We start from the raw sequence: 72,089 nt of genomic DNA, 5'->3' as shown, positions 1-72,089 counted from the left end.
AAGGTCCACAAACATCAGAGTGGACTCTTTCCAAGACTGCATGTGATTTCCTGTCACAATCATGGAATTTGGATCTCACATACTTCCCCAAGGTAAAACCTTTGTAGACATCTTTCTTCTCAAGTGATCCATTATGTGCATAATTTTCACAACACCATGGTGTAAATGGCACAATCTATTGTGCTAAAGTTCATTGACATAGTGACTCTACACTTTCTCTACCTTACGGCCTAATGCAATGCAATCTTCCACATCCAACTTGTATAAGTTCTTCAAATTAGCCTTCATCTGCTTCACTTATTTAATGGCTATATGTATTAGGAATTCATTACCTTTTCTTAAGATCACATGATAACCACAGTCTTCCAAAATTGCTACAGAGATGAGATTCTTCGTTAGGCCTGGAACAAACATGACATCTTTGAGGTGAAGAGGGCAACAAAAACCTTCTTAGAACTTATTTTACCAATCTCAGTAGCATTGTACCTTCCCTCATCCTGAACCTCAATATGAATCTGAATATCTTTCTCCTCCAAGTCACTAAAAAAATCTCTACACCCTATCATGTGGAATAAGGCACTGAAATATGAGTACCACACACTCCCCATCATAGAATTTGTCATGAACGTGATAAGGGTGATGTCTAGTGCAAACTATGAAGTCAATGCCTCACTTACTACTCCTCATAAGTTCTTCTTGTGAGACTTTTTGTATGGACACTTTGTAGCATAATGCGTGAATTCATGACAATTGAAGCATTTTATTTTCGACAAGTCTTTCTTCTTGTCCCCTTGGCTAGATTCTGGTTTTTTTTTAGATTTCTTCCCTTTTCCATTCATTCCCTTTCCAACCAATGGTTTTTCTTCATCCTCTCCCTTGCATGAGGTTCCATCTCTAGTATTCTACTTGATCTCTTCTTGTACCAAATCAGACCACAAGAGTTCTAATTCTGTAATTTCTCCTTCCCATTCACTAAGTGCTAGTAGCAATGCCAGTTTTTGGGAAGGCATAAAAGAGCTAGGCTCACATGGTCATCTTGTGCAACATTGACATGAACACCTCCAAGCTTATTACAAAATTGATTGAACCTTCTGAGATACTATGGAATAATATCATTCTTTGGCATCTTAATATTTCGAATTTTCTCTTTGAGGGTCAGTTTTCTATGCTTGCTTCAATTCTGGAATAACTCTATTAGTGCCTTCCACAATGTGAAAGGAGTTTCTTTCCCATCAAGATTTGAGACAATGTGATCTCACACCCACTCAAATATATTTGTCCTCAGATTGGCTACATATTTCATCCATTGGGATAGGTTTTGAGCATTAGTTGATCCTGGTTTTGGAATTTTTGTCTTCACATAATTCAACAATACATTGTCGTCAATCACTAACTCCATGTGATCCTTCCATGCAATGAAATTCGAGTTTCCTTCAAAGGCATACTCTAATCAAAGCTTATTGAAGGTCATTCTTGTGATCCTAAAGAAATCCTGCTACACTAAAGCTACAAGTTCAAACCCCAGAGAAATAACTTCAAAATTATTGTTCTAATGTCAATCCTGCTTTGATACCATGTAGAAAATATGGTGATATAATTGCAACTGCTCAAGAAATTTTAACTTAAATAAAGAGTCACAATTCTACTCTACTCATATACGAAATTCAATTCACAATTTAGAGCAACAATCTCATACATGCAATAACAAATAACACGCATGAAAAATATTTTTTCTAGGGTAACCGACCTAGGAAAAACCCCTACAATCTCTTTTCATTAATTATATGAATAGATATCTATTACAATTTCTTTCCCTCATTGAGCACAATTTGAAAGTGATTAACCTATCTCTCTACTCAATGAGAAGGTTTGACCCAGACTTAGTTAACTGTTGCATCTGCTTGAGCCCCTATTTCAATTTATGCCTTTGATTTAGCCCCTATTTCAATTTTATACCTCTACTTGAGCCCCTATTTCCTTGTGCATATCCTAGAGAATTAACCCCTAATTTTTAGGAAATTTCCTCTAATTGATTGCACAATTCCCAAGGCTTGATCATTTAACTACATGAAACACTTGGTACACTTAAACTAGTTTACAACTATTTGTTACTCTACATTAGAATCTCCACCACTGCTGGGAACTCAAATTCTCTGTATGCGCTAGCTATTTTACGTTTATTGATCACTTAAATGGATGATCATAAAGTTAGATTGTCGTCCCACTGTACAACTAACCTTCCACTAGTTCCTCAAACTGTTAGAACTAGCTTAACTTAACACAACTAGATACAATTGAATTGGCTTACTAAAATTTAGCAATCACACATGCTTAACTGAACTCCAAGTGATTTTACTGAGCGACAACAGACATGGCACAAAAGTTAAGTACATCTAAATTGTTTTTTGATGTGGAAATTTGAATTTTTTAAATTTCACCAAGGCAAAGTCAAATTGAGACTTTCTTTTCACACTTCTTAACACCAAGCACATATCACACTCCCAAGCATCATTCATGTTCTCAGTTCTGAATTATGGTAAAAAAATCAATTCTTCCCTTTGAGTGCACTCCTTTGACTCGAAGAATTGTGCCCTCCTTCAACGCATGAGGGAACTTTGAAGCCCTGAAGTTTCATCCCTTCATCCTTCAACAGTGCACCATACACCCTCGTTGGGTCTCTTAATCACATGAGCAAACCTCGAGGCCCTAAAGCTCCATCGTTTCAACCTTTGAAAGTGTGCCCTGCACCCTTCCTCTCTCCCTTGAGTGCACAATGCACTTGGAAAGCTCAAATGCTCTTATTTCTTCTTTCAGACCTATGCCTTGCACTCTCTCTTGAGCTTTATCTCTCCTATTAAGTTCATGAGTGCATCTCAAAGCCTTAAAGCCTCAACACTTGCCCCTTTCGTAGTGTGCCCTTGTGCCAGAATTCCCCTTGCTCTTTATGCGCAGACTGTTAAGTCATGAACTGAAAATCTAGATGAAACATGTTAGAATATGCAACTTTTTAGCCTGATGCTTGCTTGCCATGAGTGAGTGCAGTTGTAGGTATACCAAGAACCACATGCAAAATATCCACAAAGAATATCAGGTAGAGAGGGAAGTCAGTGGAAGCATTCAAGAATGAAGAACAAATTGAAATATTAATGATCGAAGCAACCAAAAAGGCTCGATGCGATCAAAGGCCCTTTGGAGGCTGAAGACATCAACAACATGGAAGTTTCATGCAAGATCAAAGACATATGTTGTAGCCTTGTCACCTATCAAAGAAAGTCCATGTCATCAGTAATTATGAGTCCAAGTCATCAATTTTAGTGACTTGTCATGTTCACACCACATGGTGATGTGGAAATCATGATGTAATTATTGTAAATACAAAGAAATAAAAGTCCAAGATTCTTGTACGGACAAAAGAGATATGTGAAGAAGTCTAAAAGACATGTAATTGCAGGAGTCATATATAATTCCAAACATCATTTGGAAGTTCAAGAGTTATAGAATTCCAAAAGTAATTAGAGGCTTGGAAGTCAAGATTCACGAGGATATGTGTTATCACCAAAACATTGATCATCTAGCCATAATTTACTAAATGGATTGAAGTACACCATGTAGGCCAATTTTACCATAGTAAAATTTCTTTCACTATAGGAAATTAATTAGTAAACCACATTTATTAAGTCATTTATGATTAAACCCATGAGGAATAATTCAGTAAATCACTATTTATTTAATTATCTTCTAGGAATAATTAATTAAACCATTGTCTAACTAATATTCCTTGTCATATTTGACTCATTTATGAGAAATAAATAGATAAATCATTAATTATCATATTTTTCTCTAGGAATAATTAATTGATCACTAATTAGTTATTATTCCTTGTCAAGTTTGACTAAATCCCCTACGAATACTTAAATAAATCATTATTTGTTTATTATTCCTTAACCATATTTCTTGAGATGATAAATAAATCATTTATTTATTTATTATTTCTAAATAAAAGTATTTAACCAATTTAAATACTTTTTCCCTCCAACCAAATATAATAAAATATTCCAAATGGTTAATTCTAGAATTTGGTTAATAATATTTTATTATTTCCCATTATTCGAGGATAACCTAATATTTTTCTATAAATTGGAGGGTTTTACATTCATTCTTCACTTTCGATCATTTTTATTGTTGCACTCACTATTGCAGCTTTGATTATTATCATTGTCACCCACCATTTTCTTTTTCATTTGAGTTCTCATTGAGCTCAAGAATTTTGTTTGCTGGGTTTTACACATTATATAGGAGAGAGACTCTACAAAAGAGGAATAATTTGAGGATATCCAAGAAACCATCCAATAGAGGGGGATTGATAACAATATCTGTTCACTTCACATGTGTTGTCTATTAAAATATATTCTTTATCTCTTTTTTCCATGGGATTATTGGAGTTATTTGCGCTCATTTTATTATTCCATTTTTTTGTTTAACTATTTCTATTGCATAGATCAGAACTTTGGCAGGTTTTGTTTCTATCATTTGCTACATATCCTCATTGTGTTACAACAATTTTTACCCCTGAGGTTGTTTGTCATCCACAGTCTAAAGTGGTTTCTTTTTGTACACCTTCGAGAAGAACTGTACATAACAATATGAAAGGCCATGCCTCAATTTATTAAAGGAGTATCATTACTCAAGAAAAAGACTTTTAACCTTGGCTTCTGCCACAAGGAATTAGAGATATAAACACAGTAGTTTTGGGGAGAAAGTAGTGGCTCTAATTCTTCACTATTTGAGTTAGTGATGTTAATTGTACTTATGTATCTTGGAATTTTTTGCTTAATACTTGAAGCCATTTGGCCAACACATTTTCATTCATGGATGACAGAAGTTTTAAGACTACTCTTGTAATGGTTGCGGTTTATGTTGGATTCCTTATGTACTAAAGTAATTGAACTATTTCAGCGACTTTGGTGCTCAACTTGTTGGAAATGTGTTGTGATGATTTTAATGACCATTTCATCTATATGAACTGTTTCACTTGATGTCTAATGATTCTTCCTCGTTTATGTGCATCCATCTCCACTAGTTAGTACTATTACTTTTCTTTTAGAGGCTTAGTTTTTTTCCCTTGCAATGGAAGAATCTTGATACATCTACAATCTAACATTTCACAAGGCATACTCTCTTACTCATTCAAAATCACATGTGCGGTACTCTCTCATGTTGACTGTTAAGCCAAGGAAAATATCTAAGTTAATGGAAGTCAGTTCATATTTCCGGAAGAGACTCCTACACCAAATGGTGTGAGGTCTAATGAGGAACTCATTGGGAAGATCACTTGTATGTTTGTAGGTCCAACACCGTCAACACTATGATAATGTTAGTAGCATATTGAAATACATATTTTTACATTTACTAGCTAATTCAACTTATATGAATACACTAGTTTTAAAATCAAACATAATTTCCTTTTAAAATAATATTTATATCTTCTTTTTAAACTCCTTCCTTCAACTCCTCTCTATAAGATTTAAACATAAAAGTTAGTAAATATTAAAACCCAAAAATAAACTAACTTATATTATATGCACCAATTTTTACTTTATAACTGATTCATTCCATTGATAACATGCACAAGTCTACAACTTCTTTTGTACATACTTCATGAGGGTGAAATCCACCACATGCCATCACACCATTTAAAAGATGGAGTACGATGTGATGCACACATTATATAATCAAACTAAATTTAAACATAAAGGAACGTGTTGCTTTTATCATCTATATATACCAAGTGAATTATTTGTTTCTTTTGTGATTATTATGTGATATTTATTACTTTTGTAATGGATAATGCTAGAAATTTTAATTTATTTTAATTATATTTATTTATATATATATTCAATTTAAAAACAAAGTGTTTTAAACTATAGATTTATAAAAATCTATAAATATTAGAAATATTAATTTTTTCATGATTCGCTATTGAACTATAAATATTATAAATATTGAATTCTTCATTATTAGATGCGACACTTAGCTACATTTATATAATAATTAGATTACAAAGAAGTTTTCTAAAATGTTAGTGATTGATTACCTACTAGCTATATTATTTAAAAAGATATAGAGTAGTTTCCAACATTTAATTTAAAATTTATAAGGGTGAGATACTTTGTTATATAAAAATATATAGTGTAATTAAGTATTATTTTCTAAATATCATTTATTATATTTAATTTCTACAATTTCATATCTAACAAACAATTACATACATTGTCATATATATTTAATTAAATGTATAAAATTATGCTATGTTCTTAGTACTTTATTGGTCCCAAATAAAAATTAGTTTACGGATAATAAACATGTCACAATCTAGAATTTAATTTGAATTGGGAGGATGAGATTTCCCCTCTCAACCAGCTAAATTAAGTTGAATTAAGCTATTAGGTTATATATATTATTGCATAATATATTATCATTTGGTGAACTTTTAAATATTAATTCTACATTATTTCATGGTTTGGAAAATTTTAAAGAATTATTTTATGTGATAAAAAAATTATTGGAACTATTGCAAAATACACATTAATGATTCAACTAGTGGGATATTTAATAAAATCACCATTCTAGACCAATGTTGAAAAAATGGGGCTCAAAAATATCGCAGCTGGGGTCAAGAAATCAGAAAATAAGGAAAATTCAAAACAACATAGTTAAAAATCAGTATGCAGGACGAACAAATTGGAAAAAATAGATTAAAAAAATCCCCAGTGGGAATAAATCAAGAAAAATTGGAAAACTACCAATTCCTCGGAGATTTTTTCCACTATTTCACACCCACTAAAGACAAGACATGAATCCTTTATACTTAGAAGGTTATATTTTTGCAACAATGTTTCCTCTTTCAAGTTGTTCATTTCATTATTAATGCAACAAAGAAAGGCCCATAAATGATTTTCTCTAAATGGAATCAAATGCTCAAAGTGAACATGTAGGTAAAGACAAACCTATCTTCCATCCATGCAACACTATAGAGATCTCCGAGACAGGTGTTATATTTTGGAGGAGGACGGGGGTCCATTCCAGGACAGTAAGTTCCCCAACTATTCTCCTCAACATTTGATTCTAAGGTGGCCTATATGTTCAAGTTTGTTGGCGTCAGACCTTAAAAAATACTTCGACTTTCATATGCTTCAATATATAACAACGTAAACTTTGAAACAGGTACTATAAACTCAAAACCGGAACTCTAGCCAGAAAACCTCAAAAAAACCATGAAAAACAGTGCTAAAAATGAAGAGTGTGTATATTGGAAGGATGTTTTTTTGGGGTTAATTTTGAACATTTTAAAAAAATTGCAGTAAAATCAATTTTTTTTTTGTGCAAGAAATAACTGTTTTAGAGGAGAAGAACACACTAATGTTTTTGCTAGAATAATGTTTTTCTTTTCCAGGTATAATTTCAAAATTTTTTAGTGATGACGATAAAAATAAAATAATGGGATCTGAAACACATTAAAATTCCATTAGTTTTCATCCATGTTGTTAAACATATAATAACATGACACTATAGATCACTAAAATTCTAATTGTTTTCAACCATAACATTAAAGATATAAAAATATTTGGAAAATTTTGAACCATAGAAGTAAAAAACTCTAAGTTTTGAACACATTTAAACCATGACATTATGACAAATTACATGACTAAATTAATCAAAATTTCAATACTTGTAGATTGAATGAAACAAAAATTATATATCTAAGTTATTGTTGCATTGTAGATATTCTAAACAATAAAAATGATAATAATTAAAACATATAATCCAAAAAACATAAAAATCACTCATAACTTCATTTAATGCCATATGGAAATCAAATTTTTTATTTCAAGATATAATGCAAACATCAGTTATATATAGATTGTCTTAAACAATTATTCAAAATCACTCATACTCTTTTGCACACCATCAAAATTCACATCTTCAGATGAAGGATTGCATGCAGATGAATATGTTCCATATTCTTCTCTTTCATCAACTACTACCCCATTTGAGTCCACATGAATGCCCAACATTTCAGGTTTCAAAATTCTTCTAAATCTACAACTGGTTTCAACATACTCCCATATCAACACTGTTCCTTCTTGTAACAACCTCTTCAAAATCTCAATCATCTTGAAGCGAAGAGTTCCTCTCTTTATTAAATTGAATTCATAAATAAGTATGTCAACATCCTCCAATTTTAAGAGGTCTGTGCGACGACGATATATATTTGTGGCCTTTCTTTTTCTCTTTCTACCATTTTTTTTATCAACTACCATCTCTAGCTTGTACACACCATTGAATTGGTGTGTATTTATGGCATACGAATGTGCTTCAACACCTACAACATCTTCATTTTCTGTAATGACCTTTATAACCTTAGCAACCCAGGATGCATAGCCATTGGGATCTCCAGCTTCTAGCACTGCGATCATGTATCCCTCCTTAATATCCTATACTGAACGCCTATAAAGGTCTTCCATGGCTTCAAGTTGTGCACGAGATCTTCTAGAACCAATATACGTTTCTTTTTCCTCTACCTGTGAAGAATTAATAATACATTGAGACTTTTGTTGTTTAACAATGTTTCTTTCCTCATGTTCATTTGACACATTTTGTGGCCAAATAAATGGAGTTTTCAAAGGTATATCTTCATCTATTTTTCTTGAAATGATATCACTTTTATTATTGAAAAAATATTCCCACCAAACTGAATCAACAATATCAAAGTACTCATATGTGTATCTAATACATTTTTTAATTTCTTCCAGGCAATCAAAATAATTTATATCTCTATTTTGCCTGCATGCATTATGGACTTCAACAACTGATTGTAATAACAATATATTTGACGCAAATATTGGATAATCTAGAATGAACTTCAAAAATTCCAAACCTGATGATGATGCCCATTTTGCAGTAGTTGAATACCTCTTGCCCCATATTAGTGTTTTCCCATCTTTTTTTTTTTTATACGAAATTGATGTTGGAAGCTAATGTCATTAAGTTGTTCAATGCATTTCTCCTCACCACACAATCCTAGAACAAACCTTCGCATGTCAAAAGTTTCTTCCAATACATAAAAAATTGGCTCTGGCATGTATGATTTCTTAATACATTCAATTAACGATGGAAAGCTCCCAACTTTATTCCTCTTCAATGTGACTGAAAAACTACTGAAAATCTAATCAATATGGTCATGAGTGTTCCCAACAATAAGGAAATGAACCTTTACCTTCTAAAAACTTCTCAATTTAACAAGCATGTTTAGATATCCAAAAACAATATGATTTTTGTTTTCACGACAAGTGTTTTCCAATTGTAGATACAAAAATTTGGGAAGATTACCCGACTAATGAGAAAGCACATCATGAATTATGGTTATTGTTAGATTTGCATCATTATGAATATTTGGAGTTGTGAAGTATACCCTTGGCAACATTTTCCCATTGAAGACCATACAACCAACCAAGCGATACTGAATAAAATTTTCCTCCTGTAAATTTTTGGGTGCTCGAACAAAATGTGGTAGAAGTGTTTTCTTCTGGTCCATACCATCAATTATCAAAGCCAAATATTTATTTGGATTATCATAACACTTCTTTCGATGCATGTACAACATTTTTCTTTCACTTGTTTGTTGTTGACAATGCTCTTGAAGTGCTTTAACAATGGAATCTACACAACATAAAAGAAGGTAATTAATAAATAGGTTTTCGTAGTTGATGACTATACAATTTAAAAAATTAATGTTATGAATGATTACTTCTTTCCGCCCCTTCACATTTATCCCTTTTTTATTTAAGAGAAGTACATGTACTACAAATCACCATCCTTGTGTTTTAGGAATATGAATATTGTTGAATTATTTCTTCCATATCTTTAGAAAATATTGATATGTAACAAATCAACAGTGTCCTTCAGCACCTTCTACATATTCTTTGTATAAGTTGTAGATTTATCTTCTTGCGAAATTATCTGGAATATATATTGTCTCTCTATTTGGACACTCTCAATGTATTGAAAATAATTCTTCCATCCATGACATTCTAGTATTTGATAATGGCCCAAATTGTCGTTTATGACATACTTCTGAATAAAATGTGGGATCCTTTTCCAAAATTTCTTGGATTCTTGATAGACAAAAAATACCCATTAAATGAAACATTTTGAAAGCCTTTCTATAGATAAATAAAGGCCCAATATGATAATCATAACCCGTCAATGTAAATTGCATGCACCCCACTAAATATGAATTTTGCATGCTTTTATTCATTGACAAATATCTCTTCCTTTTATCCAATGGAAACTTTAAATCCATATGTTTCAAACAATATTTTTGACATTATTCACTTTAAATGAGAGCATTGATAGAACTTCTTCTTGTTACGTATTCTACTCCACCCCTTGTTTAACTAGAACATCTTGGATTGATAGGAAAATTTCTACTCCTACTCCTCGATGCAATATTTGCTGGAAACATCTCCATCATTAGATCATCATCTGTATAAATATTTTCATCGTTATTATGAGGAATATTATCCTTAGTATGATCATCCGTGCTTTTGAAATACAGACTTGGGGGATATTATTTATGTTGCCCTTCTTCAGTTCTACCCTCGTAGTATTTAGAATTAGGACTAAATGGAAAATTTCACTCGATGTTTATTGGATATTATTCATCATGTGCATTTACAATGCTTCTCTCATAGTCCATTGGATTAGGACTATGTGGAAAATGTGACTCTTTACATACTAGAAATTCTTCATCCCACCCTTTGTCACTACTGCTCTCATAGTCCTTAGGATTAGGACTAAGTTATTCATCCTACCCTTCATCACTATTGGTCTCATAGTCCTTAGGATTAAGACTAGGTGGAAAATGTGTAACGAACCTCCTTAGCCTATTGTAGAATTTCGACCTTAGGCTCCATTTAATTAAAGATTTCTTGTTTTATAGTAGTGTTTTTAGTGGCCATCATAAGTTTATTACAGATACAATGATTGCAATACTCTTTATATCATCCCTTAGTCATTAAAACTCAACTAGGATAAGGATTAATTTATAGCATACAATTATTAGAACTCATTGATATCCCTATCTCATCATATTTGGAAGAGTTTTTCTATAGGTAAATAGGCTAGGAACAATGATTAAAAATCCAAATACCCGTATGAGACATGACATCAACACTTCTTTAAGAAGCATGCAAGAGTATCAAGCTTCCTCACTCATGACATAGATAGTGGTAAATCATCGACAATTCTATGGGAGACATTCCTATATAACTGTTCCACATGCATAATCCTTTGTATAATATTGAGCATACTATCCCTCCTTATCAAATATAAATATGATCATAATATCCTTGTCATGCATATGCGATCACATGTGAGTCACATGCATTACTCTAACCATTGTTTCCATAAGAGAGGAAATTAAGCAAGCCATAATGATTTAACATCCTATCAAGGGTTAAACATGAAACATATACCATGCAAGTAATCTCATCTGAATAGAGGGAACAACATTAAATCTATTAATATCCAAGAATAGGTAATTCCTTTAAATATTATCAGAACTAAGAATAACTACTCATAACAAAATTGAAATAGTAACAGAGAGAGAGAGAGTAAGAGTCAACATACAACCATTCCATGAAAATGACTCTAGCTAAATCTCACTTGGAGGGAGGAGAACCATCACCTAGCCACGAATCACCTTTGATTCCCCCCGAGCCAATGATCTTGCCAAGGATCAATTGTCCTCAATTGATCGATGCACTGGGTGTTTAATACCCTCTTTCATGATTCAGTTACCATTAGTGACTTCCTGCTTTATGGATTTTTCAATTTTCCTAGGTCTTATCAGGAAAAGCTCCTCTTTATCTCCCACAATGCTTTTCCACATAAACGCTTGCATTTATTTTCCGCAAAGCTTTTATGTCTGATGGATCTTTATCTCCCATCCATCCAATGGATATCCAATCCATCCAAGCTTATCTAGAATTGCATCTAGAAGCTTATCATGAAAGATTCATCCCTATCCCATTCCTCATGGGATTTGGCAAGCATCTCCTCTCTCTTGGTGCTCCACCCTCGAGGTGATTTATTTTATTAATTTATTTAATAATACATTTTCTTTTCATATTACATATCACCTAGCTTTCCTCATCTTAGGTGTAGAATAGTTTAACCCACAAAGGAGGGTATCAAACCTAGCTTTCCTCAGCTTAGGTTTACAAAATTTAACACACAAGGGAGGATATCACACCTAGATTTAACATAGCTTATGTTTACAATAATGTAGTACACAAGGGATTCTAAGGTGGCCTATATGTTCAAGTTTGTTGGCGTCAGACCTTAAAAAATACTTCGACTTTCATATGCTTCAATATATAACAACGTAAACTTTGAAACAGGTACTATAAACTCAAAACTGGAACTCTAGCCAGAAAACCTCAAAAAAACCATGAAAAACAGTGCTAAAAATGAAGAGTGTGTATATTGGAAGGATGTTTTTTTGGGGTTAATTTTGAACATTTTAAAAAAATTGCAGTAAAATCAATTTTTTTTTTGTGCAAGAAATAACTGTTTTAGAGGAGAAGAACACACTAATGTTTTTGCTAGAATAATGTTTTTCTTTTCCAGGTATAATTTCAAAATTTTTTAGTGATGACGATAAAAATAAAATAATGGGATCTGAAACACATTAAAATTCCATTAGTTTTCATCCATGTTGTTAAACATATAATAACATGACACTATAGATCACTAAAATTCTAATTGTTTTCAACCATAACATTAAAGATATAAAAATATTTGGAAAATTTTGAACCATAGAAGTAAAAAACTCTAAGTTTTGAACACATTTAAACCATGACATTATGACAAATTACATGACTAAATTAATCAAAATTTCAATACTTGTAGATTGAATGAAACAAAAATTATATATCTAAGTTATTGTTGCATTGTAGATATTCTAAACAATAAAAATGATAATAATTAAAACATATAATCCAAAAAACATAAAAATCACTCATAACTTCATTTAATGCCATATGGAAATCAAATTTTTTATTTCAAGATATAATGCAAACATCAGTTATATATAGATTGTCTTAAACAATTATTCAAAATCACTCATACTCTTTTGCACACCATCAAAATTCACATCTTCAGATGAAGGATTGCATGCAGATGAATATGTTCCATATTCTTCTCTTTCATCAACTACTACCCCATTTGAGTCCACATGAATGCCCAACATTTCAGGTTTCAAAATTCTTCTAAATCTACAACTGGTTTCAACATACTCCCATATCAACACTGTTCCTTCTTGTAACAACCTCTTCAAAATCTCAATCATCTTGAAGCGAAGAGTTCCTCTCTTTATTAAATTGAATTCATAAATAAGTATGTCAACATCCTCCAATTTTAAGAGGTCTGTGCGACGACGATATATATTTGTGGCCTTTCTTTTTCTCTTTCTACCATTTTTTTTATCAACTACCATCTCTAGCTTGTACACACCATTGAATTGGTGTGTATTTATGGCATACGAATGTGCTTCAACACCTACAACATCTTCATTTTCTGTAATGACCTTTATAACCTTAGCAACCCAGGATGCATAGCCATTGGGATCTCCAGCTTCTAGCACTGCGATCATGTATCCCTCCTTAATATCCTATACTGAACGCCTATAAAGGTCTTCCATGGCTTCAAGTTGTGCACGAGATCTTCTAGAACCAATATACGTTTCTTTTTCCTCTACCTGTGAAGAATTAATAATACATTGAGACTTTTGTTGTTTAACAATGTTTCTTTCCTCATGTTCATTTGACACATTTTGTGGCCAAATAAATGGAGTTTTCAAAGGTATATCTTCATCTATTTTTCTTGAAATGATATCACTTTTATTATTGAAAAAATATTCCCACCAAACTGAATCAACAATATCAAAGTACTCATATGTGTATCTAATACATTTTTTAATTTCTTCCAGGCAATCAAAATAATTTATATCTCTATTTTGCCTGCATGCATTATGGACTTCAACAACTGATTGTAATAACAATATATTTGACGCAAATATTGGATAATCTAGAATGAACTTCAAAAATTCCAAACCTGATGATGATGCCCATTTTGCAGTAGTTGAATACCTCTTGCCCCATATTAGTGTTTTCCCATCTTTTTTTTTTTTATACGAAATTGATGTTGGAAGCTAATGTCATTAAGTTGTTCAATGCATTTCTCCTCACCACACAATCCTAGAACAAACCTTCGCATGTCAAAAGTTTCTTCCAATACATAAAAAATTGGCTCTGGCATGTATGATTTCTTAATACATTCAATTAACGATGGAAAGCTCCCAACTTTATTCCTCTTCAATGTGACTGAAAAACTACTGAAAATCTAATCAATATGGTCATGAGTGTTCCCAACAATAAGGAAATGAACCTTTACCTTCTAAAAACTTCTCAATTTAACAAGCATGTTTAGATATCCAAAAACAATATGATTTTTGTTTTCACGACAAGTGTTTTCCAATTGTAGATACAAAAATTTGGGAAGATTACCCGACTAATGAGAAAGCACATCATGAATTATGGTTATTGTTAGATTTGCATCATTATGAATATTTGGAGTTGTGAAGTATACCCTTGGCAACATTTTCCCATTGAAGACCATACAACCAACCAAGCGATACTGAATAAAATTTTCCTCCTGTAAATTTTTGGGTGCTCGAACAAAATGTGGTAGAAGTGTTTTCTTCTGGTCCATACCATCAATTATCAAAGCCAAATATTTATTTGGATTATCATAACACTTCTTTCGATGCATGTACAACATTTTTCTTTCACTTGTTTGTTGTTGACAATGCTCTTGAAGTGCTTTAACAATGGAATCTACACAACATAAAAGAAGGTAATTAATAAATAGGTTTTCGTAGTTGATGACTATACAATTTAAAAAATTAATGTTATGAATGATTACTTCTTTCCGCCCCTTCACATTTATCCCTTTTTTATTTAAGAGAAGTACATGTACTACAAATCACCATCCTTGTGTTTTAGGAATATGAATATTGTTGAATTATTTCTTCCATATCTTTAGAAAATATTGATATGTAACAAATCAACAGTGTCCTTCAGCACCTTCTACATATTCTTTGTATAAGTTGTAGATTTATCTTCTTGCGAAATTATCTGGAATATATATTGTCTCTCTATTTGGACACTCTCAATGTATTGAAAATAATTCTTCCATCCATGACATTCTAGTATTTGATAATGGCCCAAATTGTCGTTTATGACATACTTCTGAATAAAATGTGGGATCCTTTTCCAAAATTTCTTGGATTCTTGATAGACAAAAAATACCCATTAAATGAAACATTTTGAAAGCCTTTCTATAGATAAATAAAGGCCCAATATGATAATCATAACCCGTCAATGTAAATTGCATGCACCCCACTAAATATGAATTTTGCATGCTTTTATTCATTGACAAATATCTCTTCCTTTTATCCAATGGAAACTTTAAATCCATATGTTTCAAACAATATTTTTGACATTATTCACTTTAAATGAGAGCATTGATAGAACTTCTTCTTGTTACGTATTCTACTCCACCCCTTGTTTAACTAGAACATCTTGGATTGATAGGAAAATTTCTACTCCTACTCCTCGATGCAATATTTGCTGGAAACATCTCCATCATTAGATCATCATCTGTATAAATATTTTCATCGTTATTATGAGGAATATTATCCTTAGTATGATCATCCGTGCTTTTGAAATACAGACTTGGGGGATATTATTTATGTTGCCCTTCTTCAGTTCTACCCTCGTAGTATTTAGAATTAGGACTAAATGGAAAATTTCACTCGATGTTTATTGGATATTATTCATCATGTGCATTTACAATGCTTCTCTCATAGTCCATTGGATTAGGACTATGTGGAAAATGTGACTCTTTACATACTAGAAATTCTTCATCCCACCCTTTGTCACTACTGCTCTCATAGTCCTTAGGATTAGGACTAAGTTATTCATCCTACCCTTCATCACTATTGGTCTCATAGTCCTTAGGATTAAGACTAGGTGGAAAATGTGTAACGAACCTCCTTAGCCTATTGTAGAATTTCGACCTTAGGCTCCATTTAATTAAAGATTTCTTGTTTTATAGTAGTGTTTTTAGTGGCCATCATAAGTTTATTACAGATACAATGATTGCAATACTCTTTATATCATCCCTTAGTCATTAAAACTCAACTAGGATAAGGATTAATTTATAGCATACAATTATTAGAACTCATTGATATCCCTATCTCATCATATTTGGAAGAGTTTTTCTATAGGTAAATAGGCTAGGAACAATGATTAAAAATCCAAATACCCGTATGAGACATGACATCAACACTTCTTTAAGAAGCATGCAAGAGTATCAAGCTTCCTCACTCATGACATAGATAGTGGTAAATCATCGACAATTCTATGGGAGACATTCCTATATAACTGTTCCACATGCATAATCCTTTGTATAATATTGAGCATACTATCCCTCCTTATCAAATATAAATATGATCATAATATCCTTGTCATGCATATGCGATCACATGTGAGTCACATGCATTACTCTAACCATTGTTTCCATAAGAGAGGAAATTAAGCAAGCCATAATGATTTAACATCCTATCAAGGGTTAAACATGAAACATATACCATGCAAGTAATCTCATCTGAATAGAGGGAACAACATTAAATCTATTAATATCCAAGAATAGGTAATTCCTTTAAATATTATCAGAACTAAGAATAACTACTCATAACAAAATTGAAATAGTAACAGAGAGAGAGAGAGTAAGAGTCAACATACAACCATTCCATGAAAATGACTCTAGCTAAATCTCACTTGGAGGGAGGAGAACCATCACCTAGCCACGAATCACCTTTGATTCCCCCCGAGCCAATGATCTTGCCAAGGATCAATTGTCCTCAATTGATCGATGCACTGGGTGTTTAATACCCTCTTTCATGATTCAGTTACCATTAGTGACTTCCTGCTTTATGGATTTTTCAATTTTCCTAGGTCTTATCAGGAAAAGCTCCTCTTTATCTCCCACAATGCTTTTCCACATAAACGCTTGCATTTATTTTCCGCAAAGCTTTTATGTCTGATGGATCTTTATCTCCCATCCATCCAATGGATATCCAATCCATCCAAGCTTATCTAGAATTGCATCTAGAAGCTTATCATGAAAGATTCATCCCTATCCCATTCCTCATGGGATTTGGCAAGCATCTCCTCTCTCTTGGTGCTCCACCCTCGAGGTGATTTATTTTATTAATTTATTTAATAATACATTTTCTTTTCATATTACATATCACCTAGCTTTCCTCATCTTAGGTGTAGAATAGTTTAACCCACAAAGGAGGGTATCAAACCTAGCTTTCCTCAGCTTAGGTTTACAAAATTTAACACACAAGGGAGGATATCACACCTAGATTTAACATAGCTTATGTTTACAATAATGTAGTACACAAGGGATTCTAAGGTGGCCTATATGTTCAAGTTTGTTGGCGTCAGACCTTAAAAAATACTTCGACTTTCATATGCTTCAATATATAACAACGTAAACTTTGAAACAGGTACTATAAACTCAAAACTGGAACTCTAGCCAGAAAACCTCAAAAAAACCATGAAAAACAGTGCTAAAAATGAAGAGTGTGTATATTGGAAGGATGTTTTTTTGGGGTTAATTTTGAACATTTTAAAAAAATTGCAGTAAAATCAATTTTTTTTTTGTGCAAGAAATAACTGTTTTAGAGGAGAAGAACACACTAATGTTTTTGCTAGAATAATGTTTTTCTTTTCCAGGTATAATTTCAAAATTTTTTAGTGATGACGATAAAAATAAAATAATGGGATCTGAAACACATTAAAATTCCATTAGTTTTCATCCATGTTGTTAAACATATAATAACATGACACTATAGATCACTAAAATTCTAATTGTTTTCAACCATAACATTAAAGATATAAAAATATTTGGAAAATTTTGAACCATAGAAGTAAAAAACTCTAAGTTTTGAACACATTTAAACCATGACATTATGACAAATTACATGACTAAATTAATCAAAATTTCAATACTTGTAGATTGAATGAAACAAAAATTATATATCTAAGTTATTGTTGCATTGTAGATATTCTAAACAATAAAAATGATAATAATTAAAACATATAATCCAAAAAACATAAAAATCACTCATAACTTCATTTAATGCCATATGGAAATCAAATTTTTTATTTCAAGATATAATGCAAACATCAGTTATATATAGATTGTCTTAAACAATTATTCAAAATCACTCATACTCTTTTGCACACCATCAAAATTCACATCTTCAGATGAAGGATTGCATGCAGATGAATATGTTCCATATTCTTCTCTTTCATCAACTACTACCCCATTTGAGTCCACATGAATGCCCAACATTTCAGGTTTCAAAATTCTTCTAAATCTACAACTGGTTTCAACATACTCCCATATCAACACTGTTCCTTCTTGTAACAACCTCTTCAAAATCTCAATCATCTTGAAGCGAAGAGTTCCTCTCTTTATTAAATTGAATTCATAAATAAGTATGTCAACATCCTCCAATTTTAAGAGGTCTGTGCGACGACGATATATATTTGTGGCCTTTCTTTTTCTCTTTCTACCATTTTTTTTATCAACTACCATCTCTAGCTTGTACACACCATTGAATTGGTGTGTATTTATGGCATACGAATGTGCTTCAACACCTACAACATCTTCATTTTCTGTAATGACCTTTATAACCTTAGCAACCCAGGATGCATAGCCATTGGGATCTCCAGCTTCTAGCACTGCGATCATGTATCCCTCCTTAATATCCTATACTGAACGCCTATAAAGGTCTTCCATGGCTTCAAGTTGTGCACGAGATCTTCTAGAACCAATATACGTTTCTTTTTCCTCTACCTGTGAAGAATTAATAATACATTGAGACTTTTGTTGTTTAACAATGTTTCTTTCCTCATGTTCATTTGACACATTTTGTGGCCAAATAAATGGAGTTTTCAAAGGTATATCTTCATCTATTTTTCTTGAAATGATATCACTTTTATTATTGAAAAAATATTCCCACCAAACTGAATCAACAATATCAAAGTACTCATATGTGTATCTAATACATTTTTTAATTTCTTCCAGGCAATCAAAATAATTTATATCTCTATTTTGCCTGCATGCATTATGGACTTCAACAACTGATTGTAATAACAATATATTTGACGCAAATATTGGATAATCTAGAATGAACTTCAAAAATTCCAAACCTGATGATGATGCCCATTTTGCAGTAGTTGAATACCTCTTGCCCCATATTAGTGTTTTCCCATCTTTTTTTTTTTTATACGAAATTGATGTTGGAAGCTAATGTCATTAAGTTGTTCAATGCATTTCTCCTCACCACACAATCCTAGAACAAACCTTCGCATGTCAAAAGTTTCTTCCAATACATAAAAAATTGGCTCTGGCATGTATGATTTCTTAATACATTCAATTAACGATGGAAAGCTCCCAACTTTATTCCTCTTCAATGTGACTGAAAAACTACTGAAAATCTAATCAATATGGTCATGAGTGTTCCCAACAATAAGGAAATGAACCTTTACCTTCTAAAAACTTCTCAATTTAACAAGCATGTTTAGATATCCAAAAACAATATGATTTTTGTTTTCACGACAAGTGTTTTCCAATTGTAGATACAAAAATTTGGGAAGATTACCCGACTAATGAGAAAGCACATCATGAATTATGGTTATTGTTAGATTTGCATCATTATGAATATTTGGAGTTGTGAAGTATACCCTTGGCAACATTTTCCCATTGAAGACCATACAACCAACCAAGCGATACTGAATAAAATTTTCCTCCTGTAAATTTTTGGGTGCTCGAACAAAATGTGGTAGAAGTGTTTTCTTCTGGTCCATACCATCAATTATCAAAGCCAAATATTTATTTGGATTATCATAACACTTCTTTCGATGCATGTACAACATTTTTCTTTCACTTGTTTGTTGTTGACAATGCTCTTGAAGTGCTTTAACAATGGAATCTACACAACATAAAAGAAGGTAATTAATAAATAGGTTTTCGTAGTTGATGACTATACAATTTAAAAAATTAATGTTATGAATGATTACTTCTTTCCGCCCCTTCACATTTATCCCTTTTTTATTTAAGAGAAGTACATGTACTACAAATCACCATCCTTGTGTTTTAGGAATATGAATATTGTTGAATTATTTCTTCCATATCTTTAGAAAATATTGATATGTAACAAATCAACAGTGTCCTTCAGCACCTTCTACATATGCTTTGTATAAGTTGTAGATTTATCTTCTTGCGAAATTATCTGGAATATATATTGTCTCTCTATTTGGACACTCTCAATGTATTGAAAATAATTCTTCCATCCATGACATTCTAGTATTTGATAATGGCCCAAATTGTCGTTTATGACATACTTCTGAATAAAATGTGGGATCCTTTTCCAAAATTTCTTGGATTCTTGATAGACAAAAAATACCCATTAAATGAAACATTTTGAAAGCCTTTCTATAGATAAATAAAGGCCCAATATGATAATCATAACCCGTCAATGTAAATTGCATGCACCCCACTAAATATGAATTTTGCATGCTTTTATTCATTGACAAATATCTCTTCCTTTTATCCAATGGAAACTTTAAATCCATATGTTTCAAACAATATTTTTGACATTATTCACTTTAAATGAGAGCATTGATAGAACTTCTTCTTGTTACGTATTCTACTCCACCCCTTGTTTAACTAGAACATCTTGGATTGATAGGAAAATTTCTACTCCTACTCCTCGATGCAATATTTGCTGGAAACATCTCCATCATTAGATCATCATCTGTATAAATATTTTCATCGTTATTATGAGGAATATTATCCTTAGTATGATCATCCGTGCTTTTGAAATACAGACTTGGGGGATATTATTTATGTTGCCCTTCTTCAGTTCTACCCTCGTAGTATTTAGAATTAGGACTAAATGGAAAATTTCACTCGATGTTTATTGGATATTATTCATCATGTGCATTTACAATGCTTCTCTCATAGTCCATTGGATTAGGACTATGTGGAAAATGTGACTCTTTACATACTAGAAATTCTTCATCCCACCCTTTGTCACTACTGCTCTCATAGTCCTTAGGATTAGGACTAAGTTATTCATCCTACCCTTCATCACTATTGGTCTCATAGTCCTTAGGATTAAGACTAGGTGGAAAATGTGTAACGAACCTCCTTAGCCTATTGTAGAATTTCGACCTTAGGCTCCATTTAATTAAAGATTTCTTGTTTTATAGTAGTGTTTTTAGTGGCCATCATAAGTTTATTACAGATACAATGATTGCAATACTCTTTATATCATCCCTTAGTCATTAAAACTCAACTAGGATAAGGATTAATTTATAGCATACAATTATTAGAACTCATTGATATCCCTATCTCATCATATTTGGAAGAGTTTTTCTATAGGTAAATAGGCTAGGAACAATGATTAAAAATCCAAATACCCGTATGAGACATGACATCAACACTTCTTTAAGAAGCATGCAAGAGTATCAAGCTTCCTCACTCATGACATAGATAGTGGTAAATCATCGACAATTCTATGGGAGACATTCCTATATAACTGTTCCACATGCATAATCCTTTGTATAATATTGAGCATACTATCCCTCCTTATCAAATATAAATATGATCATAATATCCTTGTCATGCATATGCGATCACATGTGAGTCACATGCATTACTCTAACCATTGTTTCCATAAGAGAGGAAATTAAGCAAGCCATAATGATTTAACATCCTATCAAGGGTTAAACATGAAACATATACCATGCAAGTAATCTCATCTGAATAGAGGGAACAACATTAAATCTATTAATATCCAAGAATAGGTAATTCCTTTAAATATTATCAGAACTAAGAATAACTACTCATAACAAAATTGAAATAGTAACAGAGAGAGAGAGAGTAAGAGTCAACATACAACCATTCCATGAAAATGACTCTAGCTAAATCTCACTTGGAGGGAGGAGAACCATCACCTAGCCACGAATCACCTTTGATTCCCCCCGAGCCAATGATCTTGCCAAGGATCAATTGTCCTCAATTGATCGATGCACTGGGTGTTTAATACCCTCTTTCATGATTCAGTTACCATTAGTGACTTCCTGCTTTATGGATTTTTCAATTTTCCTAGGTCTTATCAGGAAAAGCTCCTCTTTATCTCCCACAATGCTTTTCCACATAAACGCTTGCATTTATTTTCCGCAAAGCTTTTATGTCTGATGGATCTTTATCTCCCATCCATCCAATGGATATCCAATCCATCCAAGCTTATCTAGAATTGCATCTAGAAGCTTATCATGAAAGATTCATCCCTATCCCATTCCTCATGGGATTTGGCAAGCATCTCCTCTCTCTTGGTGCTCCACCCTCGAGGTGATTTATTTTATTAATTTATTTAATAATACATTTTCTTTTCATATTACATATCACCTAGCTTTCCTCATCTTAGGTGTAGAATAGTTTAACCCACAAAGGAGGGTATCAAACCTAGCTTTCCTCAGCTTAGGTTTACAAAATTTAACACACAAGGGAGGATATCACACCTAGATTTAACATAGCTTATGTTTACAATAATGTAGTACACAAGGGATTCTAAGGTGGCCTATATGTTCAAGTTTGTTGGCGTCAGACCTTAAAAAATACTTCGACTTTCATATGCTTCAATATATAACAACGTAAACTTTGAAACAGGTACTATAAACTCAAAACTGGAACTCTAGCCAGAAAACCTCAAAAAAACCATGAAAAACAGTGCTAAAAATGAAGAGTGTGTATATTGGAAGGATGTTTTTTTGGGGTTAATTTTGAACATTTTAAAAAAATTGCAGTAAAATCAATTTTTTTTTTGTGCAAGAAATAACTGTTTTAGAGGAGAAGAACACACTAATGTTTTTGCTAGAATAATGTTTTTCTTTTCCAGGTATAATTTCAAAATTTTTTAGTGATGACGATAAAAATAAAATAATGGGATCTGAAACACATTAAAATTCCATTAGTTTTCATCCATGTTGTTAAACATATAATAACATGACACTATAGATCACTAAAATTCTAATTGTTTTCAACCATAACATTAAAGATATAAAAATATTTGGAAAATTTTGAACCATAGAAGTAAAAAACTCTAAGTTTTGAACACATTTAAACCATGACATTATGACAAATTACATGACTAAATTAATCAAAATTTCAATACTTGTAGATTGAATGAAACAAAAATTATATATCTAAGTTATTGTTGCATTGTAGATATTCTAAACAATAAAAATGATAATAATTAAAACATATAATCCAAAAAACATAAAAATCACTCATAACTTCATTTAATGCCATATGGAAATCAAATTTTTTATTTCAAGATATAATGCAAACATCAGTTATATATAGATTGTCTTAAACAATTATTCAAAATCACTCATACTCTTTTGCACACCATCAAAATTCACATCTTCAGATGAAGGATTGCATGCAGATGAATATGTTCCATATTCTTCTCTTTCATCAACTACTACCCCATTTGAGTCCACATGAATGCCCAACATTTCAGGTTTCAAAATTCTTCTAAATCTACAACTGGTTTCAACATACTCCCATATCAACACTGTTCCTTCTTGTAACAACCTCTTCAAAATCTCAATCATCTTGAAGCGAAGAGTTCCTCTCTTTATTAAATTGAATTCATAAATAAGTATGTCAACATCCTCCAATTTTAAGAGGTCTGTGCGACGACGATATATATTTGTGGCCTTTCTTTTTCTCTTTCTACCATTTTTTTTATCAACTACCATCTCTAGCTTGTACACACCATTGAATTGGTGTGTATTTATGGCATACGAATGTGCTTCAACACCTACAACATCTTCATTTTCTGTAATGACCTTTATAACCTTAGCAACCCAGGATGCATAGCCATTGGGATCTCCAGCTTCTAGCACTGCGATCATGTATCCCTCCTTAATATCCTATACTGAACGCCTATAAAGGTCTTCCATGGCTTCAAGTTGTGCACGAGATCTTCTAGAACCAATATACGTTTCTTTTTCCTCTACCTGTGAAGAATTAATAATACATTGAGACTTTTGTTGTTTAACAATGTTTCTTTCCTCATGTTCATTTGACACATTTTGTGGCCAAATAAATGGAGTTTTCAAAGGTATATCTTCATCTATTTTTCTTGAAATGATATCACTTTTATTATTGAAAAAATATTCCCACCAAACTGAATCAACAATATCAAAGTACTCATATGTGTATCTAATACATTTTTTAATTTCTTCCAGGCAATCAAAATAATTTATATCTCTATTTTGCCTGCATGCATTATGGACTTCAACAACTGATTGTAATAACAATATATTTGACGCAAATATTGGATAATCTAGAATGAACTTCAAAAATTCCAAACCTGATGATGATGCCCATTTTGCAGTAGTTGAATACCTCTTGCCCCATATTAGTGTTTTCCCATCTTTTTTTTTTTTATACGAAATTGATGTTGGAAGCTAATGTCATTAAGTTGTTCAATGCATTTCTCCTCACCACACAATCCTAGAACAAACCTTCGCATGTCAAAAGTTTCTTCCAATACATAAAAAATTGGCTCTGGCATGTATGATTTCTTAATACATTCAATTAACGATGGAAAGCTCCCAACTTTATTCCTCTTCAATGTGACTGAAAAACTACTGAAAATCTAATCAATATGGTCATGAGTGTTCCCAACAATAAGGAAATGAACCTTTACCTTCTAAAAACTTCTCAATTTAACAAGCATGTTTAGATATCCAAAAACAATATGATTTTTGTTTTCACGACAAGTGTTTTCCAATTGTAGATACAAAAATTTGGGAAGATTACCCGACTAATGAGAAAGCACATCATGAATTATGGTTATTGTTAGATTTGCATCATTATGAATATTTGGAGTTGTGAAGTATACCCTTGGCAACATTTTCCCATTGAAGACCATACAACCAACCAAGCGATACTGAATAAAATTTTCCTCCTGTAAATTTTTGGGTGCTCGAACAAAATGTGGTAGAAGTGTTTTCTTCTGGTCCATACCATCAATTATCAAAGCCAAATATTTATTTGGATTATCATAACACTTCTTTCGATGCATGTACAACATTTTTCTTTCACTTGTTTGTTGTTGACAATGCTCTTGAAGTGCTTTAACAATGGAATCTACACAACATAAAAGAAGGTAATTAATAAATAGGTTTTCGTAGTTGATGACTATACAATTTAAAAAATTAATGTTATGAATGATTACTTCTTTCCGCCCCTTCACATTTATCCCTTTTTTATTTAAGAGAAGTACATGTACTACAAATCACCATCCTTGTGTTTTAGGAATATGAATATTGTTGAATTATTTCTTCCATATCTTTAGAAAATATTGATATGTAACAAATCAACAGTGTCCTTCAGCACCTTCTACATATTCTTTGTATAAGTTGTAGATTTATCTTCTTGCGAAATTATCTGGAATATATATTGTCTCTCTATTTGGACACTCTCAATGTATTGAAAATAATTCTTCCATCCATGACATTCTAGTATTTGATAATGGCCCAAATTGTCGTTTATGACATACTTCTGAATAAAATGTGGGATCCTTTTCCAAAATTTCTTGGATTCTTGATAGACAAAAAATACCCATTAAATGAAACATTTTGAAAGCCTTTCTATAGATAAATAAAGGCCCAATATGATAATCATAACCCGTCAATGTAAATTGCATGCACCCCACTAAATATGAATTTTGCATGCTTTTATTCATTGACAAATATCTCTTCCTTTTATCCAATGGAAACTTTAAATCCATATGTTTCAAACAATATTTTTGACATTATTCACTTTAAATGAGAGCATTGATAGAACTTCTTCTTGTTACGTATTCTACTCCACCCCTTGTTTAACTAGAACATCTTGGATTGATAGGAAAATTTCTACTCCTACTCCTCGATGCAATATTTGCTGGAAACATCTCCATCATTAGATCATCATCTGTATAAATATTTTCATCGTTATTATGAGGAATATTATCCTTAGTATGATCATCCGTGCTTTTGAAATACAGACTTGGGGGATATTATTTATGTTGCCCTTCTTCAGTTCTACCCTCGTAGTATTTAGAATTAGGACTAAATGGAAAATTTCACTCGATGTTTATTGGATATTATTCATCATGTGCATTTACAATGCTTCTCTCATAGTCCATTGGATTAGGACTATGTGGAAAATGTGACTCTTTACATACTAGAAATTCTTCATCCCACCCTTTGTCACTACTGCTCTCATAGTCCTTAGGATTAGGACTAAGTTATTCATCCTACCCTTCATCACTATTGGTCTCATAGTCCTTAGGATTAAGACTAGGTGGAAAATGTGTAACGAACCTCCTTAGCCTATTGTAGAATTTCGACCTTAGGCTCCATTTAATTAAAGATTTCTTGTTTTATAGTAGTGTTTTTAGTGGCCATCATAAGTTTATTACAGATACAATGATTGCAATACTCTTTATATCATCCCTTAGTCATTAAAACTCAACTAGGATAAGGATTAATTTATAGCATACAATTATTAGAACTCATTGATATCCCTATCTCATCATATTTGGAAGAGTTTTTCTATAGGTAAATAGGCTAGGAACAATGATTAAAAATCCAAATACCCGTATGAGACATGACATCAACACTTCTTTAAGAAGCATGCAAGAGTATCAAGCTTCCTCACTCATGACATAGATAGTGGTAAATCATCGACAATTCTATGGGAGACATTCCTATATAACTGTTCCACATGCATAATCCTTTGTATAATATTGAGCATACTATCCCTCCTTATCAAATATAAATATGATCATAATATCCTTGTCATGCATATGCGATCACATGTGAGTCACATGCATTACTCTAACCATTGTTTCCATAAGAGAGGAAATTAAGCAAGCCATAATGATTTAACATCCTATCAAGGGTTAAACATGAAACATATACCATGCAAGTAATCTCATCTGAATAGAGGGAACAACATTAAATCTATTAATATCCAAGAATAGGTAATTCCTTTAAATATTATCAGAACTAAGAATAACTACTCATAACAAAATTGAAATAGTAACAGAGAGAGAGAGAGTAAGAGTCAACATACAACCATTCCATGAAAATGACTCTAGCTAAATCTCACTTGGAGGGAGGAGAACCATCACCTAGCCACGAATCACCTTTGATTCCCCCCGAGCCGAAGATCTTGCCAAGGATCAATTGTCCTCAATTGATTGATGCACTGGGTATTTAATACCCTCTTTCATGATTTAGTTACCATTAGTGACGTCCTGCTTTATGGATTTTTCCATTTTCCTAGGTCTTATCCGGAAAAGCTCCTCTTTATCTCCCACAATGCTTTTCCACATAAACGCTTGCATTTATCTCCCGCAAAGCTTTTATGTCTGATGGATCTTTATCTCCCATCCATCCAATGGATATCCAATCCATCCAAGCTTATCTAGAATCACATCTAGAAGCTTATCATGAAAGATTCATCTCTATCCCATTCCTCATGGGATTTGGCAAGCATCTCCTCTCTCTTGGTGCTCCACCCTCCAAGTGATTTATTTTATTAATTTATTTAATAATACATTTTCTTTTCATATTACATATCACCTAGCTTTCCTCATCTTAGGTGTAGAATAGTTTAACCCACAAAGGAGGGTATCAAACCTAGCTTTCCTCAGCTTAGGTTTACAAAATTTAACACACAAGGGAGGATATCACACCTAGATTTAACTTAGCTTAGGTTTACAATAATGTAGTACACAAGGGAGGGGTGTTACATAATCCCCCCCCCCCCCCCCCCCCCCAATTTTACACTGTCATCGGTGTATCACTGCATCATGTTCTCATTCACAGGTAGCTGGTTTCTAATCAACAGATCTCATGGCTCTACCATCTGATGAAAATTTTTCGATGTACATCTGCCACAAGGAGTTCTCCCAGCATCTCTCCTTCCATAGCTACATTGGTCTCAAGGAATGCTCTCAACATATCTCCTTTCATAGCTACCTGTCACACATTTTTTTCAAATCATTTGTGAGAAATTTATCGATGCATGGTCTAACTATGACAAATATCATAATTTGTTACTTAATAGTATTAAAGAAGCTATTGTTAATCATTTACTCTATCTGAAGAATGCATGTTCTCTCCTTGCATTCTTTCAAGCCTTTGTGTTCTTGTCGAACACCAACTTCTTCGAATCTCTCTGAATACAATACATTAGTTAGCATATTTTCCACATTAATATGCCTACAAAGTCATAACCGATTATTTCACATTGTAATATATATTCGTGTACATATAATAATCTTAATTGTATGTATGCCAAACTGTGATTAACCATATTTACTTATACCAAACTTACTTTCCTTCTTTTGGGTAATCTCCAGGTTTGTTTACCTGGCCAGACATACGTCCAATGACTACTACATACCTTGCACACAAGGTATGTTAAACACACCAATACACATTTCATTTTACAATATTATAGCATATGTAGTCATATGGTCCCATATGTACTGTTGTACATAGTCCAACTGTGGTACAACCTATAATACCATCCTCATGGTATCACTAGCATGACAAAAACTTTATCCACATATTTTTCCACCATGTTAGTATCATACCAACATTCATTTTCATGTTTCATCTATGAAATTTAAGAAAATTTTTATGTCATGTATAAATCAATTCTAGATGTCATGTGGTTACGATATCAATCGCATATTCTTGGATTCATGCATATTTTCATCTTAATCATACCTTCTTCTTAATGTTCTAAAGAATATTATTAATTCATAGCTGTTGAAGCTAAATATTCATGAGATGATTAATTGATCCGGATTTAAACAGGAACGCAATAGATTACAGAGATAACCATAAATACAGAGATGCAATAACCATAAACACATAGATGCAGCGGAAATAATGCCTCATTTCATTAATGGAAAATACTGAAATATGCTTACAACCAGAAATGGGAATAAACCAGCTAGGGCGATGGTAGCTTATCTCTGAGAAGAGATGTGCGGCTACATGCCTCTGAACTGTTCCGAACTGTATTACAATGAGGCTCGAAGGCCTATTTATTGTTGAGAAACAATGAAAAACCCTTCACATCCCGAAACCTAACCCTAGAAGATGAAACGCCAAATTGTGGGCCCCGTTTGGGTAAATTGGTACATCAATTTCCCGGGGTCGTAACTTTGGCATACGATCTCCGTTTGACGCGTACGATAGCTCGTTAGAAAGATCTATCCGAGAACTACCACTTTGGGAAGGGCAACATCGGTCTATAGACCCATGTTGCCCCCAGATTCCCAAAAAAACGTCGTTTAGGGCCTCAAAACGGCTCCGGAAGTTCAGGACCCGAAAAACTGCTAAAAATAGTAAGTTGTGCTACAATTAAGGAAACTGAAAAGACTGAAAGAGACAGTTGTGGGGGTCCAAATGGGTTAGTGGGTGGCCACCAACATCCACATGGATCATTCCTCCCCCCTTAGGAAGCAATGGTCCCCATTGCGTTGAGTTCCTCCATCTGCTGAACTTGTCCTGCAATCTCTGATGTGTCTAGTGATGGTGGGAAGCATGGTCGACGATGGTCCACATTGAACATTTGGTGCAGGCGAAGGAATGGAGGAATGTTGTGCTCCAAAGCATTGTTCCCCATAGCCTTGGTACTGCTGTAAGGACCATGTCGGTGTGGTCTGAGCTTCTGATGGGTTCTGGTAAGGCATTCTTTCTGTCGATGCAACCAGACTTTGTTGCCCACCTGAAACTTATGTGGTACCCCTGTGGGTGAGGAGAAGTTGTTCCTGTGTTCTGTCATGACCGTATCCTTTTGCTGCTGCTGCTGCATGGAGGAACCCTTTGCAGGGGTCATGGGTGTAGCAACGATCTTCCCCTTATTTTGGGAGTGAACCAGACAAATGAATTTCCTGGTCTGTGATATGAGCTTGCTGCCTTTCTTAGCAGTGATCAAGGATGTGGCAGTAGGTGGAGCTATCTCTGGTATCCTGTATAATGAATCACCCAAAGAAATAATGACAGCGCGAGGCCTTGACTCATACACAGCATGTCGCCTCCATAAGTATGGTTGGCCTAATAATACATCGCAAACATCCAGAGGTGTAACATCACATAATACCTCGTCGGTGAAGGGCTTGATGCTGTAGGGAAGGCGGCACTGCTGGCGAACTTTCAGATCTCGTCCTTCGTGAAGCCACCCGATACTGTACGGCTGCGGGTGTGGTGTAGTCGGTAGGCCCAACCGCTTCACGACCTCTGCTGAAACCAGGTTCTTTTGGCTACCACTGTCGACAATGAATCGCAGCGGTGAACCCTTCACCCACATCTGTGAGTGGAAAAGACGCTCCCCCTCCTCTGGATCTTCGGGCTCATTTTTCTTGATCTTGGCGGTGGCAACAGTGGCAGTGGGATCCGCATCAATGATCTGCTTCCCTTTGCCATTCACCTTGTCGGGTTCTGGCTCAGGATCGGAACATGCATCTGATTCGGAAGCCTTCAACTCAGCCACCAACGACTGCTTGGTCCGACACTCACTTGTGTTATGAGTGGGACTCTTGTGGAACTCACACCACTTTCCTGTGTCCTTCCTCGGCTTCGTGGTGTTGTTCTTTTCTTGCGGCCTTGACGGGTTGTCTTGGGTCACCCCGCCTTGGCTTTGTCCTTTGGGCTTCGGATTTGCAGATCCAAAGTCTCGCTTCTTCTGTTTGAACTTTTGCTCGATTTTGACAGCGTATCGGTATGCTGTGCCGAGTGAGGGGATGTCCAAGAACACCATCTCTTCCTGGATGTATCTATGCAGGCAGCCACGGTATTTGAGTACCAGATGCAGCTCAGAATCTTTGATACCCAACTGTGTGCGAAGGGTATGAAAAATGTTTGTGAACTCCGGTACATCTTGGTCTCGTCCCTGCCGCAATGTGGTCCATTTGATGTATTTGTCCTCATAGCTTCCGACAGGGTAATACTGCTCCTTGATGGCATCCCGAAAGTCATTCCAAGTGGGTGCGGCTGAAAATAGTGAGCCTGTACTTTCATCCTTCTGCTCGCAGTAGGTTTCCCACCAGTCCTTGACGTGGGGGGCTGCTTTGAGAAGAGCAAAAACAATCTTTTCCCGACTCGAAAATTCATGAACAGAAAAATAACCATCTAGCAGATTTAACCATTCATCTACGGCATCTGCGTCTATTTGACCCTCGAATATGGGGATTTCAAAATTAACTTGTACCTTGAACGGTGTGGCGTTTCCAGAGTTGCTGCTGGAAGCCGATGCGTCACTTCTGGGTAGCCGCTGAAGGATCTGCGCAAAGCTATCCATCATCGCGTTCCTTTGCCGCTCGAGCGCTTCTTCGAGCAAGATTTTGATAGGATCTCCTGCCCCCTCGTCTTTCTTCTCATCCGCCATGGGAGGCCGTCGGGATTTGCGAGGCTGGTCTTGCAAAGGTTCGACCAGTTCAAGCCCTAACTCCTTATATCCCGACCTCGTTGGGGACATGCAAAGAAAAACAGAGAAAAAGCAGACCGCTCTGATACCACTGATCCGGATTTAAACAGGAACGCAATAGATTACAGAGATAACCATAAATACAGAGATGCAATAACCATAAACACATAGATGCAGTGGAAATAATGCCTCATTTCATTAATGGAAAATACTGAAATATGCTTACAACCAGAAATGGGAATAAACCAGCTAGGGCGATGGTAGCTTATCTCTGAGAAGAGATGTGCGGCTACATGCCTCTGAACTGTTCCGAACTGTATTACAATGAGGCTCGAAGGCCTATTTATTGTTGAGAAACAATGAAAAACCCTTCACATCCCGAAACCTAACCCTAGAAGATGAAACGCCAAATTGTGGGCCCCGTTTGGGTAAATTGGTACATCAATTTCCCGGGGTCGTAACTTTGGCATACGATCTCCGTTTGACGCGTACGATAGCTCGTTAGAAAGATCTATCCGAGAACTACCACTTTGGGAAGGGCAACATCGGTCTATAGACCCATGTTGCCCCCAGATTCCCAAAAAAACGTCGTTTAGGGCCTCAAAACGGCTCCGGAAGTTCAGGACCCGAAAAACTGCTAAAAATAGTAAGTTGTGCTACAATTAAGGAAACTGAAAAGACTGAAAGAGACAGTTGTGGGGGTCCAAATGGGTTAGTGGGTGGCCACCAACATCCACCTGGATCATTAATTCACCTCGTATGTTTTACTGTTGCCCTATTTATGCTTCAACAACCTATTGACCATGCATAATTCCATGTAATTATACATGAATGTTTTTACTACTTACAATACTACACTCCCTGTAGTTGTAAGTGTTTATGATCTCGGGGTATTTACATGTTGGCTCATTCTTAACATTAAATCACCCTTTACCAAAGCTGAGTTATTTGTTGATGAATTCTTGTTTGAATCACACAACACTTCCTTATGTTGTCCAAACACCTTATCAATGTAATCTGATAAGATATCCTATCAAAACTTCTTGGTACAAATTATGATATCAATCCATTTCAAATAGAGTTAAATATCATTTAATTGGCCTAGGGGTCCATACCATTTGTGTTACTTCACCAATCACTTTGGTTTTGACTCAAGGATACTTATAGGTCATATCCTTCAAAAGTACATATGCCCTGAAAATTGGTTTAAGTTAAATTTTCCCTTTAACCATACTTTCTTTCAACTGAAGAACGAGTCACCTTGAGCAGATGCATTAATCAAAGTGTTAATTTCAACACAATTTGTACAGTTATATAATATTAATACTATAACATGCTCTCACCATCCTTTACTTTGGTATAATACTTTTATATAAATTTGTGTATAACCATTTATAAGTTGTTTTTATAGTCCAAACTTACTTTTAACATAGTCATGAATTATTTGCCTATTTACTATTGGCACATAATAGCTTATGCATATATAGCTTGATTTAGGCTCAAAACTCTTTCTTATACGTATGCATAATATCAAGACCATCCCACCATTAACCATTTGATAATTGGATTATTTTTACAAGTATATAATACTTCACACACATGTGCTTGCATGGTAAATTCATATAACTCATTAACATGCATGGATATTAAGCATGTTCCTCTTCAACATGTTTATCTTAGTGACTACTTAACCATACTATGGTAATAACGTGTAAAACTATCCATGACAAGGCATAGGTAAAATAATTAATTATACGACCATGGACTTCCTCCATTATATAATCCTCCTTTCATGTGTTAGGTGAGATTTGTTTTTATTTTCTAATCTGTATTTAAATCTCTTACCTAATATAGTTTTCCACATGGTTACTCAACCGGTACATATTATCGTTTTTAAGAAAAAAAATTCTAATTTATTTTCATTATTCACACTACCAATTTTGCCTTAGTTTTCCTCTAGTTGCTATCATGCATTTATATATTTTACCTTTACTTTTGAAACTACAAACCACATGCTCAAATATGACCAATTGGAGATTTACATGAAAATCATTCTACTAATATAAACTAGAATTGGCTTTTCTTATTTACGGAATCATTATATATATTTATTTAATGTATAAATATTTATCTAGTTGTTCGTTAGAAACATACTATGTTCTGTACTAAACATAGTGATTATCAAGTTCTGAAAAAGAGGTCTCAAGCATTCCTCTAAACTAAACTCATAAACCATTAACACGGGAAGAAACTCAATTCGTTATTCTCATGCTTACGTAAACATATAAGACAAAATGGGTAGCATATCCATTACTTCCTCTAAATCACATAATATATTCCTCTACTAATTTTTAATGTAGACAACACATGCATCCACACAGATAATCTCTTTCCATAAATTGACATGTACTTTATGCCTCTTCCATATCTAAGTTAAAATATTACCTTACTTAACCGGAATCCCTTGGGTTCCAATGTATGCATGCTTATTTACTTATACATAATGTCCTCATAAGTTTTTTTTTCCTCAACAATGCGTAACTGTAACATTTTCTTCCTAAAATGTTATTTTTTCCTCAACAATGCGTAACTGTAACATTTTCTTCCTAAAATGTTTCATCTATTAGCGACCATAAAGTAATTTACATCATTACTTACCTATGCCCTGATCAACAGCCACATTAAATTCGAAAGACAACTTTAAGGTGTTTAGTCTTATAGATGACTTTGTCTTTCACATCCATAAACAAAATACACACAAACAACATATCTACCTTCAGACAAAATATAAATAGAGATAACACAAATTTACAAGACCCACCATAAAGGACATGCTTCTGATGCCTACAACATTACTTCGAAAGGTAAGCACCTGACAAACCTGGGTGTTATTTTTACCGTAGCTTCGGTAAGAAATGCATTGGCAGAAAATCCAATTCCTTTACCGTCCACAAGAAAATCCCTAATCTCCCTCTTGGCTACAAGAGAGCTAGAAAAGAAATGGACTCCAAACCATAAAGCGAGTACAATGTTTATTACTATTTCGGTCAACTTTGGCACCCAAAAATTATAAGAAGTGTTGTATTCTATAGATCCTTTAGGACTTTCTATACCTCCAGCCATTTGGAATCATTTGCTTCCAAAGGAAATGATCAGAGCACACCACGTCACGCAACAGAACGAAAGAGATAATTGAAAAATAAAACAAAGAGAAGTCCATAATGATCATTCTTCTATAAAATTATAAAGTATCCCTAGGAGATATCTATATTTAGGGTGATTCCCATCAACGAAGGTAGTAGGCACTTGCAATAAAGCCACCAAAAAGCACGCCGACTATAACACATAACTCATATTCCTATGAGCATATCAACTTATCTAATTTTAAAAACAAAAATTCTCAATGCATAATACAACTAGCAATTGTACCAAAAGGTACAAAGAGAGGCCGATAGATTTATGAAGTTGGAATTGTTGAATTTTTATAAAAGGTCGGGCCACCTTCTTCGCTGCTATTGATATTGTACAGTTTATTAAATATGAAATAGAGTAAAAGATATAGGAGACAGAACAGATTGGGAATGTAAGATTTTTATACTGGAAGTGAAAAAGAGAACAAAGCAGCATGTCAAAGCAGAAATACTTAAAGAAAACCACAAGACTTTCTATTCATTCACATGTATTTAAAAATGCTGACATGACTAAAACAAAAAAGAAGAGAATTAGAAAATTTCATGTAAATGTATTTTATTTTAAAAACAAACAACTAACCACTCTATAAATGTCATTGCAGAAGCCCATGTAAGGTAAACATATTCCTATATAACTTTTTTGAAAAAAAAAACAAAAATAACTTAACGTGAGTAGCATAACATCTAGCATTCCATGAACAATAGAAACCACACTCAAAATGTTACATATATGTAAGGAATCACAGCAATTCATGATTACAACTGGCTACACTTAGCGAGATATTTTTCAAAAGCACCAAGGTAAAAACAACAATACTAGAAATAGCAAAAAAAATAGCATGTTCGATTACATACAATATTTATGTGATGCGTCAAAGAGAAAACTTTAGAAATATCCAACCACATTTCAAATCTATTTTGTTCATAAACTCTTCAATATTACTATCTATATTTCAAAAATAAAATCCTCAAAACAAAAATTGAATTGGACCTGAAATATCTTTCTGTCGTTAAACGCTGAATTTATGAAAGAAATAAATCATATCAACCACGGTAACGGAACGGGAAATAATACAAATCAAGAAAGTATCGAACCACTGAAATTAAACCTCCTCACGAAACAAAAAGCATACAGAAAAATTAGTTGTGAACATTCCCATAATAGTTTTTGTTAAATAATATGAATTTCTCGAAAATCTGAATCGACTGATACAGAGATCGAGCCCCGAAAAATAGACATTCAGATGCCAAACATCAAATTCAAAACCTGTCTTATATCCACAGGAGTTAACCAGTGTCAACTATTACCAGACATCAAATTGTCGTAGCAAATACACAACCTGTAGAGTCAAGCATCGACAATTTCCTGGACAGAAGTATCTGTTAGTACGAAGTTGACAAATAAAAACGTAACTTGAAACTGCAGACTCAAACAGCCCTAACAGGGGTTTTATTCGATTTCCTCGACTTTTTCTTCTTTTTTGAAGCATCGATGCTGTTGGCCGCGACCCCACATTGCAAATCTACAGACTCTTGCAAATCTACAGACTCAATAATCTTTTCGAGTGCTGGAGTTGTAGGAGAATCATCCATTGGAACTCCATCACCGACATCTTGACCACTTAAAGATCCCGTTTCACCCTCTAAAGAGGAGCCTTTCTTCTTCTTTGTGTTCGGGGTTTTCTCTGCATCACTAGTCCTTTTCTTACTAGAAAGCCCACCTGTAATCCCTTCTTCCCCATTTATCTTTGGTCGGTCAATTTGTGCTTCTTTTTCCACACCTTCGATCTCAATGGGCAGCATTCTAGAGTAACTGTAAAGTGAACAGTCCAGAGAGCCCAAGGTCTTCAGACACATATGACGGATGTTATTCCACTTTTCCGGAAGCGCGGACACAAGACTGTCGATAACAGCAACAACATTCTCCACTATTTCCTTGCTGCTCTGAGAAACCCTAGCCACATTAGCAACACAACCAGTACTGTTAAAGGAGATATAAGCCGAACTGCAAGCTGACTCTAGTTCTCCCCTCCATTTCTGGTGGGTCAAATCCACGGGGACCATATTCCTTTGATCTGTGGGGTATTCTAACCCTGTGAACTTAGGGATCCGTACTGCTTTATTTGCCATGAACAAATCAAAAGACAGACGCAGTTTTTCCCTATCCTCGGATGTCCTACAATCAGCCATTAGCTGTTTGCGATCAAAGACCTTTGAAATGGGTAAATCCTCCTCCTTAATCTTGGTCTCGACAGCTTGTAAAACCTCTTTTCCATTGCCGATAATCAAACAGATCTTTTGGCTTCCATCAAAACGAAACAGGGGATGAGTTACTGGGATGCTCAAGGGAATCGTTCGTGTACCATCAGATCTCCTTTTCAGCGTAACAACCAAATAAACAAACTCATTGCAACCCAGGCCTTGAGGTTTCTGATCCTTAGGCTTTAAATTAGTCACCGTCAAGAGCAGTTCTACTACTAATTCTACTATTTCCTCACTTACTCGAGAGGATACTTGGGATCCATTGCTTTCGTTCTCTCTATTAACCATGGCAACTGATCTCACGAAACAAAAAGCAAAGCAATACTAACTTGGCAAATGGGAAAAAAAAGTGTTAGATGAATTTCTAATGCGTTGGTGTGTTCTCTCTTGCTAACAGATGCTACACGAACAATTCCGTGAAACCTTAAAATCCCGTGAGCAATTCGATTCCACAGTGCATGATACTATATATTTTCGATTGAATCCATCATCGGACGTATTATCATTCAATCATCTAACCAGAAAAATATTAACGAAACTCATTTAAGATCCTTCTAATTTAGAAAGAATATTAATGGAATTTTTAATACTTATGCTGCAAACATATGACTATAAAATTGTTAACGAAAATAGCTTGACGAATACAAAATTTACAATATACGGTTCAATGACTACCTTGTAAGAAAAATCCCGTGAGCAATTCGATTCCACAGTGCATGATACTATATATTTTCGATTGAATCCATCATCAGACGTATTATCATTCAAGCATCTAACCATAAAAATATTAACGAAACTCATTTAAGATCCTTCTAATTTAGAAAGAATATTAATGGAATTTTTAATACTTATGCTGCAAACATATGACTATAAAATTGTTAACGGAAATATCTTGACGAATACAAAATTTACAATATACGGTTCAATGACTACCTTGTAAGAAAAATCCTGTGAGCAATTCGATTCCACAGTGCATGATACTATATATTTTCGATTGAATCCATCATCAGACGTATTATCATTCAAGCCTCTAACCAGAAAAATATTAACGAAACTCATTTAAGATCCTTCTAATTTAGAAAGAATATTAATGGAATTTTTAATACTTATGCTGCAAACATATGACTATAAAATTGTTAACGGAAATAGCTTGACGAATACAAAATTTACAATATACGGTTCAATGACTACCTTGTAAGAAAGGTATCCGCCGAGGATTGCAGGAGACAGAGTATCCGGATCCACTGCTGAGGTCAATGTTCTAAGTTTCCCATCAAAGGTGATGGTAGATGAAGCTTGGTAGATGAAGCTTAGTGCTTGCAAAAAATCTGCCAAAAGCCAGGGAAGAAAAGGAAAAAGCAGTGAAAATATATCTAGAGTGACAAAAGAATTGGAAAAAGCAGTAATGCATATCTTCGAGAGTGACAAAAGAATTGGAAAAAACAATAATGCAACTCAAAGGGCCAGGTTCAATGCACAGCAGAAGTAGAGGTGAAAAAAAGGCAACTCAAATATTTGGAAAAAGCAGTCAACTTCAAATCAACGGTTGAAACTGTCAAACTTGATCAAACGGTTCAGATTAAAAGTGTTGACAATTGTTGATGCATAGGAAGGCCTATCGGCCTAAAAATAAAATGTATGCCCATGCCATTGTCAACACATAGCCACCTTACCAATATTTACTTATATTACGACGAATAAATTTTTTATGTTTGATTCTATCAACCCATATTGAGAAACCGCTCCAAAGACAGGGACGTTGAAGCTGAATAGTTTAAGGTAGCACATCTCTGCCTCCAGTGCTAGCACAGAGAGTTTTTAGTGCCTACCTGCACCATCCCTTTCTCTCATCACATAGTGTTATGCCTTCCCTCTTGCAGGAACATACCCTCAATGTTTACGCAACTCTGTGCTTTAGCTCGTGCCGTCTACGCTTTTTTGCAGAGAATTGCTTCAAATCTGCAGGGAACGACTTTCTCCGCTGGTCCTCGTTCAACATATAGAGTTATTATGGAAATGTTCCTAGTGCTCCTTTTCCATGGATTAATATTACTATTGGCTATGTTGGCTCCGTGTATTAGAGCACCAAATCTGTCTGATATTCCATGGATTAATATTACTATTGGCTATGTTGGCTCCGTGTATTAGAGCACCAAATCTGTCTGATAATCTTATAACAAGTTGTTGTGTGTATTCATGTCTGGCAATGTTATAACAAGTTGCCATGTGTATTCATGTCGAAGACTATATGTATAGGACATCTCATTGAATATGAAGAAGAGATATCCTGTTTACATTATAAAATTATAAACAATTGCAACCTTCGCGCTCAGAATGAAAAATAACTTGTCCACTGCAAAGAGCATAATGAAGAGTGGAAGAATCCACATCGCATAGCAGTTGCACAATTCATCATGGAATCAATACACACCATAACATGGGGGCAACCAAAATTTAAGAGACGTAATTTTTTTTCAACGAATGCAATGACAATGTACATGTCTGGCTTTAGTGCCTCTGTGCACTCTTTCCACTGATTGTTATATCATTGATATAATTAAAAACCCTTATGATGAAACAACCATCGGCAAGTAAAGTCCGAACTAGTAAATTTTGTTCTAAATCGTCAGGGTCTAAGACACATTCCTGAGGCATAGGCATGGACATAGAAAACTGCTGCACAGAGTTTCCTCACCTTGCCAATGAACAATTTACCCTTCCCACCTAAAATATCCAACTTGATTACCATTCATTTGTCCCATCCTCGGGTGCAATCTCATATAAATACTGGTCCAATATGCACCATAAGCACACGTCAAGTATTGATGTATGCGTGCCATCAAACTAGGATTTTTCTTTTTCATACAACTCAATCAGGGTATGTGGTTCTATAACCAAGGACAAACTTAAGCTACAAATAAGCTTTAAGGCTTCATACCTATCCGGATTAGTGGATAAGGTTGAATACTCCTGAATCAATACGAAACCATCTATCATTCCCGCTTTCTTCACTTGTCATTCTCGTCTTCTAAACTTCGTGGATAACAACTATCGAAAGGGAAATAACCAAGTTGTGGATTTACCTTCCAGGATCACTATTTCTCTTTTTAGATGTCATTCGAATTGATGTAGTTTCTTTTTTTGTTTGCCTTATCACAAGTTGGAGGTGCGAAGTTGGAAACAAAGCCAACCGATCCCATTTCCTTAAAGGAATCAAGGAAAAGTGGTAGCAAAGCTATTTCATTTTGTAAACTATGGATGCCTAACCATCTACCCTTTGAAATGATAGAGTCTAAAATTTCTCATCTTTCTAACTTAGTAAAACACAAATGCAAGAGGAACTTTCAGTCACCTACTCACTCCAATTGGAAATGAAGCCATCACCATCTATTGCTCACGTGATTTGTTTTTTTCCCTTAGTGACGCTGTTAGGTTTCCATTCATGGGACATAATATTTCTTTCTAGAATGAAAAAACATTATACTTATGAACCCAAACTGAATCCACAAAATTAATGATTTAAAACTCGAGGTGGCCTTCAGGGTCTCCTTCACACTAACTAGGCAATTTTTCAAATTCTTAGTCACTTGGGCGAATTCCCTCAGGGCCAAGGAACCAGGGTGGAGTGATTTAGTTGAACGACCCTTTGTGGGTTCCCAATTTCTCTAGAGCACTAAGAAAACTCCACCGCATCTTCCTGTCGCAGGCATACCTCTTGTAGTGGAACCAACACCTTCTCTCGCTTCTAGCACCAGTGGGTTCCCTGCAGGCATTTGCAAGTGATGTCTAGCACATCCCCCAATGTCGATAATTCCATTACCAGTTCCATGTTAACCGTATCTGATGTGGTTCGATCTCCAGACCTCCCGTTCAAGAATTGCCCAAGGGCATGATATGTGTACAACCACTCATTGTTGTATTCTGCATAGCACCTCACCCAGGATGATACATGCCATGTCAGTGCGGTCGACGTGTCCTTGAAGGCAACGAGGTTGAGATAACTACAACCCCTGGTGAAGGTGTCGACGTTGAGCTGGTCTAACTAACTACCTTTTCCCCAATCGAATGTCACAGATCGGGCAAGAAAAATGAATCAACAATGTATTTAAATGGAAACGGTCGAGACACAAGGGTGAGATCCTGATAAGAATAGTACTTTAATTCTTTTGCAACAACTGATAAGAAAAAATGAGAATCTATTGGAAGGAAAAAGTCATCTTACAGAGTCAAAAAGTGAATTTTTTTTTTGTTTTGTTTTTTGTTTTTTTAATGTATTACCATAACCATGGTTGGCACTTACTGTTGCACTATACGCTGAGGGTATTAGAATTGGAAATAACAATTCACAATAATTGGAAGAAAATTCACTAAGGGATTTATCAGTCGAGTAAGGTTCCACAAAGCTTTATACCTAACATCATTTATCAGCAAGGGCTGCAAAGGTTTTGACACATTTTAAGATGACTCAAAGGCTGGAATAACATATCTCTATGAAGAAAAATTGGAGTAACCTGCCACATTGAATTTTTCGACTTAGTAATAGACTTCCTTATTATTATCTTATCCACCCAAGTGGAGATAATTATAGTATTGATTCCCTTGGGATGGATAGCGCTGTAAAATCTTGTTATCTTTCAATCAGTTCTAATGAAGTATTTTTAACACTAGTTTATTACTTTGCCATCTTTCATCACAAACCTCTTTGGTAGTTCAAGGGAGATGTTAAAGTTACAATAAATACTTGTACGGTGTTAATGCATGAAACCCTTGAAGTCGAAAACCCGTATGTCTATTTGTGAACATAACACCAGTCTTCAACCAGTCCCCTTAAGCTTCTCGTTTCAATATAATCGACCCCTTTCATCAACCCCGTGAAATTTCAACTACCAATCTGTTTGAGAGAACCATTTTCTCCCAATTCCATTTATAAAGATCATGTAAAAAACCTTATTGAAATAATAGGTTATACAATCCTTTATATAGTATTGAATCTTCAATAACCCGATTCATGAAATCATGTTCTATGTTTTTAACTTCTCCCTTTATAATATTGGGTTATTTTCCAGCAAAACTTTACGGAGGTGGATGAGTCCATAGGCCTTAGTGTTTGAACCTACTGCTTTGATACCATTTATGACAAACCTCCTTATCCTACCCGGGAGTTTCGCCCTTAGACTCCATTCAATTAAAGATTTCTTGTTTTACAATAGTGTTTTTAGTGGCCATCACAAGTTTATTACAGATATAGTGATTACAATACTCTTTATATCAGCCCTTAGTCATTAAAATGAAACTAGGATAATGATTAATTTATAGCATACAATTATTAGAACTCATTGATATCCCTTTCTCATCATATTTGGAATAAATGTTGAGTTTTTTTGTAGCTAAATAGGCTAGGAACAATGATTAAAAGTCCTAATACTCGTATGAGACATGACATTGTCAGTTCCTTAAGCAGCATGCAAGAGTATCAAGCTTCCTTAATCATGACATAGATAGTGGTAAATCATCGACAATTCTATGGGAGACATTCCTGTATAACCGTTCCACATGCATAAACCTTTGTATAATACCGAGCATACTACCCTCCTTATCAAATATAAATATGATCATAATATCCTTGTCATGCATATGCGATCACATGTGAGTCACATGCATTACTCCAACCATCATTCCATAAGAGAGGAAATTAAGAAAGCCATAATGATTTAACATCCTATCAAGTAAGGGTTAAACATGAAACACATACCATGCAAGTTATCTCATCTTAATAGAGGGAACATCATTAAATCTATTAATATCCAAGCATAGGTAATTCCTTCAAATATTCTTAGAACTAAGAAAAACTACTCATAAGGAAATTGAAATAGTAACGAAGAGAGAGAGAGAGTAAGAGTCAACATACAACCATTCCATGCAAGTGACTCTAGCTAAATCTCACTTGGAGGGAGGAGCACCACCACCCAGCCATGAATCGCCTCTGATTCCCCCCAAGCCAATGATATTTCCAAGGATCAACTGCCCTCAATTGGTCATTGCAGGGGTATTTAATACCCTCTTTCTTGATTTAGTTACCATTAGAGGCATCTCGCTTTATGGATTTTTCCATTTGCTTAGGTCTTATCCGGAAAAGCTTGTCTTTATCCCCCATGATACTTTTCCACATAAAAGCTTGCTTTTATCTTCCGCAAAGATTTTATGCCCAATGGATCTTTATCTACCATCCATCCGATGGATATCCAATCCATCAAAGCTTATCTAGAATCTGATCTAGAAGCTTATCATGAAACATTCATGATGAGAGCTAGTATTGCAATAAGGTTGATGCAACTTCTGGGCTACCAGCTTTACGTATCGACCTGGGGTTCATACAAACTTGGAGGTGACAGTGCTATATGGACAAGTATAAGTGAAGGTACTACCTATTGTCACTTGTTCATCTGGTGAGAGACCCCATGGGTTCCAAGCCAGACTTCTATAGAATCAGAAGAAGCTAGATTCTTTGATGGAAGAAGAGAAAATCTATTCTAAGAGAGATTCTCTACTGTAGTAATGAAGGAAACAACAGGTAATGCTAAATCACACCATATCCTAATTAACCATTTAAACAACTATGCTAAGCAGGATTTGTAAATCAACACTAACCCTGCTATCTAAGTTACAAAAGTAAAGAGCATCAAACCAAACTAATGTGTAAACAACTAAACTAAATCTATTTTCACTCTTTTTTGGCTTTTTTGGTAAAATCAAGCATGCAAGGAGTCAAGAAAAAGAGCAAGAAAAGATCAAAATCAGTGAAAGGAGGATGTAATGAAGTAGCAGTGCATGGGAACCATTGGATCGATCAGCGAATAGTAAAAATGGAAGATGAGTGGCAGAGATCTTATCGCAGGAGATTACGTGAATAGATGGACAAATAGGACTACCGAAAGATGAGCAACAGAGATATTATCACGGAGGTTAAGTGAATAGATGGATGAGCAGGGTTAATGGGAGATGAATGGCAGAGATATTATCGCGGGAGGTTAAGTCAAGAGATGGACAAATAGGACTAATGGGAGATGAATGGCGGAGATATTATTGGGGGAATTTAAGTCAAGAGATGGACGAATAGGACTAATCAGAAGATGAGTGGCAGAGATCTTATCAAGGAGATCAAGTGAATAGATGGATGGATTACATCAAGTCACGTGGTGACAGAAGGGTAAAAAGCATGTGGAATGATGGAGTGGTTTTCCATAGGTGGTAAGTAGTTTCTCGCGTGCCCTCAAAGATGTAAACGGAATTCTAAAATTTTATGTGATTAGCTTAACTGGGTGACACGTAGCATGAGAAAACCACTTTTCTTGCATTCTCTCGAGTGGATATTGGCCGTGCAAGAATCCGTGCAAGATTGTGTGATAACCATTGGATCAAGCTAGACAGATCGACGATGGAGATTTGGAGCGCATAAAGAATTGAGACAACGCGATAGCCATTGGATCAAGCTAGACATATTGACAGTGGAGATTTGGACCACATAAAGTATTGAGACGATGTGATAGCCATTGGATCAACTAGATAGACTGACAACGAAGATTTGGAGTGCATAAAGTAAAATCTTGAATTGAGTACGAAGAAGCTATGCGACATGCGGTTGACAGTGGTTGGTCAGGGTTGTTGAAAAAGGAAATCTATGGGTATAATCCTTGGTAACCTACTAACTGAAGAAAAACACAAAAATGGAAGCAAACTAAGATGCAACCAATCTATGCTACACTGCTATAATGGAAATGCAACTACTTAAGCAAATGAACGATTAAACCATGAAACTAGGCGCTACACTGTTGTAATGTAAATAAAGTTACTTAAGCAAATGAATGATTAGACCATGAATCTACGCTAACATACATGTACAATAAAGAGGAGCCTTAGTTGCTAGGCTTGGGCCCTAACACAAGATCTTCAGCCCTCTGAGTTAACTCAGTGTTGTCTCAAAACAAAACTCATTCTTATTATCAAAACGATGGATTACATCAACAATTGTCACAAGTCTTGCAGTTCGAAAATAAATTAGAGATTTATAATCAAAAGTCTTAATCCTGCTGAGGTCCTATCCCTCTCTACTTGTACTTCTGAAGTCTCTAACATCTTCCTTAAAATTAGGGAGGCTCAGCTCCCAAACTCGAGATAAATTGGTGCTTTGACTTCCACTTGCTCGGTTGCCTTCTAGTCCTCATGATTTGGCTGTTTGTACTCCGAGCTGATGGAGGAATATTCTAATCGAGGGGTAGTAAATGAGTAGGATTTATCTCCTATGATTCCTCTCCCTTGTCCCATTTGAGTTTTGACCAAGGTCTTTGCCAAAATTCCTTGTTTTTATCCTTTAATCCTGCATTACATGCACATTAGACCACAAAGCAAAATATCCAACTCGAACTCATCTCATAAACAAAATATAATAAAAAATATGCAATAAGTTGTGATAATAGTTGGTCTGACTAAGCTAGGTGGTGAAGTAAGGCCCATATAATTACCCAATGATGAGGCTCATCATCATCCCCCTACTGAAAGTGTTTCTCATCTTCTGAGCAACTTAGTCAATGTCCATGTCCTTCATGGCTCTGGTAGCCTCTCTGACATCCCTTGCCACTGCTATGGACTCTTCTTATTGCTCATAGAAGCCTAATTTCCTTTCTACTTCTTCCCACTACCTGTTTTCCTCTTCTTCTTTTCTCCCTTCTAGCATCCCTAGGAGTAGTGGTGGACTGAGTTTTAGGCTTATCCAATTGACCTTCAACCATTGCATTGATTTCTTATACATTGGTGTCATGTTGAGTGCCTCTCTCAACCTTTGAGGGGAGTGATATTCTTTGATCTTCAAGCTCTGTGGTAGTGTGTTCCATCTCCTGAAGCAGGCATGTATACTATATTCTCCTAGCAGCCTAAACATATCCTCAAAATGTGAAATTGCTTGCTCTTGGGAAGCAAGATATTTGGTGCCAGCTGAGGATCATTTGCAATTAGATTATGGTTGCTGGTTAGGGCCATGGGATTTGATTGTTCAGCTATGATGAAAAGAGGCTCATTTTGCTCTTTCGCCAATATTATTTTCATTTCTATAGCCCTTGACTCCTCATGGTTCATCCATGATGCCAAAGCCATTAATTGTAGATCACCTAGCTCGGTATTAGGATCCCAAACATTCATGTGTGTGAGGACCTTGTTGTGCAAGTAAAACGCAACCATTTTTGCTCAATCCTCTAGTGTAATTTGATCACAAAGTTCAATAAACTGCATGTAGTCCTAAAATGGCTTGGTTCCCCTTTGTGCTAGTGTTTTAATCTAAAATTGCAGCCATTTTTCTCTAAGGTAAAGAGCATATGATTTAGCTGGAATCCTACACTGGATGGCCTCCAAAGAGAGGCTCGCCATACATGCTAGTTGGTTTTCCCTTTCCTGCAGCTGTCCTCTCAGCCATGCATTTTCCCTCTCAAGTTGATCTCTCATTATTGCTTCTTTGTCCCTTAAGCCACTTAGCCCTTTGTTTTTCTGATCTTCTCCCTCTTTCTATTCTTTCTCTTCTCCATCAGTTTCTTCCTTCATTTCTTCCTTTATTTCAGCATCATCCTCCTTCTCTTCTCCTTCATAATGTTCCTCTACATTGGTTTCTTCTTCATCCATCTCATCCCCATCTAGCTCTGTATCTTCTCCTTTTTGTTTTGCCTCCTCCTCACTGACAGAAGGTCTAACATCATAGGTGAGGGTTTTGATGTCATCCTCTACTGGTAAGTCTCTGAGGACTAACCATTTTATAGGGATCCTGAGGTCTTGGAGGGAATCCTCAATGAGGATCCTGATCAACCCATGGTGAGCTAATTGTTTGGAATTCCCTTCCTTGACTTTGTTGCTAGAGTCTATGAGTGATTGCATCAAGAAATAGGGTATGATGAGTCTTTGGTGAACTAGTGTTTCTACCCCAAGTCTTAATTCTTCAAGCATTATAAATGGTAGCCATAAACAACATTGTATCTACCCTCACATGAGATATATTGGATGAGTTGGTAACCTACCTCACTCCATGGGTATGGCAGACTATCCCTCCTTACTCCATTTTTACCCTCTGTGGGTGTTGGGTAGCAGAGGCCCCGCGTAACAGTTTTGGGGTTCAAAGCCCATAGTTTTGGGTGAAAGTATGGTAAAGACTCTGCGAAGTGCATGGAGCGCGAATTGTAACGAGTCAAGTCAAAGGGTTGTCCACTCGAGAATAATGTAAAATAATAGGAAGTGAATCGGCCTGCCCATGGTTTGCGGACCATGGGAATGTATAAATAGACAAGGCTCTATGGCTAGAAGGTAGTTTTTTGGAAAATTTTGGTTTTGGATCTTAAAGTTTATGGGTTTGTGAAGGCAATATTCTCTGTGTCTGTAAGTCCGATTCAAGGGTGTTGGTAGGAAGAGGCTTTGCAGCTGTGTGCACAGAGGCCAGGTAGAGTCCGCAGCTCTGTGTACGGACCCCTGTAGCTGAGTCACAGGACGGATCTGGTTGTAGTGATGAAAGATATTAATAAAGATAAGTTGTTTTCTGAAATATCACGGATCTATTGCATTTTGGTTTATGCATCTGTTATATCTCTTTATAATTGCGTGCACTAGGTTTTATTGTTAAATGTTTGCTTAAAGACTATAACAAGAAGGTCAGATCTATAATAATTTCATTAATAAAGTATAATTGTGTTGATCTACATGGAAGTTCGATAGTAGTACAAAGTGGTGCAACGCCATAGAACGATTCGCGACCCCTCCAAGCCACATCAAGACATCTTAATGGTGTGGAAAATTGGTTCCAGCAACCTCCCATGCTACCTCGGGTGAGACCTCAGTCCGCGCTCTGCGGGCTGTTGCTGAAAGGGCCAGCAGCTGCGGGATTTGCTTGGCTAAAAACTCTTCTGAACCTAGGTTAGGGCCCAATAATCCAACAAATTGTTTCATTGCTGGGACTGGGATCTGCCTAAGGGATGTCTAAGGTCAGAGCACTGGAACCCTACAAAGAGAGGATCTAATGAAGGAGCAGACAATTGTGTTGGGGGAGCTTAGAGCGCAGCTGCAGGCATTACAGGTGCGACCCTTGGGAGGGATGTTACCAAACCTCATAGATAATATAACTGCAGCTGAGTAGATAGTGCATAGTCACACAATGAACACTTTAGTGTTGCTAGCAGGCACGGTCCTAGCCAAAGCTGAGGGGGACATGTGAAGTTGGTACTTGAGTTTGACTACTCTACCTCGTGAAACCCTCTACCTACTGTAGGATGGGGTAACCACTGAGCTGCATGCCAGGGAATGTCGTGCCCTCCAAATCTTAATAATGCATAAGGCAAATCTGGAGAAGGTCAGCTTACAATGTCATGACTTGGTTGTCTGTAACCAGGAAGTGGAACAAGCCATGGTGGAGGCTTGTAGTAAGGTACCAGAGTTGGTTGTCCCAACGGAACTTCCAATAACTGATAAGATCCATCACATGGCGACAGGATTCTGTATGGATCGAGAGGAGGCTGCGAGAGCTTAGTGGAAATTAAATTTGTAGATTGCGAAGCTACGGCTACAGGCACAACCGCCCACACCCCCGAAAGTTCGCAAACAATGACGCAATGAAGTTCAAGCAGGATTAGAAGTCATGAAGCGCGTGGTCCAAGAGTGCTTGGGATTGTTGGATCAGTCCCTTCTTATGCTCACATCCCTATAGGATGATCCAACGCTATAGCAGGTAGAAGCTGAAGCACGAGAGTTATAGCAGGTGTATGACAAAGTCCAGGGGACTGTACAAATGGTCACTATAACACAACGAATAGCCATAATGAGGGAGGCCCAGGGCCTCAAGGCACAAGTTGACGACGCTCAGTAGAGGGAGGCAATACTTAAAGAACGCATCTAGCCTTGGCTGGATGAAGCCAACGTGGTTTCCACCAACATCGAGGGAAAGTTAGCACACATGCAGGCAATGTTAGAACTCAAGCAAGCAACGGAATCTAATGAGGATGCACCGATGGCTCGCATAGAACGAATAAAGTAGGTGGTGGAAGATTGTTCTATGGGGGCAAGCGAAGCCTAGAATTTGCTGAATGACCTCCGTGCGAAGATTGCTGCACTAGCCGAGTGACTCAGGATGAGTCACATTGATTGTGTTGGGGGCCTGTTGGGTAGCGGAGGGCCCGCGTAACGGTTTTGGGGCTCAAAGCCCATAGTTTTGGGTGAATGTATGGTAAAGACTCCACAAAGTGTGTGGAGCACGAATTATAACGAGTTAAGTAAAAGCGTTGTCCGCCCGAGAATAATGTAAAATAATAGGAAGTGAGTGAGCTTGCCCATGGTTTGCGGACCATGGAAATGTATAAATAGAGCAAGGCTCTATCGCTAGAAGGTAGGTTTTTGGAAATTTTTGGTTTTGGATATTGATGTTTATGGGTTTGTGAAGGAAATATTCTCTGCAGATGTAAGTCCGAGTCAAGGGTGTTGGGAGATAGAGGCTCTGCAGCTGTGTGCACAAAGGCCTGGTAGAGTCTACATCTATATGCACGGACCCCTGCATCTGAGTGCGGAGGACGGATCTGGTTGTAGTGATGGAAGATATTAATAAAGATAGGTTATTTTCTGAAATATCACAGATCTATTGTGTTCTGGTTTATGCATTTGTTATATCTCTTTATAATTGTGCACACTGGGTTTTATTTTTAAATGTTTGCTTAAAGACTATAACAAGAATATTAGATCTATAATAATTTCATTAATAAAGTATAAATGTGTGGATCTACACAGAAGTTTGATAGTAGTACAAAGTGGCACGAGACCACAGAACGATTCGCGACCCCTCCAGACCACATCAAGACATCCCAAGGGTGTGGAAACCTGGTTCTAGCACCCTCCCCTGCTACCTCGGGTGAGACCTCAATCCGCACTCTACAGGCTGTTGCTGAAAGGGCCGGTAGTTGTGGAATTTATTTGGCTAAAAACTCTTTCGAACCTAGGTCAGGGCCCAATTAGCCAATAGTGGGTTCTTCACCTTATAAAAAGAATTTCCTTTTTGCCACTTGAGTGTCTACTTTTCCTTCTTTTCTCCACGGAATTCCTAGGGGAACTGTGGTGACCCTATTGATGAGCTCTAGGGTGACATATATAGTGATCCCTCTAACTATGACAGTGGGATGGATTCTACTATGTGGAGTGAGGGAATGAGAAAATCCTTGAGCCACCTCATCATCGTACCCTGTGAATTTTCTGAAAAACCCCATCCATTGGTGTATTATAAATATTTCAAGCACTCGGGGGTGTTGTTGTATCCTCACAGTATTTGTGGGTTCTCTCCTATTAAATCCTATTTTCATCTTGCTTGTGAGACTTGAGGAGGAAATGAGAGGATTGACACAAGAATTTTAAATTCAGGAGAAAACAAAGTTTCGCGTGTATATGACTCACCTCCCAAATTTTTTATATCCACTAGCTTTTAAAGCATTTCTAGTTCATTTTCTTGTAAATGGGGATGGAATTTCAGATCCTACCTCTTTAGAATGGTCACTGTGGACAATTCTCGCGATATTCCCTCTTGAACCCCTCTCTGCCTATCCTGTAGACTGCCTTTGTGTATCCTATATACTACACCTGTAAACTGTTCCTATGGGAATTGTTGTGCATGTTCCTGTAGAAATTCTCCTGCAGAACAATGGATCCTTGCTTCTGGTGGGTGTCTAGAGTTATGAGAGTGATTTACATGAGGGAGTTTCAAGGAGGTGGAATGCATGAATGCATGCAAACTACATTTTGTTTCCCTCTATGGATTTTTAGGGTGAGGTTCCTTGTAATCATCTCCCACCTCATAGATCCGTAGTTAACCACTTCTTGTCCTACTCCTCCACTTGCCTTTGAGTTGACTGCAACCACATGTGAGAAGAAACCTGATTTTGTATGTGATGACTGAATGAAGGTGGCCAAGTTAACTGGCCACCTTTTCACTTATAAGCCAACTACCTCGTAACCCTTACAACTTTTGGTCAAATTATGCATATGAGTGAGTGAGTGGGATACTTACCTGTGGTCTTGATGCCATGTTGTAGTTGTTGAGGATTAGAGGTGCTATGTTGTTTATTTGTTGCATGGTCAGTCTTCTTCCTCCTTTGCTGTCTGGTGTTTGGAGCTCCTAGATCATCCTAGTGAAGACCAATAGCTGATGATTGGTATCCTATGGGGCAGGCTGCTATAGGACCTAACAAACCTACCATTCACCCTCAGATTGCTTCATGTAGGTTTTTAGGGTATCCTGTAGGAATACAAGGGATCCTGTAGAAAACACAGTCTTCACCTAAATTGAAGCAATGAAGTGAAAAAAAACAATGGAATTGATGGAGGTATGCATGGTAAGGAGTGGAGGAGATGAATATATGTGAGGCAGGGTTCGCTTTGGATCTTCTCTTTGCTCCTTGATTGTCTTTCTCACCCACCTGCAAATAACAATTATGTATTTTTTATCTTTTTTTCTGAGAAACACCTAGGCTGCCTCAAAGAGGTTTTCACCCTAGATGTTTGCCCTGGATGCCTCAAGGAAGGTTTTCACCCAGGGATCTTCTTATTCTTTTTTCACATTTTTTTTTCATCATTGGGATGCCTCATGAGGTTTTCAACCCAAATATGGGACTCAAGCGCCTTAGGGAGGTTTTCACCTGAATCATTATTATATTTCCTCTTTTTTATTTTTTCAATGACCTGATGGGGGAGGAGATGGAACTTGCTCCACCATCATCACTGTTTTATTGATATTGTCAATGAACTCTTGCATTGATAAAGGCCTCTTATACATTTTCAATCGGTGTCCATTAACAAGCAATGGAATGGCTTCTTCATCTCTAGTTCTGATTTTCACTGAACCATTATCATGGCATCTTTCCAGCACATAAGGTTTGAGCCATCTTGTCCTTAGCTTGCCCTTGAAGTCTTTATACCTAGAATCATATAACAATTCCTAATCGTCCTCTTGAAATTGCTTCTCCTTAATATGTCTCTCATGCTAGATCTTCCTCTGAAGCTGAACTATGTATGTAGGAGGGCCTGCATTTTGAATTCATCCAAGCCATTCAAATGGAACTATCTTTTTTTATGTGCATGACTGAGATCCAAATCTAGTTGGGCTACCATCCTCAATGTGTTATATTCAAACTCAATGGAAAGCAAAGCCTTTTCCTCATAGACTAGCTCATAGGGTGTAAATCTAGTGGTGGACTTCCATGTTGTATTATAGGCCTCGATGGCCTCAACTACTCTCTCTGCCCAATCCTTCCTACTACTGCTTACTACCTTCGTTAAGATGCTCTCCAGTGCCCTGTTGCTCACCTCCACTTGTCCACTAGCTTGTGGATGATAGGGAGTGGAGGTCCTATGCTTGATTTTGTGATGGCTGAGAAGTTATTCAATCATGTTGGAGGTAAACTGGCTGCCTTTGTCTATGACTAGCTCTCTAGGGTACCCAAATTTCTAGAATACATTCTCCCTTAGGAACTCATCCACCTTCCCTTATGTTGCTTCCTTAATTTCTTTGGTTTGAACCCATTTAGTCAAATAATTAGTGCACACAATAATGTACTATTTTTGCTTTGAAGGAGGGTTGATAGGCCCAATGAATTCCATGTTCCATTTGTCAAATGGCTCGAAAGTCACTTGAGGTTGTAGGGGAATTTCATCTCTTGGAGTAGGCTTTCCCATCCTCTGGCACTGATCACACTGACTAATGTACTTCTTCACATCCTATGAAAAGTGGGCCAGTAATAGCCCACTTGTAATACTTTGAATGTTGTCCTCTTTGCTACAAAGTGACCTCCACAAGGCCCATCATGACAGGTCAAAAGGATGTCAAAAACTTCCTCTTCCCTTACACACCTTCTTAATATTTGATCTGGGCCAAGTTTTAAGATATTGCCCCCAATCCAGGTGAAGGGGGCCCTTTTCCTAACTATTTTGCTCTTTTCTTTGGAGAGCAAATTTGGTGGGAACTGTGTTGATACCAAATAGTTTTCTATATCAACAAACCATGGGGAGAGAATTGAACTAGCAAACAAATGCTCATCTGGTAACTGGTAATCCACCATTCCTTCTTCAGCTGCAGGCAAATTCATCCTAAATAGAAAGTTTGCAACAACATTTTCCTTACCAGGTTTATCAACAACAGTTAGATCAAACTGCTGTAATAAAAGAAACCATCTTATAATTCTATCATTTTGGTGAGCTTCAGTATTACAGTAATGATGCTGCAACTGCTGGGACTCCCTACTTTACTTTTATGAACCCGATAGTTCGTAACAAACTTGGAAGCGATGGTGCTATACGCGCAAGTACTAGCTCTTACTGCAGGCTGTCACTTGATCAGCTGGCACAAGTTCGCTAGAATCTTAAGCCAACTTCTATGAGTTCTTAGAAGAAGCTTTTAACTGTGATGGATGAAAGCTAACTCAAAAGAGGCTAGTCTACTTGTGGAAAGAAGATGAAAGCTGAAAGGAAATGTAAACCCTAGCAAACCCTAGTTTTACCAACTAACCCTACTTGTGCAAGAAAAGAGATGTAAGCTACTAAAATGGATGCCACTGACTATTGCAAAGGTAAAATGCATGTGTTTAAGCTACTTCTAAAGGAAAATATGGAAAATCTTTTTGTATTTTTGAGCAATTTTATGCAGAATTATTATGCATGTGTTTTAACTATTTTTGACTGTGCAGAGGTTTATTTGCGAAAGAAAATGGAGTGGGAATTTTCAGGAGGTTGGGAGGTTGTGGAGAGGACCTAAGGGGTCCCTAGCACCCTTCTGGAGATTTCCACCACGCTTAGATCTCGAAAAATTTCTCACATGAACTTCTACAGGAGGCTGTAGGGGATCTATAGGAAATTCTACAGGAAGTTCTACAGAAACAGGCCGAAAGTGGTTTTTAGAGGGTTGATGGTGGAAAAATAGTGGGAAAGTGTGAATGAACGATGGATAAGGCTGTTAAGGGGTCTAGGATCTGAGATGAAGCTTAGGAGTGATGAAGATGGTTGGATCTGTTCAAGGATGAAGGAAGCAATGTTGCATAAAAATGTAGAAATTAGGGTGAGTTGGGAAAGTGTGGCGAATGAGGGAAAGAAAGTGTGGTGAATAATGGAGGAAGGATAGGCTGGAGTGTCTTATAGGTTTTCTGCACACTACTTTCGAAAACTAATCCAAGAAAATACTAAAAAAAAAAGGGATTTATCTGTTTTGACCTAATCTGACCTAAAAGCCAGAAACATGATGAACAAAAGTTTATAGACAAGAAATCATGCAAGAAAGCTATGGAAACTGAGAAAGAACAAATCTAAACATGAAAACACAACTGATATCAACTTTTCCAACTTAAAATCTAACACTAGCAATTGCATTGGAAGGCAAAAACAGTGTTTTTCTGGTAGCAAGTGTGCCTTGGTTCATGGTGCCAAGGAGGAAAAAATGAGTTCAAGGATTGCTTGGTAGCCTTTTTGTGGATCTTTTCTGTTACCAAACTGTCAAATCAACCTAAAGCAAGAACAACTATCTTAATTATCAAAAACAACCTAAGTGACAAAGCAAGATTTAACCTATATAACAGAAATTATTCTATGTATGTAGTAAAAACACATAAAAGTACACAAAGGAGGTACTGGGAACTTGGGTTGGGCCCAACCCCAAGAGCTACAGCCTCCTAAGAAAGCTCAGATCTGGTTCAAAGTTAGATTCATCCTCATTGATAAAAAAATAATAGCTACATCACAAAACTGTCTGCGAGAAGAAGCTCGAAAATGTGTTGATTATAAGGTTGCACTAAAGTGTGAAAATAGACTATCAAATGGCTAAAATATAACAAAACCTTACTAAAAAAACTGAGGCCCTAAGCCTTCTTATTTATACAAATGGAGACTCCCAACAGTCCTCCTAAAATTAAGGAACCCGGCTTCCTAGAACTGAAGATAACAGTAGTCCCACTTGACCTGCTCGGCTGCCCCTTTGAAAGTGGACCTTTGTGCTCCGAGTTCTAATGGAGAATTCAAGGTAAGGGCTTATAAATGAAGGGGACACCCTCCTACAAATCCTCTCCCTTGTTCTTCCATGAATTTGGCTGCCAAATGCTCATTAAACCTTTGATTTTGTCTCAAAATTGACCAAAAATCTGCATAAAGCACACATTAGACTTTTTGGCATAATGACTAACCCAATTCACTCTATTAGCATAAATATGATAAAAAAATGCAATAAACTAATGAGAATGGTGGATTAAGTCGAATTAAGAGGTAAAATGAGCCCATATAATTACCCATTTCTAGGGCTCATCATCACCCCCCTACTGAAGGTGTTGCTCATCCTCTGAGCAACTAATCTATCTCTTCATCTTTGATGGCCCTGGTGGCCTCCCTATCATCCCAAGCTTCTGATGTGGTCTACTCATGTGTGCCATAAAATTCTGCCTTCTTGTCCATGTCCTTCCACTGCTCCTCCTATTCTGCTTGTTTGAATTCTTGTGCTTTTCCTGGCCTTGAAATACATGGAGGCCTGCCTTTTTCTCTTTTCTTTTTTCCTTCTGTTTGAATGTCTGGTGCTTCCTCATTACTATTCTTCTCAAGTTCTTCAGTTTTCTCCTCCTCTTCACTGTTGGTTTGCTTCTACATTGCAAGGCTTCTATTGCCCAGCTGGCCATGCAGGCCATTTGGGCTTCTTTTTCCTGTAACTGCTATTTTAAAATCTGCACTTCATCTGCTACCTGAGACTCTTTTTCTTGCAGTAGTTTCATTAGCATTTCAACATCATCTTGTGGCTCTCCCTCTTGCTGCTGTTTCTCTATTGCTTCATTGTCTGTTAGGGGACCTTCTTGCTGTTGCTGCCCTCCCAAGATGGACAACCTATCTCCCTTATAAATTTCCTGCTGCTGTAACTTCTTTTTCAGCAGTTCATTTTCTTCCTGTAGTTGGGCTCTTTTATTGCTTTCTATGTGCCTTACCATGGCCAACTCTCCTCTTAATTCCTTTAACTTGCCCTCCGTGTGATGTTGAGTGTTTTTTTCTTTTTTTTTTTAAACAAAATGCTCGGGTAAGAAAGCAGGCAGAACTGAAAACAGAGGGATAGCTGAATTTTCATCTTTTTCTGAAACCAAATAAGGAATTTCCTATGTGCTTCTCCTTACAACATCAAATTGCAATATTTGCCTTTGTTTTAAACTACTTTTATCTTGAATTTGACTCTCTGCTTTTGAAAAGGAAATTTTTTTTGACAAAACAGAGGATAAATAACAAAGGTTCTTTTCAGAGAGTAGGCAGATATGCAAATTCGTTTCTTTTTCACACAGGTTGGTTTCTACGGTTGCATGTATTTTATTTACAGTAGAATTTGAGAAAGAAGGAGATAAACTTCGAATGCAGAGAAGAAAACAAAGAACTGTGTAGAACTCAGGGAAAATATGTAGGCAGAATTTTAAGCTTCACTCTCCTTTTTTCAATCCACTGTTGTGTTTTTAATCCACCACCTTGTTTCCAGCTCGAATTTTGACAAAAATCTTGGATTTTCCTTCTACATAGTTGTTCTTTTCCCTTCCTGTAAAAATCTTCCTGTAGAAATCTTCCGGCTCCTATAGACTATGTTTGTTGTTCCTGTAGAAGCTAATAAGTAGGAGGGTTTTGAAAAATGGCAGACAACGACTAGTTCACCGCTATGGAGGTGGTATACATCTTGTTGCAGCTGCGGGGATGATGATAAAATGGAAACAAAGGTGGTGAGAGTATTTCAAAGAGGAGTTCTTACGGTTGTTTATGGAGACTTCCGGTGATGGAGGGTGAGCTGGCCAAGTGTACATTGGCCCCATGCAGACCGTTGGTCCCCACTGCAGTGTTATTATGAAACTATATGTTTTCTGCCTGTTAATCACTTGACATCATTGGCACTTGAGCCCAAAACAGCTGCCACTACCTGACTGTTAGATTTTTCCATGAGTTGACTAGACACACGTGCAGTGTGATCTCCGGATGAGTGCGATCGAACTAGCTGAGGGTGTCCAGTTAACTAGCCACCTTTCTGGCTTAATCCAACCATTTCATTCGTTTATGAAGTTTCGAATCATACAGATGCAAATAGAGGAACTGGTTTAGACACTTACTTGTAAGTCGAAATGTGTGTGCTGCTTGGTTCTTTTGCTGCTGCATGCTCATATTCAATTGCTACATGCCTGTATCCCTTATGCTATATGCTTTTTGCTGTCTAATGTGTGGCTATTTTTCTTATGTAGGGATCCTCCGGCTGGATCTAAGCTACAGGAGTCTGTTTCAACCTTCAGATTTGCACCCTCATGTTGCTAATGCTAGATTTTTGCAAGACTTCGACTTGTTTTGTCCATAGCTCCAAAACGATAGAATGGATTGACTTGAAATTTTTTGAGCATGTTTCTATCATCATTATGCACCTCCCATAGAAAAAGTATGGTCAATGGATGCACAAATTTCGAGAAAAACTAAAAATGGCTGAAGGTGACGGAGGTCAATTTCTTAGAAACCCTGCATTAGAATTGGCTGAAATTGCTTGACCATGTTGCCATCATCCCTATACAAATCCCCATGAAACAATTTTTTAAATGGATGCACAGTTTTCAAGTTAGGGAAAAAACAAATTTCCGCTCTATGTATTTTTGTATCAGAGCATTCTACAGTTTTTGCATAGTAAGAAAAATGAGCTTGGGTTGTAATGTAGACTTGGAATTGATGGGAGAGAGGTTTGAAGATTGCATGGGGATTTATAAACCCTTTATGAAGCTTCCATGTTCCTCAAACTGCTTTTGAGGTCCATTTATAGCTCTCTGTAATTTCTACAGGATCCTCCTGTAGAAAACACAGTTTTCAGAAAAGAAGCACAGTGAGGTGGAAAGGATGTCAAGAATGATGGAGAAGGGTGAGGGAAGGTAGGATAGGTGCTATTATTGGTTTCAAATCTTTCTTGGCACCTACTGCTGCTTCCTGAAGTTCTCTTGCAGACCTGCAATACAACTGGAAATTCTTTTTTCTTTTTTTCTTTTTCTCTTTTTTTTTGAAAACAACTAGGGCACCTCAAGGAGGTTTTCACCCTAATTGCTTGCCCTGGGCACCTCCAAGGGAGGTTTTCACCCAGGGATCTTATTCCTTTTTTATTTTCTCTTATTTATAACCCATTGACCACCTCATCGAGGTTTTCAATCAATGAGCCAATCTGAGGCGCCTCCAAGGAGGTTTTCACCTTAGATTTTTATTCTTTTCTCTCATTTTTCATTAATCATTTTTTTTTTCTACCCTACCCTACTTGAAGAAAAAAATCATTTTCAAGTATAAGAATACTTCCAATGGAGCCATGTGCACATTGAGATGAGAGGAAAAATGATGTGGAGGCTTGAAATGCATGCTTTGACAGGTACCCGAATTTCAGAGACAAAATGATTTGACTTTGAAGGGATCAAGCATAGTTGAGGAAGAGAGTACTGCTGCAACTTAGTGACTGTCTGGAACCATATCTCAATATAGCTATGGTGTCCTTGGTCCTTTTGCTGATTTGGATCATTCTTCATGTATTCTTCTATCATGACCTTCACGTCTTCCTCTTTTTGCTGATTTTTCTCTTGAAGACATGGAGGATTTGATGGTAACCATGAGGGAACTCTCTCGATCTCTGATTTTGATGTCTTTTGTTCATCAAGTGCAGCCCATGGTCCTTTGATCTCCTTTTTTAAATCTTCTTTTGCTGGATGTGGTCCTTCAATGCTTTCAATATAATCTCTTTTTTGCAATACTCTTCCTGAGCTATGGTGAATATCATTGAGATGAAGAGTTGTTTGGAAGTGTTGTACCTCAGCTTTGCAATTGGGTTGAGCTACTCCAATGTGAAGGTTTGGAAATGGTGGCTCCCCACTATATCCTTGTTGGGCCTATCTGTTATTCGGTTTTGGGTTCAGTTGAGCAGGTATTTGGGGTTTCCCTGGTGGAGTAGGAGGTAATGGTTGCGGTTGAGCACGTGGTGGAGGCAAAGGGGCGGGAGGAGAGTTGTACTGGGGCCTCCACCCCTGATGAGGTGCATTCCATTGAGGTTGTGCTTGAGCATAGGGGTGAAATGGATAAGTAGTTGGTTGAGCATGATATTGAGATGGATACGACCAAGGAGGGGGTGTGGACCAAGAAGGATGAGCAAGGGGACCCCAAGAAGGCATGGAAGTGGCTTGATAGGGGTTGTAATAAGTTTGGGATGTCCCTTGCATTCCCTACTGGTAAGGTCTGGGTCCGTGTGGCCTCCTTTGGTTCATGAAATAGAGTGATTCAGTGGCACCTTCGGCCCTCTGATATGCAGCTTTAATTCCAGGCAAGGAAGGGCACTGATTCGTAGGATGGCCTTCTTCACAGGAAAAACACACTTCTATGGAGTGCAATGGACATTCATTCCTAGGATGCTTTCTAGTGCACCTGGGACAAAAAATGGCCAAAGCCCTCTCTGCTTCCTCTCAATATCTTTTGATATGCATGGCAAGCATCTGCATCATCTCACTGTTGAAATCTTCCCACATGTTTCCAATTTCACCTTAAATGGATGAGCTGGAAGAAAAGGTACTGCTCCCAACATTTCTGTTTTCAGCCATTGGCTCCAAAGGAATGTTTTATTCTTCTTCTCCCCTATAGGTTCTTCAAATATGTCTTGCTATTACCTAAGGGTGTTTCTTGATTGCAGCCACCGAAGAAGAGAGAAGGTTGGCTGTGTGAAGTAGTGGGGGTGTTTGGCAAGCATTTTTCTGAATTATCTCTACTCCTACGAGGCATGAAAGGAAATCTTTTTGGTTGGTTTTTGTTTTTTTCTACTTGTACCTGCAAAACTGAAATTGATTGAACAACAAATTGCAACTAACTAAAATCTATCTTGCTGAAATGAAAATGCAGAATTGAAATGAAAGCAGGAAAGGACTAATCTATTTTGCTGAAATGAAATTGTAGAATTGAAATGAAAGCAGGAAAGGACTAATCTATTTTGCTAAAATGAAAGCAGGAAATAGCTAATCTACGCTTGTTGAAATGAAATTGTGGAATTGAAATAAAAGTAGGAAATAGCTAGTCTACTTTTGCAGAATTGAAATTGTGGAATTGAAAGTGCAGAATTGAAAAACAACTACTCTACTTTTGATGAAATAAACTACTTAGCAAAATGTTGCAGTAGAAAAATAGAAGAAATGCAGTAAACTCAAAATACTCTGACGCTTCCTTGGCAACGGTGCCAAAAATATGGTGAGCTCCAGTATTGCAGCGATGATACTGCAACTCCTGGGACTCCCTACTTTACTTTATCAACCCGGTAGTTTGTAACAAACTTAGAAGCGACTGTGCTATATGCACAAGTACTAGCTCTTACTACAGGCTGTCACTTAATTAACTGGCACAAGTTCGGTAGGAGATTAAGCCAACTTTTATGAGTTCTTAGAAGAAGCTTTTAACTGTGATGGATGAAATCTAACTCAAAAGAGGCTAGTCTACATGCGGAAAGAATATGAAAGCTGAAAGGAAATGCAAACCCTAGCAAACCCTAGTTTTACCGACTAACCCTACTTGTGCAAGAAAAGAGATGTAAGCTACTAAAATGGATTCCATTGACTATTGCAAAGGTAAAATGCATGTGTTTAAGCTACTTCTGAAGGAAAATATGGAAAAATCATCTTTTTGTATTTTTGAGCAATTTTATGCAGAATTATTATGCATGTGTTTTAACTATTTTTTACTATGCAGAGGTTTATTGGCAAAAGAAAATGGAGTGGGAATTTGCAGGAGGTTGGGAAGGTGTGGAGAGGACCTAAGGGGTCCCTAACACCCTTCTAGAGATTTCCACCATGCTCAGATCTCAAAAAATCGCTCACGTGAACTTCTACAGGAGGCTACAGGGGATCTACAGGAAATTCTACAGGAAGTTCTACAGGAACAGACCGAAAGTGGTTTTTAGAGGGTTGATGGTGGAAAAATGGTGGAAAAGTGGGAATGAAGGATGGATAAGGATGTTAAGGGGTCTAGGATCTAGTAGATGAAGCTCAGGATTGATGAAGATGGTTGGATCTATTCAAGGATGAAGGAACCAATGTTGCACAAAAATGTAGAAATCAGGGCGAGTTGGGAAAGTGTGGCGAATGAGGGAAAGAAGTCTTGAGCAAAGTACTGGAACTGGTTGAATGATGGAGGAAGGACAGGCTTCAGTGTCTTATAGGTTTTCTGCACACTACTTTCCAAATCTGATCCAAGCAAAGACTAAAAATAGAAAGGATTTATCTATTTTGACCTAATCTAACTTAAAAACCAGAAACATGATGAACAGAAGTTTATAGACAGAAAATCATGCAAGAAAGCTATGGAAACCAAGTAAGAACAGATCTAAACATGAAAACACAACTGATATCAACTTTTCCAACTTAAAGTCTAACATTAGCAATTGCATTGGAAGGCAAAAACAGTGTTTTTGTGGGAGCAAGTGTGCCTTGGTCTAAGTTCATGGTCCCAAGGAGGGAGAAATGAGATGACGGACTGCTTGGTAGTCTTTTTGTGGATCTTTTCTATTACCAAATTGTCAAATCAACCTGAAGCAAGAACAACTATCATAATCATGAAAAACAACCTAAGTGACAAAGCAAGATTTAACCTATATAACAGAAATTATTCTATGAATGCAGTAAAAACACATAAAAGTACACAAAGGAGGTACTAGGCACTTGGGTTGGGCCCAACCCCAAGAGCTAAAACCTACTAAGAAAGCTCAGAGCTGGTTCAAAGCTGGATTCATCCTCATTGATCAAAAAATAATAGTTACATCACAAAACTGTCTACAAGAAGAAGCTCGAAAATGTGTTGATTACAAGGCTGCACTAAAGTGTGAAAATAGACTATCAAATGGCTAAAATCTAACTAAAATCTGACTAAAAAAATTGAGGCCCTAAGCCTTCTTATTTATACAAATGGAGACTCCCAACAGTCCTCCTAAAATTAAGGAACTCGGCTTCCTAGAACTGAAGATAACAACAGTCCTACTTGACTTGCTCGGCTGCCCCTTGGAAAGTGGACCTTTGTGCTCCGAGTTTTGATGGAGAATTCGAGGTAAGGGCTCATAAATGAAGGGGACACCCTCCTACAAATCCTCTCCCTTGTTCTTCCATGAATTTGGCTGCCAAATGCTCATTAAACCTTTGATTTTGTCTCAAAATTGACCAAAAATCTGCATAAAGCACACATTAGACTTTTTGGCATAATGACTAACCCAATTCACTCTATTAGCATAAATATGATCAAAAACATGCAATAAAATAATGAAAATGGTGGATTAAGTCGAATTAAAAGGTAAAATGAGCCCATATAATTACCCATTTCTGGGGCTCATCACATTCACATCTAGTTTGTTCATTAAATATTTGATTGCAGCATGGTCAATATGCCCAAATGTTTGGTAGCTTGTAATGTAATGCCTAAATTTTTTTAATGAATACATAATATCTAGGATTTCCTTTTCGTTCATAGTATAACTTAGCTCAGCCTTTGATAGGTTCTTACTGATAAAATAGATGGAATAGGGCAATTTCTCCTCTACCTGACCTAAGGCTACTCCTATGGCTTTGTGTGAGGCATAAACATGAATATGAAAAGGGAGGGCTGAGTTTGGGCCTTGAAGAATTGTTGTAGTGGTTAACTTACCCTTTAAAATGTCTAAGGCCTCTTGATAGCTTTTTGACCATATAAACTCAGAATCTTTGGCCAAGAACTGAAATAAAGGAGAGGCCAACTTGCTAAAGTCCTTTATGAACCTTTAGTAGTATCCAGCTAACCCCAAGAAACTCCTGACATCGCTTTGCTTTTGAGGAGGTGGGACTGTTTGGATGATTGCTATTTTGTTTGGGTCCACCTTCAGTCCTTGCTTAGATATTGAATGACCTAGCACAGTCCTTTCTGTCATTAAGAATTCACATTTTTCTGGACTAACAGACAGGTTCATTTCAATGCATTTGTGCAATACTTTGCCTAGTTTAGTCAGGGCTTCTTGAAAATCACAACCATAAGGTGTAAAATCATCCATATAAATTTCCACCACATCATGTACTAATTTAACAAAAATACTCAAGGCTTCTCTCTAGAAGGTGCCAGAAGCATTGCCTAGGAAAAAAGGAAGGACCCTATAGGCAAAAGTACCCCAAGGATAGGTGAATGTGGCCTTCTCCTAGTCTTCTAGGAAGATTTGGATTTTGTTGTACTCACTGAATCCATCTAGGAAATAAAAGAACTTCTTCCCTGCCAGGCAATCTAACACTTGATCAATGAAAGGTAGGGGAAAATGATCCTTCTTTGTGGCTTTGTTCAACTCCCAGTAGTTGACACAAATCCTCCACTTACCATTTTTCTTGGGAACTAATACTAAAGGAGAGACCCACTCACTATCAGAGATAGAGTAAATGAATCCTGCATCTAACAGTTTTTGCAGTTCTTCTTTGACTATATCTTTAAGAGATGGATTCATCCTCCTTTGTGGTTTCCAGACTGGCTTACAACCTTTGTTGATGTATAAGTGGTGAGTACACACTGAGGGGTGTACTCCCTTCATTTCCTTGTAAATCCAAGAGAAGGCTTCTAGGTTTTCTCTGAACATGCTGCATAACTTTTCCTCTTCAAGAGTAGAAAGAGATGGATTAATTTGCAAAGTTTTCTCTAGGCCAAGTTATATGGTTTTGACATGGAGTGGGTTGGAACTGGCCAAGCATAAGTCAATTAGATGATTTTTCTAGGTTTCCCTTACTTCTTCTTCTAATGGTAACAAGCTAGGAGTTGGACTTTGGAGCAAGTGTTCAATTAAGTCATCCTCATCTTGCTGTCCTCCTCGTATGGTTGCTTCCAAAGCATAAAGTTGGGTTGAATAAGCCTCATCTTCTTCCTCCTCCTCCAACCATAAAGGTAAATCATGCTCTAGAGAAGGTTGAGGAGGAGGGTATAGGACTAACTGCTAGAGATATGCCCATTCTTGATGGTCATGTTCCCAGCTCTGTAGCTAATGTAAGCATCAACTATGGCCAACCATGGACTTTCAAGGATGAGAGGGTAACCAGTAAGCTTAGCCTTAGGCTAGAGAGCAATAAAATCTCGAGGGTACTCCCAGGAGTCAATGTAGACCATCACATCCTCCACAATTACCTCAGGGGTGATTGTGGAATGGTCTGCAAGTTGTAGAACTGTTGTGGTCTTCCTTAATTACCCTTGTAGGCTGAGCTTGAGCATGGTGTCCTTGGTCATCACATTAATGGTAGCCCCTAGATCAATCAGAGTGTGTGGGACAATGGTGCCATTGATGTGCACATCTACTACATGGCTTACAGGGTCCAAATCTTTTGGACATATTACCTTCCCCAACATTAAGTTAGACAACTGCCCAATGACATTAATGCTAGGGGCATTCCTTTTTCTTCTTCCTTGATGCTTGAAGCATTTCTCCTTAATCAACTTATTGTAAATGGGAACATCTTTTATTTCTTGGAGAAGGGATATCTTTACACATAGATTTTTAAATTCTCCCGGAAGTTCAAGTTCTTTTGGGGTAGGCTAGAGTGGTTGGGCTAATCTCTCAGGAAAGATTGGACTCACTTTAAGGTTTCATTCCTCTCTTTCTTCCTCAACCTCCCTATGTGGAGTGGGTGGTTGGTTATCTGGGAGAATTCTCCCAGATCTTAGGTTGACCTCCTGGATTTCTACAGCATAAGCCAAGTATGATGTCTCTCCATTGTATGCTTGTTGAGCCTGCCTATTAGTTGGGTTCATATTTGGCTAGGCAGGCATCTGCAGTTGCTTGGGTGGAGCAGAGTGTAGGAGTTGTTGTTGGGTAGGTGGTGGAGGCAATAGAGATGGAGCATTGTTGTATTGGGGCCTCCACCCCTGGTGTGGGGTATTCCACTGAGGTTGTGGCGGAACATAAGGTTGAAATGACTGGTTGGCTGGCTGGGAATGATACTGAGATGCATAGGACCAAGGAGGGGGTGTGGACCGTGAAGGATGAGCAGGGGGTCCCCAAGAAGGTATAGATGTGGTTTGTTTGGGGTTGTAATATGCATGGGATGACCCTGAGGAGGTCTCCTTTGGTTGATGTAACAAAGCTGCTCAGTGACCCCTTCAGCTCCCTGATATACAACTTTGAGTCCGGGTAAAGAAGGGCACTTTTCTATGGAGTGGTTTTCTTCACGGACCGAGCAAATCTCAATGAATTTCAATATACATTCATTCCTAGGATGCCTCTTGGTGCATCTAGGACAAAAGATGGTGAAGGCTCTCTTTGCTTCCTCTTGTTCCCTTTTCATGTTCATGGTGTCCAATTGCAAGGCAACGGTTTGTAGCATCTCACTTTTGAAATCTTCCAGCATATTTCCAATTTCACCCTTGATGGATGACTTGGAAGATGTTGTACTGGCCATAGGTTGACTACCCCTACCCTTTTTCCTCGTTGTCCTAGAATGGTTTCTAAAGACAGTCTTGATATCCTCATAGCGTAATTGGTAGATATCCCCTCCTACTAACAAATGTAAGGTATCCAGAAGATCTTCCCTTACTCCTCTGAGCAGGACTAGCTTTAGTGACTTAGGGTCAAGTGTGCACTTGGCCCTTTTGTAACTGAGATGGAATATTTCTTCATAGTCTTCTAAGGATTCATCATGGCCCATGCTCATCCTGATCTGAGCATCTGAGCCCAAGTTGTGATGCTATCTCTAGGTAAACCCATGAGCCCGCACAATGTTGCATCCTTGAGGGTAGATGGAAACTGTTTAAACTTTTGTTCATCATCTTTATAGTCATAGGTTCGACATATAACTGCAAACTCAAATAGGAAAGTGTCAAGGTCCTCTGTGGTCAGGAAATGGAAATGAGATAGGGTATAGGGGCTTATATTCTTCGTCTCAGTGTCCACATTGGTTTCCCTGATGGGGAAGGCACCCTCAACTCTCTCCCTATTCCCTCTGTCATTTCGGTTTTCAGCCATTGGTTCAGTAGGAATGGGTTCTTCTTCTTCTTATTACCCTATAGGTTCTTCAAATATGTCAGGTTGCTCACCTAAAGGTTCCTCCAGTTCACAACCACCAAAGAAGAGAGAAGGTTGGCTGTTGGATGCAGTGGGGCTATTTGGTAGGAATTTCCTTAAATTCTCCCTACTCCTACGAGGCATGAAAGAAAATGTTTTTGGGGGCTTTTATAAGATTTATTAGCAAGAAAGTACTTTGAAGAAATGAAATTGCTGATTGAATGAAATATATTGAAAGAAACCAAACTATTTGCTGAATTGAAATTCTACTTGCAGAATGGAAAGGAAAGAAGATAATGACAAATGAAAGAAAGGAAGCTGCTAGATTACTTTTGCAGAAATAAACTAATGGAATAAATTTGAAGACTAGAAATAGAAGAAAATAAAGCAGTAATCACATTCTACTCTGACACCTCCCCAGTAACAGCGCCCAAAAGTGATGAGCGTTAGTATTGCAGCAAGGATGCTACAACTCCTTGGCTACCATATTTACTTATCAACCCTGGGTTCATACAAACTTGGAGGTGATAATGTTATATGCACAAGTAGATGTGAAGTTCCTGCCTATTATGACTTTTGTTCATCTGGCGAGAGATCACAGGGGTCCCAAGCCAGACTTATATAGATCAAAAGAAGCTTGATTATTTGATGGAAGAAGAGAAAGAGAGCTAGTCTACTACAATAATGAAGAAAGCAATAGGTAATGCTAAATCACACCATATCCTAATTAACCATTTAAACAGCTATGCTAAGCAGAATTGACAAATCAACACTAACCTAATGTTGCTATCTAAGTTACACAAGTAAAGAGCATCAAACCAAACTAATGTGTAAGAAACTAAAATAAACCTAATTTCACTCTTTTTTGGTTCTTTTGGTAAAATCAAGCATGCAAGGAGTCAAGCAAAAGAGAAAAAGAAGATCAGAATCAATGAAAGGAGGACGTAATGAAGTAGCAGTGCATGGGAATAGTTGGATCGATCAACGAATAATAGAAATGAAATATGAGCGGCATCGATCTTATCGCAAGAGATTACGTGAATAGATGAATGAACAGGACTAATGAAATATTAGTGGCAGAGATCTTATCATGGAGGTTAAGTGAATAGATGGACGAATAGGGTTAATGAGAGATGAATGTTAGAGATCTTATCGCGGGAGGTTAAGTCAAGTAATGGACGAACATGACTAATCAGAAGATAAGCGGTGGAGATCTTATCACAGAGATGAAGTGAATAGATGGATGGATCACATCAAGTCACGTGGAGCGGGTTTCCATAGGTGGTAAGCAGTTTCTCGTGTGCCCTCAAAGCTGTAAGCGAAATTCCAAAATTTTACGTGATTAGCTTGACTAGGTGACACTTAGCACGAGAAAACCACTTTTCTCGCATGCTCTCGGGTGGATATTTGGAGTGCATAAAGCATTGAGATGATGTGATAGCCATTATATCAAGCTAGACAGATCGACAGTGGAGATTTGGAGCACATAAAGTATTGAGACGACGCGCTAGCCGTTGGATCAAGCTAGACAGATCGAGGGTGGAGATTTGGAGTGCATAAAGTATTGAGATGACACGATAGTCGTTGGATCAAGCTAGACAGATCGATGGTGGAGCTTTGGAGCACATAAAGTCAAATGTTGAAATGAATATGAAGAAGTTATGCAACACACAGTTGACGGTGGTTGGTCAGGGTTGTTGTGAAAGGAAATCTACGGGTATAATCCTTGCTAACCTGCTAACAGAAGAAAAAGGCACAAACGGAAGAAAACTAAAACACGACCAATCTATGCTACACTGTTATAATGGAAATGCAACTACTTAAGCAAATGAAAGATTAAACCATCAATCTATGCGCTACACTGTTGTAATGTAAATGCAACTACTTAAGAAAATGAACGATTAAACCATGAATCTACGCTAACATACATGTACAATAAAGAGGAGCATTAGCTACTAGGGTTGGTCCCTAACCTAAGAGAGTCAACCCTCTAAGTTAACTCAGTGCTGGTTCAAAACAAAGCTCATTCTTATTATCAAAACAATGGATTACATCAACAATTGTCACAAGTTGCAGCTCAAAAATAAAGTAGAGTTTTACAATCAAAAGTTAGAATCCTATTGAGGTCCTAGGCCTCTTTACTTATAAGTCTGAAGTCTCCAACGACTTCCTTGAAATTAGGGAGGCTCATATTCCAAACTCGAGATAAACTGGTGCTTTTACTTCCACTTGCTTGGCTGCCTTCTAGTCCTCATGATTTGGCTGTTTGTACTTCGAGCTGATGGAGGAATATTCAAATGGAGGGGTAGTAAAGGAGGAGGATTTCCCTCCTATGATTCCTCTCTGTTGTCCCATTCGAGTTTTGACCAAGGTATTTGCTAAAATTCTTTGCTTTTATCCTTTAATCCTGCATTACATGCACATTAGACCACAAAGCAAAATATCCAAATCTAACTCATCTCATAAACAAAATATAATTAAAAGTATGTAATAAGTTGTGAGAATAGTTGGTTTGAATATGTTAGGAGGTGAATTAAGGCCCATATAGTTACCCAACGATGAGTCTCATCAATTCATCTCTATCCCATTACTCATGGGATTTGGCAAGCATCTCCTCTCTCTTGGTGCTCCACCCTCCAAGTGATTTATTTTATTAATTTATTTAATAATACATTTTCTTTTCATATTACATATCACCTAGCTTTCCTCAGCTTAGGTGTAGAATAGTTTAACCCACAAAGGAGGGTATCAAACCTAGCTTTCCTCAGCTTAGGTTTACAACATTTAACACACAAGGGAGGATATCACACCTAGCTTTAAGTTAGCTTAGGTTTACAATAATGTAGTACACAAGGGAGGGGTGTTATGAAATGTGACTCTCGATTTATTGGAAATTATTCATCCTAGCCTTCATCACTACTGCTCTCATAGTGCATAGGATTAGGACTAAGTGTACACCGTGACTCTCTATTAATTTGAAATTCCTCATCATGCTCTTCATCAACGCTGCTCTCATAGTCCATATGATTAGTAATAATTGGAAACCATGACTCTCTATTCATTTGAAATTCTTCATCATGCTCTTCATCATTGCTGCTCTCATAGTCCATAGGATTAAGACTAAGTGGACATCGTGACTCTCTATTCATTTGAAATTATTCATCATGATCTTAATCACTACTACTCTCATAGTCCATAGGATTAGGACTAAGTGGACATCGTCACTCTCTATTCATTTGAAATTCTTCATCATACTCTTCATCACTACTACTCTCATAGTCATAGGATTAGGACTAAGTGGAAACCACGACTCTTTATTTATTTGAAAATATTCATCACGCTGTTCATCACTACTGCTCTCATAGTCCTTAGGATTAATACTAAGTGGAACATTTGACTCACTATTCATAGTGGAAGAATTTTCATTGTATTCATCAATATGAATAGATTTCTTACATGACGAGGATGTTGATTCTTCACAAAGAGAAACATCACTATCAGAAGAATCCATTCCTTTCACACAAAAGTGTTTGAATGATACAAATGAACAATCTCCTAATGATAATATATAGCTTAAACATGAAAAATTCCATCCAAATTTTCCCTCTGGGTTTTTTTGCTGAATTTTTTCCATCCAAAAATTTTGTTTCATGTATTTTCCTCCATAATTTTCTTCTACAATCTATTGAAAAATTTTAACTGAAATTTTCTTATGAAATTACTCTTTTAAACTAAATCTTTTAACTAAATTATTTTTTTACTTAAACTATATAACATTTAATAGGAAATTGATTTTTTTTCTAAATTTTTATTATATCTTCTATCACACATTTAAGATAAATTTCTATATCACCATAACACAATTTATGTGTTATGTTTTCATAAAAAAAATTAATACGACATTCACCATGTGGCAAAACAATTCCATAATGTTCCCTTTATCATAATTTACTATATCGCCCTAACAAGATTTATATGTTAATTTTTTTATAAAAATTAATTAATCCCACATTAACCGTGCGGTAAAATAATTCCATAAATTCTGCTATATCGTAAATTTCATTATCACTATTCCTCACATCATATCAAGGCTTTTCGAGGTTTGTTAAAAGGCTTAGAGCAATTTTGTGGAGCATATACATTGTTATCGACAACATATTCAACGAAAGATTATCGCATTTGAAATTTTAGTTTCCCTTTTGCTCTGTGTAAGTTCTAAAATTCAATAGGTTTACTAGTAGATACATGTCAGTTAAATAGTTATTTTGGTGTAAAATACCTGAACAAATGCATATTGTAGTAAAATAATACTTAATTTCTTATTAATGAAATTTAGATTTTTTATACAAATTAAAAATTTAGATAAGCCAGGCTTACCCAACAGCCCCATGGCAGGCAGAAGGCCACTACATCCGGAGTGGGCATGATGGTCCCAGTTGTGCCCACTAGTGACATCCACCCCCGCGACCTAGCTTGCCAAGGGTGAGGGTTGATTCTTCGAAATGGACCTCCACCTCGACGTCCCAATGGGCCCATGGGGTGGAGGCCCGATTATCAAAATTGGTCCTCCACCTCCACAAGCCCATTAGACCATGGGGGAGGGGCAGTAGGGGGTTGTACACAACCCCTCCTGCCCCACCCCCGTGGCCCAATGGGCCCATCGGGGTGGAGGCCCATTCGAGACCCATGGGGGTGGAGGTCCATTGGAGACCCGTGGGGGTGGGGCAGGAAGGGCTACGTGCAGGCCCCTCCTATTCCACTCCCATGGCCCATCGGGCCCGTGGGGGTGGTGGTCGGATTATGAGAATTGGTCTGCCACTATGGAAAACTTTAGGGGATAATGTTCGCCCAATGGTCTAATCTTCCATGATTTTTCCACAAAAAAAATTAGCCAATTTCCAATTTTATAAAAGGTGATTCACCCAGATTCTAGAATATAAAATTATTTTACCTTAAAAATTGCCAACATTATATAGTGACTATATATAAAATCATTATAAATTTGAGTAATTTTACAAATATATCAATAAAAATTTTATAGTTTTTATATTAGTGATTAGTGAGGTTCACCAATGTTTCGAAACATCAAGAAACATGGGACCGATCGGTTGCAGGAGTGGGGCGGAAGGGTGCTGCATGAAGCCTCTCCTGCCCCACTCCTATGGCCCAATGGGCCCATGCAGGTGGCAATGGGCCATAGGGGTGGGGTGGAGAGACTACATCTAGCCCCTCTGCCCCACTCCCACGATGCATCGAGCTTGTGGGGGTGGCGGCTCGATTCCACCACCATGAGCCTGATGGGTCGCAGGGGTGGGGCGGAGGGGCTATGGTTAATTAGACCGCCACCCTCATGGGCTCGATCAGTCGTGGGGTTGGGAGTGAGGGGTTGTGCCTATCCCCTGGCCTTACCTCCACGACCCATTGGGCTCATGGGGGTGGCAGCCCAATTTTAAGAGTCGATTTGCCACCCCGATGGGCCTGATGGGCTGCAGGGTTGGAGCAGGAAAAGGCTGTGCCAACCACTCCCACCCCACCCCCACAGTGCAATGGGACCGTGGGAGTGGAGGCCCAATTTTTAGAATCAGTTCTCCACCCCCATGGGCCCTTTGGGCCGTGGAGTGGGACAGGAGGGCGCTGCATTTAAAAAAAAAAAATTGTTTAATTTTTTTTTTTAAAGTTTATGTTTTACAAAATTATTTATGATTTATGATTATTTATCATTTTTAGATTTTGTTTGTTTATTTAAGCTATTGTTTTTTTTGTAATTTACTGATTTATATATG

General features: G+C 36.7%; 1 protein-coding gene and 1 pseudogene across 1 annotated transcript; both read right to left on the bottom strand.

Moving 5' to 3' along the window:
• Positions 1 to 36,305: 36,305 nt before the first annotated feature.
• LOC149194739 (putative ribosome biogenesis protein C8F11.04) lies at positions 36,306 to 37,526 on the bottom strand. The gene has a single exon (XM_089407850.1). The coding sequence runs from the start codon at positions 37,524 to 37,526 to the stop codon at positions 36,405 to 36,407; it is 1,122 nt and encodes a 373-aa protein (XP_089263976.1). The 3' UTR covers positions 36,306 to 36,404.
• Positions 37,527 to 40,678: 3,152 nt separating this feature from the next.
• LOC149194738 (uncharacterized) lies at positions 40,679 to 56,242 on the bottom strand (annotated as a pseudogene).
• Between the last annotated feature and the right edge of the window lie 15,847 nt (positions 56,243 to 72,089).

The sequence above is a fragment of the Pinus tabuliformis genome, chromosome 2_2 (assembly GCF_031772625.1).
Source record: "Pinus tabuliformis cultivar Carrire ecotype Pingquan chromosome 2_2, CPIR1, whole genome shotgun sequence".
Taxonomy (NCBI): domain Eukaryota; kingdom Viridiplantae; phylum Streptophyta; class Pinopsida; order Pinales; family Pinaceae; genus Pinus; species Pinus tabuliformis.
The sequence above is the reverse complement of the archived record's forward strand: the minus strand, read 5'-3'. Positions and strand labels throughout refer to the sequence as shown.

Bases quoted from the DNA above. Each gene is read 5' to 3' on its own strand.
- LOC149194739 (XM_089407850.1), bottom strand. From the start codon at position 37,526: ATGGTTAATAGAGAGAACGAAAGCAATGGATCCCAAGTATCCTCTCGA.